This window comes from Haliotis asinina, chromosome 6, assembly GCF_037392515.1.
Source record: "Haliotis asinina isolate JCU_RB_2024 chromosome 6, JCU_Hal_asi_v2, whole genome shotgun sequence".
Taxonomy (NCBI): domain Eukaryota; kingdom Metazoa; phylum Mollusca; class Gastropoda; order Lepetellida; family Haliotidae; genus Haliotis; species Haliotis asinina.
In genome coordinates this window covers 16,157,199-16,220,126 of record NC_090285.1, presented here as the reverse complement: position 1 = coordinate 16,220,126, position 62,928 = coordinate 16,157,199, and the positions used below count along the sequence as shown (strand labels likewise).

At 39.9% G+C, this 62,928-nt stretch overlaps 3 protein-coding genes across 4 annotated transcripts; 1 reads left to right on the top strand and 2 right to left on the bottom strand.

Moving 5' to 3' along the window:
- Positions 1-27,612: 27,612 nt before the first annotated feature.
- Positions 27,613-46,048, bottom strand: LOC137286506 (oxygen-dependent coproporphyrinogen-III oxidase-like). 2 transcript variants are annotated; one of them, XM_067818420.1, is made up of 14 exons: positions 45,943-46,048; positions 42,473-42,572; positions 41,453-41,516; positions 40,846-40,929; positions 39,951-40,001; positions 39,575-39,649; positions 38,087-38,205; positions 37,672-37,738; positions 36,140-36,262; positions 35,085-35,196; positions 34,193-34,272; positions 31,995-32,074; positions 31,172-31,301; positions 27,613-30,148 (listed from the first exon to the last, which is right to left on the bottom strand). In XM_067818420.1, the coding sequence occupies exons 2-14, from the start codon at positions 42,562-42,564 to the stop codon at positions 30,062-30,064; spliced, it is 1,164 nt and encodes a 387-aa protein (XP_067674521.1). In that variant the 5' UTR covers positions 42,565-42,572; positions 45,943-46,048; the 3' UTR covers positions 27,613-30,061. The 2 variants fall into 2 exon arrangements, with proteins under 2 accessions (XP_067674521.1, XP_067674522.1); XM_067818421.1 differs by lacking the exon at positions 45,943-46,048 and adding an exon at positions 45,840-45,917 and having other exon boundaries at positions 29,763-30,148.
- Positions 46,049-49,175: 3,127 nt separating this feature from the next.
- Positions 49,176-55,506, top strand: LOC137287718 (toll-like receptor 4). Its single transcript, XM_067820106.1, has 2 exons — positions 49,176-49,251; positions 52,891-55,506. The coding sequence occupies exons 1-2, from the start codon at positions 49,176-49,178 to the stop codon at positions 55,452-55,454; spliced, it is 2,640 nt and encodes an 879-aa protein (XP_067676207.1). The 3' UTR covers positions 55,455-55,506.
- Positions 55,507-58,363: 2,857 nt separating this feature from the next.
- On the bottom strand, positions 58,364-60,626 carry LOC137288064 (chymotrypsin-like serine proteinase). Its single transcript, XM_067820441.1, has 6 exons — positions 60,572-60,626; positions 59,984-60,161; positions 59,377-59,467; positions 59,039-59,210; positions 58,779-58,927; positions 58,364-58,559 (listed from the first exon to the last, which is right to left on the bottom strand). The coding sequence occupies exons 1-6, from the start codon at positions 60,609-60,611 to the stop codon at positions 58,422-58,424; spliced, it is 768 nt and encodes a 255-aa protein (XP_067676542.1). The 5' UTR covers positions 60,612-60,626; the 3' UTR covers positions 58,364-58,421.
- Between the last annotated feature and the right edge of the window lie 2,302 nt (positions 60,627-62,928).

Below are 62,928 nucleotides of genomic sequence, written 5' to 3'. Positions count from 1 at the left end.
TCTTTTCTGGCAAACCCCTACGCCTAGGTCTAACAAAAATAAAGTTCGGCGAATATTTCGGCTTAAATGTTAACAGGTCTTGGAGAGGCGATAAACACTGAACCTGAAGATATTCTGACTAGACGACGAGCACTGGCGGTAGTAGGGGTAGAAAAGCAGACAGACACACACGGAGGGGAGTGGGGGAGGGGAAGGGGGGCTCCCAGGTTTCATTGATCGAACTCTGGCCACACACAATAAACTTTGTTGGAACCATTTATCGAAATGAACAGCATTTCAAGTATTTCATGCCACACATGTACTTCCTTCTTGCCCCGTCGCCGTAACGTCGCTGCAACGTAGTCTACGACGACGCAGGAAAATGGAGCATGGATTCTGAGCATTGTTTCATGGTTTGTCAAATTAGAATTTTATAAACGTTGAAGCGATCCATGTCATGGATACCGGTTGTGGAGGGTTTGTCACTGAGTATGCTCATCTGTAGCGTCGACGATGATGGGCTGAAAAAACGGGGGATGGATCTTATACATAGTTTTATGGTTTGTCAAATTAAAATTTGATAAACGCTGAAACGACGCATGCAATGGATACTGGTTACGGTTGCTTGCAATAGAGTATCTCATCTGTAAAATATTTGGGAAATGTTCTATCTGGTATCAGTACAGTCAATCAATTAAAGAACGCGTTTGTTTAATGTACGCTGTTGCCAATTAACTCGGTGTGTCTTTTCAGACTAAGTTATATATGGTTTCTTTGTATACATTTATTGGAAAAAATGTCTGTAAATGTTTATAACAATACATCATCATGGTGTAGGAAGGAATGTGTTTGTAATATCTTCAGTGAAAGTGAATTGAACAAAATATCTTTTTTAGACGAATGTTTGCGGAAGACATTTTTCAGGTATAAAATATTTGGAAAGTTTAAATCGCTGTGGCCAATCGCGATGAAAGATATGTGTTTCTTCGGGGTCATTGAAAGTGCAATAACTTGATATCTTTCTAAGACGATGTAACTTGTGGTTTCAAGTAGAATTATTATCACCGCTGAGGGCCAATATATGTACATTGTATCGAAGTAGGCATATCACGATAGGATGACGTCATTACTCCTCTGTTGAATGACGAATATCACGATCGGATGACGTCATCGTCAGTTATATGTGGCAATGCATAGATATGACGGCAACTTGATATTCCCCACTACGCAAACAGTAAGAACAATGAACAAGCTGCCAACATTCTTCTTATATTATACACCGTATAATTCATGGCCCAACTGCCATTATACTGCATACATGTTATTTATGATACAGCTGACACTATAGTGGACCCAGCTGCTACTGTACTGCTTTGATAATATTATTGTGTCATTGTTTTGGATTCACCTTATGCAGAGGATATTATGTACTCTTAAAAAGAAAGTAGGCGATAATGATCTTCCAATTTGGATAGAAAGTGTAAACGTTAACAAATGTTTCAAGGGACAGACATCTTATGAACACACCACCATTTCCCTCTGTTACCACGTGCACAACGCAGTAGCCCCATACACGTGCATGGGGTCCCATTCTTGACGTCTTGACGTCTTTTCAAGAAGGTCGAGAAATCACTTAGAACATTTTGAAACTCATCTTGCATCACACTTTTGGTAGTGTTTGTTTCTAGTCGTTTGTTTTAAAATGAAAATCGTATAGATGCAAATTACATGCCATGCACCAATCATTCTTCAAAAGCGACTACATTCCAAATAACTATGGTTGTTAGGAAGTGCAAATGGCGATGCACACTCAAAAATTCAATAATATCATATGAACATTGATTGACTCCGATAAATCTCCTAAATATTTTTAATCGTAAATTCTAAAATATGAAGATCCCCTACTTTTTTTGAAGAGTATATGAGTGCCCATGTTATACACATGTTTACTGCACGAGTGTCTAAAAGTTGATATTTCCCGAGCGAGAGCGAGACATATACCGATATTTCGGCACGAGTGTCGTAAACATAGTTTATTATGGGCATGAATATAATATTCTGTTTATTGCCGAAGTCGTTAGACCGAGTAAAATAAATCTAAATCTACTTTCGAACATGGGCTGGCTAACCGCCGTCGCCACAATGTATTAAATGTTTATCGTCATCGAAAGACGTTGGAAATACTCGACAAACATTGTCTGAAAAAAAATAAAACCATAAACATTAAACAATAAACATGTTTTCAACAAATTTGCTTATGTGTAAAGAAACTGATTTTGGTCCGAATCTTTGCTGCATAAAAAAACCCAAAATGCTTATAAGCAAAATACTTTTATAACGAACTGAAACGAGCGGTACCTAAGGTTCGTTATAAGCATTGTAAGCAAAATATTATGAACTAAAACGAGTGGTACCTAAGTTCGTTTTAGCATTACAAGAAAACTACTTTTATAACGAACTAAAACGAGTGGTACGTAGGTTTCGTTATTATCGTTATAAACAACATACGTTTATAACGAACTGAAACGAGCTTAAGGTCGTTAAAAGCATTATAAGCAAAATACTTTTATAACGAACTACTGTGTTAAGATGACCAAGGTCACTTAATCCTGTCCACGGAGTTACCAGTGTCGACGAGTGTGGTGAGTACAGAACGTCATGCCTCTCAAGCTCGATGTCTCAATTACACGACATAACGGGCTATCTGTGTCGACTGCACACATATCCCACCGTTTGTTGGCTGACACAGACCACTGTCACGTCTGACGGATGATTGACACCTTGTCAACACCACGGCTTGTTGTTGTCTATTACACCGGAACATGTGAATGCGGTTTACCTGTTTATAAATTCCAAATATCCTACGCAAAATGCGGTGCTGTTTTGATGCTCTTAAAATGTCTCAAAGATTGATCAACAAATAGGACACATTGATGGAGACGATAAGGCCAGTTTGGACCAATGTGACGCAAAGTATTTAAGATAAGGGTAAAACGTTTTAGAAATAATATAAATCACATGTGATCACAATAAAGAATCATAAAAGAATTTCACTTCGTTCAAATTTAAATTAAATATATAGCAACACTAATATAATACCTTATATCAGCATTTTGGTCGTTGTCATTCTAACATATAACCAACATGTTTTCTTTTACCCAAAACATGCTTTAACGAAAAAAAACATAAAACCAGACCAAACATGTTTTAGAAATGTTTATGACCTCGCACTGGTTCATAGCTGAATAGAAGATTGACAACGGTCCGCTTTCACCTCGTTCAACCAGTCTGTGTGCTTGAATACATGACATTTTTTATAGATAAGAACTTATTTTATTCTTTGACGACGTACCAGAGCTACGCCTTGTTCCTTCATCAGGTGAATGGTGAATAAGTGCACAGCATAAGGTTGGTTGATGGTACAAAGAATGGAAGACCTTGCTTTGGGGTGAGTGAGTTTGGTTTTACGCCACACTCAGCAATATTCCAGCGGCGATCTGTAAATAATCGAGTCTGGACCAGACAATCCAGTCATCAACAGCATGAGCATCGATCTGCGCAACTGGGAACCGATGACACGTGTCAACCAAGTCAGCGAGCCTTACCACCCGATCCCGTTAGTTGCCTCTTACGACAAGCAGAGTCGCCTTTTGTGGCAAGCATGGATTGCAGAAGGCCAGTTCTAGCCAGGACCTTCACTTGCTGACTTGGTTGAAGTCATCGTGCCCCATATGCGTAGACCGATGTTCATGGTGGATTATGGTTGAGTGTGGTGTTACACAACAAACAAACAAACAAACAAACAAACAGAAGGCTATTCACATCACCTTTACATGGTTCAACGCCAAAGATTCAAATTAACCATGGAAAAACAAGCCACCACCAAATACCCTTCATCGGCAACAGCCATGACAACATGCACAGCGTCAGCCTCTACAGCACACCCACTCACATGGTCCAGTACAATCACTGCATGTAAAGCCATCATCCTCAGGTTAAACAAATCACAACTGCCTCCCTCACCCGATGCGCCGTATAGATTTGAAACGATTTCTGCCTGTTTCCTGTATGTTAAAAAGCACCTTTAATCACCAAATTTTATGCGTCGGGTCCGCATGTTTCACTGAATTCCGGGTTCAAACTGGCCCCAAGGAACCTATGCTAGTCAGGAGAAGAGGTTAAGACGTTCAGGTGGCTGGTTGATGATGTGATTATAACTTTTTTTACAGCTTTTAGCACTATTTCAGCAATATCACGGCGGGGAACACCAGAAATGGGCTTCACACATTTTATCCATGTGGGGAATCGAACATAGTTATTCGATGCGACAAGCAAACGCTTTAACCACCGGGTTACATCACCGCCTGATGAATCAAAAGGGTCTTTCAATCTTGCAACATCACACAGGCCAGTATTAGCACTACTGAGATCTTGACACCATACAGGGTAGCCTAATGGTGAAAGCGTTCGCTCGTCACGTCGAAAACCTGTGTTCGATTCCCCACATGGATGCAGTGTGTGATCTCCATTTCAAGTGTTCCCTGTCGTGATGTTACTTAAACATTGCAAAAGCGGTGAAAAAACATACACACACACTCACTCACTCGTTCATTGAGACCCTTGAAGGTCCGGGGTAGAATAGGCCTTCAGCAACACATGCTTGCCATAAAAAAGGCGACTATGCTTGTCGTCAGAGGCGATTAACGGGATCGGGTGGTCAGGCTCACTGACATGTCATCAGTTCCCAGTTGCGCTAATATCGATGCTCATGCTGTTGGTGACTGGATTGCCTGGTCCAGATTCGATTATTGACAGAGCGGCTCTATATAGCTGGAATATTGCTGAGTGCGGCATAAAGCTAAACTCACTCGTTCGTTGACGCTATGTGAATTACTCTAAAACTACCGACCGGGAAAATCCCCCTCACAGGTAAATCTCTATCAAATTCCAGGTGGTCAGGTGGCCAGTTTATTAATTATTCCTCTATAAAAACAGCCTTCCCACGGTGGGGGTCCACAGCACTAGGCCGCTGCTTGCTGCCAAATATTTAGACCTGCCATTCCTGGGATGTTTCAGCTCATTCAATAACCACGTGGGTGACTGTGGTGAGATCAAAGGACTGGGGGTTGTCACAACAATGTTGAGTGTGGACCATGTCAATATCACAGTTGTTTATCATTAATCACCTTCAGTTCATTGCTACGATATGTCCATTAGAAGGAAGAATTCAGGGATTGTTTTAAGGTCACTGTAAAATCGTTGGTTGCTATACCTGTACTCGTGCGATAGAGAGTCATGACCTGGTTATGAGATGTGTTACCGATATTATTATTTATTATTTTGTTTTCTTTTTAATTCATTAATAATACTTTCATAGTGACTTTCAAATTGTTTCGTGGTTCTAGTATATTCCATATCATTCTATTATTATATTTTAATGCATCATAATAATCATCATTTGACGATAACTAAAAGTCTTTTATGTTTCTATAGTATACCATGTCATTCTATTATTATATTTTAATGCATCACAATAATCATCATTTGACGATAACGTAAAGTCTTTTATGTTTCTATAGTATACCATGTTATTCTGTTTTCATTTTCATATTTATCTTCATAGTCATTATTTGACGATAACTTATATTGTTTTGTTTTTAGTTGAGACCATATTATTTTATTTTTAATGTTTACCATCGTAACCATCATTTGATGATAACGTTTATATTGTTGTCTATATATAATATATTATTTTATTTTCATTTTAATATCTAGTAGCATCACCGTCATTTGATTATTATTGTTTTATATCACTAGTATATATTATTTCTGCACGTGACAGTCTAACAGGATCCTGAAATGTAGTACATGAGCATATCATGTGCTTTTCTGACAGGATAGCCCAGTGGTTTAAGCTCTGGTTCGCCAGGCTGCACTGTCAGGTTTGAATCCCAAATGAGTCTGTTTTCAGTATGGAATATAAAAATTAGCAAAAACTGAGCTAAGATATTGAATTAAAACTGAGATGATGAAAACCGCAATAGTCTTTTACATTATTTCATATCCCGTTCAGAGAGACAAATGTCATTACCGTTCTGAAATAATTACGCCCTCATTTGCGACATTCGATCTCACTTGTGGCTCAGCTAGCATGGAGTGGAGAATACTTTCACAGCCATCTAGCTCAGTGAGTGAGTGAGTGAGTGAGTGAGTACAATAGGTGGGCGGGTGAGCGAGAGGGATAGTGAGTGAGTGTGTTACCTCGGGGGACACCAGAAATGGGCTTCGACATTTGTACCGAGCGGAGGCGAGCAAACGGTTTGACCGCTTGGCCAACGTCCCTGATGTAAACGACGAGTACCAAATGCTACTCTACTACTGAGCAATGACTACAATATAATTTAGAACGATGTTTTCGGTACTTATTGCCAGCCGACGATGTAGTTCATTGTGGAATAGGGTTGCACTTAAAATTTGGATCGGCACTTAATATGAAATACACAAAGGGGACATTTATGGTTGTGAACCTGGATTCTCATTCTTGGTCAGTTTTTGAAGTTCGACTTGGCGAGGTGAATATTATGATTACTGTTTTTATTACTATAATCACTTATTTTGTATTTTATCGTCATAGTTTTTGTCACCCGTGAAGGTAGTACAGGCCTTCAGCAACCAATGCTTGCCATAAAAGGGAACGAAGCTTGTCGTTAACTAAAGCAAGTCTAAAATTTTGACTGTCGGTATTAGAAAACGATTCATGATGGTGGTGCATTTTGTTGCTCGTCATGAAGGTATATTTCAGAAAGACATCAAGTGCATTTTCTAAAGACGCCTGAATTCCACATTTCGTTTCAGTAATGATGAAACATTTTCAACTACCCTCGACTTGTAGGCCTGCATTACTCCTGATGTACATAACGCCTGCTCTTAATTACAACGTTTTGGCTTGGTGTTTTTAACTAATATTTCAGCATTTGGAAAGCATTCTAAGTAATTTGTTTCCATTTAGGCATATTTCGGGTGGTCGAAATTCACAAATCAATTAATAAAAGAGACCTAGGTATATGGGTTAGTGAGTGAACGCGATGACGTGAATGTCGTTGACGTTAATGACGTAGCTCGGCGGGGAAAGCGTTCGTTAGCCACACAGAGATCGTGGGCTCAGTTCTGAATATGTCACACTGCGCTGATTGTGGAGCAAAAACCTGTGTATGTCCCGTGCAATGATATTGATAGTCCTTGTGAAGATGTACGTCAGAGTCACTGGATTGTCTGATCCACACATACTGGCAATAAATAAATAAATAAATAAATAAATAAATAAATAAATAAATAAATAAATAAATAAATAAATAAATAAATAAATAAATAAATAAATAAATAAATAAATAAATAATGCTACTGAAACAAAATCAAAACTTACCAAACATATTTGATCCCAATACGAGACAATCCCATTGACTGATATTGTTTTCTCATTACATACTCATTATACACCACACATAATTTTTGTTTCTAGGATACATAAATTAAAAATTACATTTTTCAGTGTGGAAAGTATTCCCCATGACAAAACAGAAATCCTACCATGTACATGGCAGTTTCAGGGGACCGCCTAAAGCTATGTCATCTATTCATGGTTGGGGCCAGTAAGCGAAGTAAGAAGCCCAGCGTCGAGGTGACCCAATTAAATATGTTCTCGTATCACCTGCGTGATATCTTCAGCGCAAGCTACCTGCTCAACGTTTTGTTTGATCTAACATGAAAGCATACGACAGGTGAGCAATACTACCTCAAACACCTTCTACCATGTCCCGAGAGAAAGCGTCTTCATAACAAGTTTCTCTGGGGAAAATAGAAAAGAAATACCTCTTTCAGCGATTGCCAGAAACTTCGAAAAACCCCTAATTTACCATAATCTTTTCAATTCTATACATCAAAGGGACCGATTTTGTAAACACCATTTAAATGTTGTATAGGTTTCAGATATCACTACCGACTGACTAGTGCCCTTGTTGTGGGGGTAAAGACAAGGCTTTCTCAACGTAACTGCCGATGAAGCCCTTTCTCCTATTAAGCAAAGGCTAAGCATAGGGCTGTCATTTCATCGATGTCATACCACCCCAGACCACTTACTTAGCGCTATCATCGCTCAAATACAAGTGACATTCATTCAACGTTTTACAATTGAGATACAGGGCTTTTTTCTGTCCTTCATTCAGTGAGAACGGAAAAAAATGTTCAAAGGTGCACGCTTGTAATACTTTTTTTTCTGAAAAAATATAACCTTAGCAAAAGAGTGAGCTTAGTTTTACGCCGCTCTAGAAACCCGTTCATTTAACAAAATCCCAGGACACACAAAAAGGGGTGGGTGGAGTGTGTGTGTGGCTCTTACGACAAGCATAGGTTATTTAACCCGGATATTCTAACCCGGGTGTGCATAGGTCCGTGTGCACGCGTTTCATATATACTCTTAAAAAAGTAGGGAATATTGAACTTTCAACTTGGATGGTAAGTGTAAACGTTACCAAACGTTTCAAGGACAGACATCTTATGAACGCACCGCCATTTCCCTCTGTTACCACCACTAAACACAACGCATGATATGCACGTGCACAACGCAGTAGCCCCATACACGTGCATTCTTGATTTTGACGTTATTTTTTCAAGAATGTCGAGAAACATGCATTTGGACACTCATCTTGCATCACACATTTGGTAGTGTTTGTTTCTAGTCATTTGGTTTAAAATGAAAATCGTATACATGCAAATTACATGCCATACACCAATCATCCTTCAAAAGCGACTACATTCCAAATAACTATGGTTGTAAGGAAGTGCAAATGGCGATGCACTCTCCAAACATTCAGTAATATCATATGAACACTGATTGACTCCGATAAATCTCCTAAATATTTTTAATGGTAAATTAAAAAAAATGAAGATCCCCTATTTTTTTAAGAGTATATATTCCAACCTTATTAAGACAAAGACTTGCTTCTTCTGTCAGTTCTAAAATTAAGGTCTCTGGTTAGCTATAAAACTGTTACCAAAGAACACACTTTCTTTATCCCCAGAAATTAAACGAACACGGAACATCAAATGAGGAAATGATCAACATAAAAGCTCTAACGGTTAATCAAATTCAAATGATATTATGGTTTATGATGGCGGGCTCACAACTCTTCAGATATCATAAAAATGGTTTCACAGAAAAAATATTTACTTGATTAGAAGTGTATTTGAAATTAGCTTCCAGTTAATGACAATCAAACAATCAAAAGGTTTCTGTGCGTCAATTGAGTGTGTTCTTGCTGAACTGTACAATCAAACTGTAGTTAACTAAATCCAGTCTTGCACTTAGAAGTAATTCGTATAAAATATCACTGCTAACTGGTTTTTAATTATGTGTTCTTTCATCTGTGAGTTATGGCCAAATGGTGAATCTTTCGCAAAAGGATTTTATTATTCTTTGATTGAGAATATTCTTCGTGAACCTGGTTTGTTGATAAAGATATTCCTCTCACTGAAGGATCAATTGATCATAAGTTAGTAAGATTTTGCTCAAATTTCCAATAAGAGTTAAAAGGAGCTAAACGAAACACAATATGTCTGTGTGTGTGTTCCCCCACCCCCTCCCACCCCCCTTCTCTCTCTCTCTCTCTCTCTTTCTCTCTCTCTCTCTCTCTGTGTGTGTGTGTGTTTGTTTGTGTGTTTGTGTTTTGCAGGCTTTGCATCAAGAGTCTAGGAAAATAACTAGCTTGTACCATTTTACTCAAATTTGCAATTAGACGGAACACAATAAGGTGTGTGTGTGTCCCCTTCTCTCTCTCCCTCCTCTGCGTGTGTACGTGTGCGTGCGTGCTTGCGTTCGTGCGTGGGTGCGTGCGTTGGTGCGTGTGCAGGCTTTGCATCTATTGTCCATGAAAGCAACTAACTGGTTGAAGCTTCGTTGGTGGCTGGAATGGGTAAGATGTGTTTTCCGTGGTGATTCATGGGGTGTCCTTTAACCTTTCAACCAATATAATTAAAGAGCAACTTATATCGTCGCCTCGTATCTGTTGGCTTTCGTGGGATGTTTTAATCTAATCCAGTCCATTATTCCATGCTGACGTGGTTGACGTCATTGCAACATGTTGACTGATGCTCATGATGTTGATCACTGGATTGTCTGACTCAAGTATTCATAGACCTGGAATATAGCTCAGTGTTGCATCAAATAACAAACAAACAACATTAAGTTCATTTTCACGAGAATTTCAATGGTCATTTAATAAACTATCAGGCCAAACGGGGTATGACAAGTCAGCGATTCTGACCACTCGATTCCCTTAGTCGCCTCTTACGACAAGCATGGATTACTGAAGATCAATTCTGTGGATCTTCATGGGTCGTACACGCATGTGATTACCAAGTTCTCGGGAAGAATTTCAGGTAAATACTAAATTGTGAATACTAATTCCCGTTTACGTTTCACTAACAAATCATATCCGCTTTCCTAACCACGATTCTGGAAGGAATGTAGTATTATTTGACTGTTTTACAAATACTGAATCAAATATACACATATACCCCGTATGTTTACAGAAATATTTGAGGGATACATTCCTTTCTTATCTGTTTCTGATTTCCTACCGGTTCCCATATGTTAAACGGCATCCACTACAAAGCTAGAAATATACATTTCCCTAAACACAAGTTATTAATGTGCAATATACGATATTTTGCTATCGTGGGTGTACATTTCTCGCATAACTCATTAGCGTGCACACAAAATCCGTTCTTCTCGAGCTGTGGCTGTCTATCCGAGAACGTGGACGGCATTAACTTCGTGCGGCACGTGCTGAAACAATTCTGTCCCTCGCTCTAGTTTATATTGAATGCAGCTATAGGATATAAATCACCACTCCCTGTGTAATTCTAGTTTATAACATGGATGTCACGACACTGAGTCTCCAGAAATAGCATTTGTACTGGATATGGTTTAGCTAAGAAGTGCTTTAGTAAAATAAACTGCCCTGGGTTATTGTTAGAATTAACACGTTCCTGATGCTCATCTAATCAAAACGTTGGATTCATCAGAAAATTGTATATTTGTATTTTCTTCTGTTAAGGTTAATGAGGCCAAGCAAACATTATTGAGGCAAAGCATGACTTTATAACAAGCACACTGTTTACTTTTATTGTTGTGAAAAAAGTCTTTAAAATCTATTTAAAACTTGAATATTTCTCACTATAGGTTTTAGGATGCGTGTTCGAGCCTGTCTGTTTGAAAATTGATAGTGAGACACACATGCACTTGTTTCGTTTCTTAAACAGATTCGTGAAGACCCGGGGTAGAACAGGTTTTCAGCAACCCATCTTTGTCGTATAACTGGATCGGGTGGTCAGGCTCGCTGACTTAGATGACACATGTCATCGGTTCCCATTTGCGCAGATCAATGCTCCTGCTCTTGATGACTAGATTGTCTGGTCCAGAGTCGAGCATTTACGGACCGAAGCCATAGAGCTGGAATACTGGTGATTGCGGCTTAAAGCTAATCTCATTCACTCGTTTCTTAAATATTAGAATTGGTCTTTAACAACCCATGCTTTATCGTGAGAGGCGACTAAAGGGATCGGTTGGTCAGGCTCGCTAACTTGCTTGACATGGTCCGACCCCAACTGCAGATCGAATTTCCTGTTGTTGATCACTGGATTGTCTGTTCCAGACTCGATTAATTACAAACTGCCACCATGTAGCTGGAATATTGCTGGATGCTGCGCAAAACTAAACTCACTCAATCAATCACTCACTGAGGCTCGTGGTAGTAACTGATCCTGATAATATAAGTGAGTGAGTTATGTTTTACGCCACTTTTAGCAACATTCCAGCAGCATCACGCCAAGGGACACCAGAAACTGACTTCACACATTTAATCCTTTTCGCTAAAAAACGGACCTATCGAACACTGAAAAACAGGTAATGCTAAATGAAACGCTGATCATAATTAAAACACCAGATGAACTGAGATTCTTTTGCAGAATTTTTGTCTTATAAATAACAAAAGTTGTTTAACAAACTATCAATAGTTACGCAGTTCACAATTTGTTACGAGTGAGGAGTGCAGAGAAAGGGACAGTGAGGTGCTCGTGAAGCACGTGCACAAGTGTTATATTCTAGATTCATTAACATGTATTTGCCCTCTCGCACACCTGGCTGTCCCTTTCTTTGCAATCCTCCCTCGTATCAAATAATGAAGTGTTTCAAAATGTTAATGATAGTAAATATATTCTGGATAAAATCACAAAGTTGCTCTGATGTTTTTATTATGATCAGTGTTTCATTGAGTAGTATATGTTTATTAGTTTTCAAATTAGATTGCAGTCCATCGGACCGGTTTTGAGCCAAGCGGACTGTCCCCATGTGGTGTTTATCGTACGGCTTAAGCCCGAAGCTTGCTTGCCATCTGTCTCAGAGTACAAATGGAACGTGTTTAACAACAAACAATTTTACCAATGTGAATCTTATGATATATATTTTATAGATTTATTATTCATCTGCGATTACCTTTTTCAATTCCCGATACTAAAGATCCACGTAGAAAGTGAATGTCAGCGAATTTATCAAGCCGGACTTTCAAGAATTGAAAGTTGTTTGTGATGACAAATAACTGCGTGATGATCGCCACGTGTTAATGATTAAACATTTGACAGAACTAATGAGTGATTTCAGTTTAGCGCCCTTTACAATCAATATTTCACATACATCATCAGTAACTGGGAACAGAGTTCCCAAACAATATCTTTTTAAAACTTTACGTCCTGTTGTATCAACCGGCTTGAGAAATTCAGCTGCAACTGAAATTTGATAATTATGTTATAGTGTCTATTTCAGGACAGCCATGTCCAAATATTTCTACAGACCAAAAACTATGTAGCCAGGCTATATGATATTTAGTTATTATTAGTATCCTGCAATCCTGATCTTTATCACTACCGCAGAGTACATTGTTTCGCCAGCTACCTTGTTCCTCTTTGTCACTTCCATTAATTACTGTATATGACATTTATGGCCTTTATTGGTCATCCCCCTTGGCTGTGTCTGTCATCACACCAACTGTAGAAGGAAGTGCTATTGTTTCTCTATCTGTCCATTGTTGAATCTTTGCCTGTCTATTGTTGTTAAAAACTATATGTATGTATGCTCACATCTATAGATGAGACGTGAGATGTTAGTGTGGAGTCCGGCATTCTGCCTGTCTTTGTAGGGACGACCGTGAGCAGGATTATGCCGCTCGCAGGAAAGGCCCTGGGGTTGAGCTGGAAGTCCGCTCACCTCATTCATGTATACTTGTTTGTCATGTCTTGTGAAACCAAATAAGGAAGTTTAAACAACTAAACTATGCCTTCGTCGTCATCAACGTATTTATCATTTAGTCAACGTAATGTTCATCAAAATCACATACTACCCGTTGACAATTAAAAGAATTCTTCATAATATCTATTGAAGGAGGAGGGTGGTAGGGTAGTCTAGTGATCAAAGCTTCCATGCCGAAGGCCTGAGTTCTATCCCCCACATGGGTGCGATGTGTGAGGTTCATTTCTGGTGTTCCCCGCCGTTATATTGCTGGAATATTGCAAAAAACTAAACTGACTGACTCACTTACTCACTTGCTCACTGTACTTTAGGAGAAACTTGGTTCACACAGGGGAGCGCGCTCTCCCGTCCCAAAACTGCTATAGCCTTATGTGGCCAACGGTAAATAATCTAATCTGGACCAGACAATCAAGTGATCAACGGCATGGACATTGATCTACGCAATCGGGATACGATGACGTGTCAACCACGTCAGCGACCCTGACCACCCGACCCCGTAAGTCGCCTCTTGCGACAAACATGGTTTGCTAAAGACCAATTCTAACAGGAATCTTCACGGGTAGAGTGGATTCTGGAGGTTGTACTGGAAGCCTCTCGTGCACCGAAATCCCCATGTACTTTTCTTTTGACACAAACGTCACATGCCTTGATCAAATGCAATGGATCACTGGTGGTTCAAATGTCTTGCAGATCTTATTCCAATATAAAACAAACTAACTTGCTGGAACAAACTTGAAAGGGGCACTTATGATAGCTTTCCGTTTCATTGCTCTGGGGGTGTCAGAACTTAAGTAGATACAAGCAAACTTCACATATTTACTGGTTTGTCAAACTTTGAAGTCGAATACTTCAAAGTACTTGCACGTCACACACCATTGAATTCTAGCAATGCATTCCATTTCATGACATAACCTATACTCACATACCTGGGAGTCCATATACAGGTTTCAAAAATGGCGTCCTGCGAAACTGTACTAAAATTAGAACGGAGGAACTATTAGTGGGACCATGAAAGTTTCATTTTTATTGCGTTTTTTTAAGAGATGTGGCTTTTACATTTAGTTTTCAGTATTTTTTTAAGGAGTTCATTTTTTAAAATATCTTTCACCCTCTTTCTGGAGTGACTGTGGTTGGTAAGTGAATGTGTTTTTATGCCGCGGGTGCGCTATCCCAGAAATGGACTTTTCACATGGGCTCACATTAGAACCTAACCCTTCGATGCGTGGTGCTGACGCATTAACCTGTAATTTACCCAACAACCCAAGCAGAATCTATTTTGTGTCATTACAATTTATACAAAGTTGTGTATGCACTAAATCAAAAACCTAACGCGCAATTAGTGGATCTTGAAAAGTAAATCGTCTCAACGATTCCTTGATGGGGAGTTTAGCTGTGAAGGTTAGTTTGTATGTTATAGTTATGTGGCACCTTTAGGAGCGGTAGCAGTAGCAGCAGTAGTAGTAGTCGTCGTCGTCGCAGTAGTAGAGGAGGAGGGTGGTGGGGTGGTTGGATGGGTTAATTTGAGTTGATAACTCTTGAGTGAGTCAGTCAGTTTAGTTTTACGTCGCTTTTAGCAATATTCCAGCGATATCACGGCGGGGGACACCAGAAAATGGGCTTCACACATGGTACCCATGTGGGGAATTGAACCCGGGACTTCGGCGTGACGAGCGAACGCTTTATCCACTAGGTTACCCCACCGCCCCTAATAACTCTTGAATAACGTAATACATCGAAAATAACCTGGGTAAACTTTGGCAGCTGAGTAGCCCCGAGGGTAATGCGTTCTCACGACAGTGCAAACGAGTTCGTTTCCCCAAAGAACAATGTATAAAACCAATTTACGCTGGAAACCCCTGGCGTATTATAGATCTACAGTATATTATTCGTGGGCATTGCATCAGGTCGCAGTCCGCCGCAGTATATAAATATTACGTATGCGAAGAGCCAACCTAAATCGTAAGGCTGAATCTTGAAGGGCAAACCAAAGTAATGGCACCTTCCCCATGTGTATTTACTTACCCAGCGTGAAGACTGGACTGAATATACTCAGCCTGTAAACTAAACCAGTCCACCTGCTATCAATTTCAATTCAAAAGACTCCTTTGGTTATTTTTGTGTGAGCAGTTTTAGATTGCGTGAAAAGGTCACGGTTGCTGTTTGCCTGTGTAAACTGAAGGTTTCGCGATAGCGAGGTTTTTGTTAGGGTTGAACTCCAGTAACGGCTGCGAGATGCTAATTATGCGGACCTTCTACAACGGATTACTCGAACTGGTGGAATGAATGTCCACATTTTTAATGTCGAACATACCCATCCGTAGAAAAGATCCGTTCCCACGTTGACTGAGAAAATGTGACCATGAACTGCTTTTATAAGCATCGAACATGCTTATAACGAACTGGCAGATTTACCGAACAGGTGGAATTAATGTCCGCATTTTTAATGTCGAACATAACCATCTGTAGAAAAGATCCGTTCCCACGTTGACTGAGAAAATGTGACCATGAACTGCTTTTATAAGCATCGAACATGCTTATAACGAACTGACAGATTTACCGAACGGGTGGAATGAATGTCCAGATATTTGATATCGCACATATCCATCTGCAGATCAGGTCCGACGTTGATATAGAAAATAGACACGTAAACAGGGTTAATTTAATAGAGGATGACCCGATTATTCACAGACCGCCGCCATATAACTGAAATAGTATTGTGTGCGGCGTAAAAGTAAAGTCACTCACTCACCCAGAATATTCCCCGATTGGTTGCTTCTTTGACGAGTGTAATTTGTGCAACGACACATAGCCTGCAATAAAGGTCTTGTTACTGAGCGGACAGTCTACCATACCTTATTGCAAATGTGTATACTTGATGCATCACATAGAGATTGCACTTAAACTCGATGTGTTTACATCAGTATAATAAAAACACACATTTGAACCATCTCTGAGACTAAAGATATCCTAAAACAAACAATATCAGTTAGAATTTCAGATTTTCGCCACGGGCCGCTTTCTGCGAGATTATCGCTTGTTCCGAACAAACCAGCGAAACAGTCTTACCCCTACAGTAATCGCCATGATCGAGGCATCTCCCTTCGCTCAAATTACAGACACAAATACTACTTGGCTACAGTGGAAAGACATACGCTGTTCTCACTTGATAAATATCGCAACGATGTACAAAGGGTCGGGTGAAACTCACAAGACAAATAATACGGTTGTAACACACCTAATGGTTTCTTGTATGCGTAAGATGTAATCATATAAAAGCGACGCTTTGTTTGTGAGAAATGCTTCTTAGCGCATGGCTTTTAAATGCCTATAACATTAGCGCGTGCTCTGTTTAAGCTACATGCTAAGTGAATTAAGCCTTCCTCTTTTTGCCTGCTAAAAACGTCACAGCTTTCAGCGTCTGCTACACGTCAAAATCTCAGACAGTAGTTTTGTCAAAAAGGAAACGTGGTTACTTTGATGTTTTAAGGAGGTATGTCGCATGCTTCCGGCAGCATTTGAACCTAATTGAATAGGCAGCGACAGGAATGCCTGCCGAATTCGGGGTTCGGAAGAACGCTGCCAGGAAATTGGGAGCATTTGAGAATCAAGACGAAACAATTAACTGAAAATGTCTGTGATATAACAATACAACTATCTGTTCAACGGGTAAGAGATTACTGGGACATTTGCTTTTAAAGGTGTGAATAAAAAGGGCCTCAAGATCTTAAGACCTTTGACAGTCGAAATGCAAAGAAACGCCATCATTTAGGCGTTTCATGTAGCTTGGCTGACGGCAGTTAATGCTCTGAACAGTTAATATATACCAACAAGTGCGTTTGGGTTATCAAGAGATTTGTAGTGGTATTTCATTGCAGAGTTCTTTTTTCACTGGGTATTATTACATAATAGCTATTTAATCGGTAACAGACATTCCTTCCTTAATGTGGCTGAGTTATATTTTGTTTTTCGATGGCTGCATTGCTATGGTGAGTATAATTGTATGCCGCCTTTAGCAGTGGTCAAGCAACATCACAGCGAAGAACACCAGTAATGTGCTTCTAACATATACCGAAGTGGGGAATCGAACCCGGGTATTTGGAGAACTCTTTAGTCACCAGGCTACTACTACTACTACTACTACTACTATTACTACTACTACTGCTGCTGCTGCTGCTGCTGCTGCTGCTGCTGCTACTACTACTACTGCTGCTGCTGCTGCTACTACTACTACTACTGTTCCTGAGGGATTATTGTTGAGTGCGGCGTAAAACTGAACTCATCCTCTCACTCACTGCTCCTGAGCTTTCTGAGGGGATGTATACGTAATGTACAAAAAGACCATAATATAAGCTCACTTTACAGAGGGGTGATCTACTAAAAGAGCATTACTACGACTTGCAAAGGTCGTATTGCTGGAATATTGTTGGTTGCGACGTAAAACTAAAGTCACCCACTGTCACGACTTGCTATTTGGAAATTATGCTTCTCTACGCCATGATGAAGAGTATGTCGGTTATTAAACAGCGTGCATAAGAAAAGAACAATGCGGGTCTGAGACGTTTTCCACCTCAGTGAAATTTATGATTACTTGGTGCTTTTGAAGATTGATAGTGGATTACCAAGGGACGCTACTCTGCACATAATTCAGTCAGAAAGATGCTGATGGGACGCATTCACTGAAATGGCAAACAATTACTGGATATTACTGGTTTGTACGGAACGCACACGCACTCACGCTCGAACGCACGCACTTCTTTATGTTGTACCCGCCACGAGGGCGCGGGTAGTGAATTAGAGACAATCTACGGCGTCCTACGCATTCATTCATCACTCTGGCATTATCAACCTAATCAACAGCTAAATTGCTTAATATACAGAACCAGCGGTAATAAATGGGTGAATAATCCTTAACGATGGGTCTGACCGTGTTTCATTTTATTTATTAACCACCTTTCGATCGCACTTCATACTCCCATTAACGTCATTTTGACGTCGTTTCATCCATTCATTAACGTCATTTTGACGTCGTTTCATCCATTCATTAACGGCGTTTCGACGGCGTTTCATCCATTCATTACCCACGCCAGGTCCGCGAATGAAGTCGCGTACAAACGTTATCCAGCTCACTTAAGAATAAAGTGAAACTCACCTTGTCTTGTACCTAAATCGCCCACACAAAACGACGCCACGGCTGAATGAAGTTAAAAATAGAACACTTGAGCGAAGGAAGTTTCGGAGTTTGTCTTGAAGAGAGCTATTATTTCCCAGTTCCATTCACTGGTCACCAAAGACCCAAAGTTGAAGCATAGAGTCTTCAGCTAATTGCCACGGTAGTAGCCTAGGGTTAGGCCACCCGAGGTTTTCGGTTCTCGGCTTACGAATATCGTAAACCTTGTTTCTTTGATGAAATGAGACGTGACAGAATATCTGATTATTAGGTAACAGACTCCGTTCGTTATTAATGCCAGAAACGAACCTGATATGGCTGGACGTCCAATGTTCGTGAAGACCGCATAGATTAATAACATTTTAACGAGCGTGTACTTACCAGAGCCCGTTTCACACAGCTCTCGTAGCGCAACGACTATCGTAAGTGAATGTTACAGTATAGGAAGTACGAATGCTACGAGAAATGTTCCGAGATCATAAGCTTACGAGAGTTTTGGGTAAGTTATCGTATTTTCTGTGTTAACAGGTAAACGAATCATAAGGGGAACCTTAGCTGGGCCTAGCCTTCTGTCACGTTATATAGGCTTTGGGTGGTAGACACTAGGTGTGCCTTAATCTTGCCTAGCGGTAGTCTAGATTTGCATATCAATATTTGTATGTTTGTATTTATCTTTGACCCCGAAATTGAAAAGAAATAATGAAAAGACAAGAAAAGAAAAGAAAAGAAAAGAAAAATGATCATGATCATGATTGTGTTTCTCTGTGAAACCAAAGAGTCATTTGTGACGGAAGTATAAATCAAAATCTCAGAGAAACTTATTTCACTGAAACCTAATAGTTGTGTTTTTTTGAAAAAAATGCATGAAACTAGAATCTGTTCCAGGCCATGCTGCTCGTAAAATCCCTTGGCAACGAAGACTCATACCGTAAAGGTTCCGTAAAGATTCAGAATTGATCTTCAGCAGCCAATGCTTGTCGTAAGAGACAGTTAACAGGATCGGGTGGTTGGGCTCACTGACCTGGTCGACACATGTCATCGTGTGCGTAGAAAGATGCAGTTGATCACTTGACTGACCGGTTCAGACTTGATTATTTATAGCCCGCCGTGTCATAGCTGGAATTGTGCTGAGTGCGGCATAAAACAACTGCCAAACCACCAAACCAAATCACAACACCGCACACTTCGCAGCTCATGTCATTCGTAACTACTCGCCTCTTTCCGTGACTTTCTCTCTTTCCGAGACTCGTACCCCTCTCGTGCGACATCATTGCCAAGAATCGTGGCAAACCAATCAGATCATTGTAAAACGCATTTCAAAACATGAAAATGGCGGAACCGTTGAACTTTGAAACTTCGCTACATTATACAAAGCACAATTTAAACATAAACTTTGAGCTACAAGATGAACAACTTTCAACACTGAAACATATTTGCAAAGGGAATGACCGTATTGCTGTTTTGCCCACGGGATGTAGATATTCTAAGAGCCATGCTTGGAAATTCAAAGTTAGCTTTCGTTGATAATAGTACAAGACTATTTTCATCTTCATGGCCGTTTGCGCTTAGACAGGACCCAGTCGTAAACATGACCACAAGAGGGGTACGAGACGCCATCCGGCTTGGCGGAATGACACGAGTAGTTACGAATGAGCTCATGTCACTCATGAAACCCATGCACAGCGACTGCATGCGCAGTCCAGAGCATTACACCGGATACCGGAAGGAACGTTTCTTGGGATGCGCAAATAAAGCTAATTCCAGGAGAGTGTGATTGCCTGCGTGCGCGTATGTGTGTGTGTCCCCCCTATCAAAAGGTATTTATTCTTCATCAAGAAGAAAATTGACTGTACTTATATTTTCAATAAAAGATGAATCACGTGACCTGATTAATATGACAGGCAGGTAACCGGTATAATCATGTGTACCGCGTGTTCAAACAAATCTTACGACTGTCGTAACTCTACGTTAAGTTTGAAAGTTACGGTCATCTTAGTGCGTATGTGATGTAACAAGTACAGGTGTCATCGTTATCTTACATTTTTTATATAAAATATTTCAGTTACAACAGTTACAATACTAAAGCATTAATTAAATTGGAATTATAAAAGATGTTCCTTGGCTGTCAAGACTCGTCTCCATGGGCCAAAGTCACGTGATAAAAGGTAGATATGATTCTTCTTGATCGTCCAGGCTCTCGCCCATGGGTCAAAGATACGAGGGAAAACGAGATCTGCGTCTCGAATCTACACCCACTTTCTCTTGCAAAGTACACCAAGCTTCACGTCCGTTTCTCTTTGAGATATAATGTATGGCAAGTGTCAGCCGAATGCGCGAGGGTTATCTCTCCAGCACTTCCGTCAGAAGCCGTCAGAAAGGCAACACCGCCCTCCAACCTTCGCTATCTACACTACAAAGGCCGACGGAGAAGGGAAAAAACTCGGAGCATGATTAGAAAATAAACGGTGGCGATAATAGTGATACTTTTATCGTAGAAGAAACAGAGTTATCAAACTTGGCGATATCAACCGTCGCCATATTGGTTTTGATCGTCTGTGGTATTTGAATGCTCGTCTTTGATCGACGGACAGTTAAACATTATAAATTTGATTGCATATCAGTGAAAACTTGCAGATTCCTCATTAACTGTTTATGTCTTCTTCCTTCGAGTCATTAGTATAGGAGACTAAAAAACTGACATGTGACAATATGTCGGCCATACTTCGGTTAACTTCGACACTTTCCGGGCAAAACCTGTGCACATACCACGAGTTAATTCATTTGATGCAGGGTAGCTTTGAAAGCCGTAGCCTGTCGCTGACGTGCAAATATCAGAAACGATGGGGGTAGCCTAGTGGTTAAAGCGTTCGCTCGTCAGACCCAGGTTCGATTCTGCACATGGGTACAATGTGTACGGTCCATTTCTGGTGTCGTGATAATTATTGCTAGATTATTGCTGAAAGCGGCGTAAACCTAAACTCACTCGTTCGTTCCCAGTGAGTTCGAATCCCTGCTTGAGCATATGGTTCGTATAAGGCATCCTTCGTGTTAGGACTACACCATACATCTAGAACTCTTGAAGATCCGGGTTAGAACTGATCTTTAGTGACCCATGCTTGTCGTAAGACGCGACTAACGGGATCGGGTGGTCAGGCTCCCTGACTTGGTTGACACATGTCATCGCAGGCTGCAAATAAAAAGTAATTGCGATTGATGCTCATGATGTTGATCACCGGATTGTCTGGTCCAGACTCGATTATGAAAAGACAGGTACCACATAGCTGGAATATTGCTGGGTGTGGCGCAAAACAACACCAAACGCAAAGCAAATCATACACGAAGCTGACCCCCAGCGATATATCGGTAGCAGTGGCTTTGCAACTACCGCGCTGAGGACTGGACTGCTCTAACGGTACGTTGTACATACCATTAAAGCGGGCATTTTTATTTAAATTATTTAAAACGAAAAATTCGAGGAAAGGAGTAGGAGTGTGTTATTACAGCATGAGATGCTGAATCAGGCCGTCTAGTTACGAAAACGACGAGAAAATGAAGCGGTGGAGATACTTCCCATCGCTTCCCAATCGCGCAGATCGATGCTAATGATGTTGATCACTGGATTGTCTGGTCCAGACTCGATTATTGACAGACCGCCCCCATATAGCTGGAATATTGCTGAGTGCTGCGTGAACCGAAACTCGCTCTCTCAATCCAGTATCTTAAAAAGTGTTTTTCAGAATATCTTTCACATCAGGGTAAAATTGATAAACGAATTTTGCAAAATTTATGTCAAATCGGAATGTAACTGGAGAAGGAGTGCAGAGGAAATATACGAGCAGCCTTTCTTTCAGCTCTTCGAGATGACTGATATCCTGGCATAAAGCAGGTGATCATCATCTGTAATAAATGAAGTAAACATACTGTCACAAACAAAAAAGAGCATCAATTTAACGATATGGTTTTCATAAAGACATTTTGTAGGCATCTTCATCACAGTCATGGCAGTTGTTATACGCCGCAGCCAAAGGTGCCTGCTTTAGAACGACTGCTACTAGAAATTGACTAGAAATGAATAAAAATTAACTAGATTTGACAAGAAATTGAAAGAGTGCAGCAAAACAATGAAATAAATGATCGTACTTGGACAGGCGAACACAACTTTCATGCGACCTCTCCCCTACCGCCAGTTTCTTCAGTCTTTCAAGAGTTACCTCCCTTCCGAAAAATCGGCGTGAACCAATTCCATAGTGAGCAGAGCACATATGATCGATCATGTGTATAAAAGGGGCGTTTGTTTGATTGAAATTCGTTGTACTTAGATTTATTGAATGTAATCTTTTCTCTTTGGATCATAGAAAATTAGTACAAGTTGAATTCTAAATTTTTGGGCAACTGACAACCTGAAAATATTTAAAGTGAAGAAAATATATATTTGATTCCTTAAATTGCTGCATTCCCGTATATAATTTGTTAAATACATGAACGATTGCATGGAAAGGCAGGACTTGACTCTCAAGCTGAATGTTTGGATTTACCTTGCTTCAAAAGTCACTCGGGCGCCCCTGAATAGCAACGTCCTCGTGGCGGTTGCTGGGTAACGCCAATGGCTCTTCACCCGAGTGGACCCGGGGTCGAATAAGTCCACAGCAACCCACTGCTGGTTGTAAGAGGCAACCAAATTGGGCAATCCCTTTGCCTGTGTTGGCAGAGGAAGGTAGTCTGGTGCTTGAGGATGACGAAACCGGCAATGGTGTTCACTAATCTAACACACACCTTTGACCCTAACTATGCCTTGACGGGTGGTAGAATAGGTCCGATTCTACCAATCGGCTGGCCACGACTTGCCCTGTGCATGGAATGTTTATACAAAATTTGGCATTTCATAACGCTTTTGACATGTTCTAAATGCTGACTGAATTGTGCCATGACCAACCAGCTGCGCAGGCCCATCTACAGAAGGTGGTGGCTCATGGACCAATCTGGTGATGCTGACCTCTGCTGTTTCCAATTAATTGTCATGGACCGAACCATCCTGACTTTTAATCTGGTAGACAGCTGCAGCATTTCATGTCAAATTCGCTGGAGCATAACACCCCATCACCCTCGGTCTTTGCAGCTTGGAGATCCGTTGCAGTGTAAGATAGTCCATGTTGACACTCCATGGCGGGTGGGGAGAGGACATGGCTACCCATCACCCGGTTCCAAACGACGACATATCGATTCGGACAACTTCTCGTCGGACGAGAGTACGCCCACACAACCCGATTACTCCCCACGCTTTCTAATCATTGAAACACGTGACAAGCAACCTTTGCAATTGAATCCATTTGCAGTATCCAAGGGTATCGCTGGATATCGCAGGCTGCAAACGTCACAAAAGCCCTATCTGGTTCTCACCTCATAGAATGTGCTCGAAAACAGCAATCCCCGAATCTACTGAAACCACAAGAGTTTGTCAATGTAAAAGGTTGCTGTCTCAGCGCGCAAAGCACTAAACACGTGTAGAGACATTGTACGTGACAGAGCTCGATGCTTGTCTGACATGACTGAGGAATTAATTATCCACGAACTCTCTCAGTAGTCTGTCACAGCCGTAAAGAGATTCACGATCACTGCGGCAGGAGCTGATGATATTCATTATCAGCTTCTCAAACACATCCCTGATTCAAGTTTGGAAACCCCACTAAATACATTCGATGACATTTGGACAACCGGAAACTTTCCTCCCTCGTGGCACAATGCAATCATCATAGCAATACCAAAGCCTGGCCGGGATCATACTGATCCCTCAAACTACCGGCCTATATCAACAACTATTTGTATTCGTAAAACCATTGAACGCATAGTCAACAATCGATTAATCTGGTACCTGGAGACCAAAAACTTCCTTAGTGACCTCCAATGTGGTTTCCAAAAGTACCACTGAAAATCAAAGTGCATCTGGAATCATTTATAAAAATTCCATTGTCAACACACAACATGCTATATCTCTCTCTTTTTTGACTTGGGAAAAGCATGTGATAGAACGTGGAAACATGGTATCTTAAAAGATTTACATGGATTTGGATTGAAGGGCAGATAACCTCATTTCATATCCCAGTTTTAAACAGACAGTGTCTAGTAGGGGTGGGTTCCACATTGTCTGGCTATTTCCAACAAGACCAGGGCGCCCCTCAAGGCAGCATCGTGTCTGTCACCCTTTTCAGCATCAAAATTAACAGCCTTACAAGCTTTAAATAATTTGTGTTGATGGGTCCCTCTTCGTGGATGATTTCAATATTTCATGCCGTGGTAAAAATATGCATGCAATAGAAGGGCAGCTACAACTCGGCCTTAACAAAATCCGAAAATGGGCAAATGAAAATGGCTTTAAGTTTTCAAAATCCAAAACAAACTGTTTTCACTTTGGCCGTAAATACAAACCGCACAAGAAACCAGACCTACCTTTAAATGGTACGCCTAGCAAGGTGGTGGAAGAGGTACAATTCCTGGGAATTATATTTGATCGCCACCTGATATTCTTGCCACACTTAAAATATTTGAATATAAAGTGCTTGAAGGTCCTCGAGTTACTGAAAGTCGTTTCAAGTACAGAATGGGGAGGTGATCAGACTATCCCCCTTCACCTGTACATATCATTGGTTTGCTGAATTATGGTTCCATTGTCTATGGTGGAGCCTGCAAAAGCAATCTACAAAAATTGAATTCTATCCGCCACCAAGGCCTTAGGCTCTGTCTCGGTGCCTTTAGGACCTCTCCGGTAGACACTCTATATACGGAGGCTAACGAATCCTCCCTTCAACAACGCCACATTAAACTTGTACTGCAATATATCACTAAATTGCGCTCAAATGCGTCCAATCCAGCATACAACTGTGTTTTCAACTCTCTACATGAAAACCTCCTTTTTTTAAAGTGCCCCGTCTGGTCCCACTACTTGGCATCAGCGTTCAACCACACAAATGTGCAGCAAAAATTGATCACGATATCATAGCACCCTAACGGCTTCTGTCTTCGCCACCCTGGGAGATGGTGAAGTCACAGATCGCCAAGCTCAAACAAGTCAGAAAAAAAACACCCTGGCGTTCCAACATGAGCATAACCAGTTACTTTCCAAGTATAACACTCAGAGATCCCTTATCACAGATGGATCCAAGGATGCTGGCCAAGTTGCCTGTGCTACAGTCATTGGATCCAAGACTGCCTCCTCTAGAATCCCAGACAGTTCCATCTTCACTGTTGCGACCACAGCTATCTTTACAGCTTTGACCTATATTCACCACCAGACACACTCGAAAAACTTCATCGTTTTAACAAATTCGTTATATTGCCTTAAATCACTTCAGAAAGTTACTTCATGACACCCTATAATCCTGGACATTGTAGAACTTTACAACGATCTTTCTACTGGACAGTATGACATCGCCCTCTGATGGCTACCAGGTCACGTCGGCATGGCAGGTACAACATAGGTTGCTCTTGGCAAGCCCTTATCTACACTACAGTTCCCTTATTCTCGAAACGTTCGTAGCCCTAAGAATTCTTAACTTTGACCGTAGCCAGTGTGTTCACAATGGGCTTAGGCTTAAGAGGTTCGTAAGGCTACGAAGATTTCGAGAATAGCTAACAGGATCCCGTACAGTGACGTCACATCCGCTATCCAAAGTTACACTCGTAAACTCAAGCAAGAAAGGCGGGATACATAGGTAGGAAGAAATAAACTTCATGAACTGAAGCCAACAGATGGTTATACCTACTTGGGTTGTCAATCAAGACGTGATGAAGTAGTTTTACGACGATGTCGTATTGGCCACAGCCGTTTCACTCATGACTATCTGTTGAAAACGGAGGGTGATGGACCTCCCATGTGTGTCTCCTGCAATGAGGTGTTCACCATCAAGCAGATTTTGCTTGACTGTGTGGCTTTTTCAACGGAAAAGAAGTCCCATTATGTTCCGAGAAATCAGAAAGGTCTGTTTTCCCGTGGGAGCGGGCATCTTGATCGTAAATAACCTGAGGGAAGTTGACCTATACCACAAATTGTAATTTCATTGGGAGAATAACGAATTCTTGCTTTTGTATTCCATGCTATGGCATCTGTTTTTAAATGGTGGTGAAATGAAAATATATGTTTTTACAACAAAGATATTTAACACCATGGACTTAAAACGGTAATGGATTCAAACGTGATCTCGTCACTATCAGGCTGGAATAATGCCAATGTAATGTAAAACCAACTCAACTGAAAAGACAGTGGCTGGTTTCATTTTAAATGAGATTTCCTTGCTAAGGGACGGTCATCAGTTTTGTATGTATACATGTACAATATAAGGATTCAGAAATTTGGCCATATATTATGGACTGTCCCTAGTGCCTATCATAATGAGGTTGAGATATAATACGATATGCATTAAATATATATGTTGATTTGTATTTTTTCAAGCTTGGTTGCAGACTTGCAACTTCTTTGAGTTTAGGGTTTAACTGTTTTAATTTTCTTGTCAGTCAGTAAAAGAGAGTGAAACTATTTCAACCTGTTCCCATTTCATATAAACTAATACATTCATTTTGGGAAATGATTTCAAATGAGACAATTCTAATGAGAACAGAAACCATTGCAATATGCAATAAGTATTGCAATAGTTGTTTGCAAGGGCTATGAATACTGAAATAGCATCCCACTGCCTGGCCCTTAAGAAGATGGTCAGGGTACCAATCAATCCCCTTTTATGAAAGGGAGGTTACTCTCATTTCACATCACACAAGGGAGGTCACTCTATTGGGCACTGCACACATGGGAAAGTGGTTAGATAATGGATAGATAATCTAGTCAGTCTCTGATATCATCTGGCAAATTCTGAAACACTGGAATAATATCGTCATTGGCTGTTCACTCTGATGAAAAAATGAGTGAGTGAGTGAGTGAGTTTAGTTTTACGCCACTTTTTAGCAATATTCCAGCAATATCATAGCAGGGGACACCAGAAAGTGGGCTTCACACATTATACCCATGTGGAGAATCGAACCCGGGTCTTCGGCGTGACAAGCGAATGCTTTAACCACTAGGCGACCCCACCGCACCTGATGAAGAAATGACAAACACTTATTGTCAGGTAAAACCCTTTATTAAATCCTTGTACACTAATACAACAATCTTGATAGATGTAATGCATACTCTATATTAGTGTTCACCTTCACAGTGCATTCAAACTAAATCAATATATACACATGTGAATATTCAAATATAATGAATATATTAATATCTTGATTACATCAAAACTAATATAAAAAAGGACCCTATGGGACCCTATGCACAAAACAAGGTCAATGTATGAGATGCATACAGAAGTCTTCACGCAAGGCTAGATATCAGACCACTTGTATCATATAACTTGAACAAAATTTGATTTTAAGGAAAATATAATCTGCAGTTTGCAGTTGTAATAAAATGAACATAAACGACATAACAAAATCAGCATATTAAACACCCTGACAACTTCAGGACTAATCTATAAGTCTGTTCATTCTCTGATGCTGATACCAAATATTTCTATGACAGTCTCTGCTTTCTGTGTCCTATTTTAAGAAAGTAGAAGCTTTGAAAATAGTAAATAGAACAATAGTAAATAACTACCTATTTATTACTAACTTTATGCACTACATCTTCATCCTTTGAAAACTGTTACATGCTGTGTAAGGTTTTTAAAGCACTCCTTTGCATATTTTTTCTAAATGCTGAAGTCTTTATTAAAGTGTAAATACACTATTTTTAAAGTAGTAACAAAATAGTCACTTTAAGTGAACTTAGCCCCAGTGTTATTCAATATACATGTACTCCTACACTTGGTCTATAAAAACCTAGTAGGAGGTCATGTCAGGTAACCTTTGAGTGACCTATAACTGTCCAATCAAATGCAAGACGGCTAAATGGATTTAACCAATCAGGCATCGGCTAATTTTTAGGGTTCAGTGGGACTTACAAAATACACCAGTCACTAACAATGATTGCTCAACAAATGAAAATATTGCCCAAAACGCTAATTCCAGCATTTTTTCACCGTTGTGGCGAGCTCCATGTGTATTACCCGTAAGCAATTGAAAATAGCATTCAGAATCATTCGGGTACAAACCTTCGCAACGGTAAAACTTCAAAAGGTATGAGCGAATTTCCACTTTCTTGATTTGATAAGCTGTGTTCTGATTGGTCAGTCTCAAAGATTACCTGACATGACCTCCTACTAGACCAGTTTTACATTAATTTAAATTACATTTAATTTCTTAACTTACTTAAGAGGTGAAACCTTAAACTTGATAAAAACGAGTGTCGGCCTGAAATGTAAATAGCTTTGAGATATATTATCAAAGGCCTAAGAGGGATAAACAGAGGTCTTGATAAAACATACCTGGTATCTTAATAATCTTTATCCCATGAAAGTATCTTTGGCTTGTGATAAGCTGTAGACTCAGTAACTCAACTGAGGGAAAAAATAAGGGATCACATGAAAGGACAAGCATCCCTATCCACAAGGTTTCTTCTGGGTCGGATACATCTTTTTGAGAGGGTTGGGCTGATGCACACTATTGAGAAAAAGGGTGCACATTTCATTTTCACTTGAGTTTCAATGGTTATTTTACAAAATTTCAGGACAAGGGGGGATGGGCTGGGGTGGCACCCCCTACAACCCCTCCCTGGATCTGCCTATGTTCTTAACAAGCTTTGTATCAAACAGTTTGTGAAGAAACCTGAAAAAAATAAGACAACACTTGTGCTTGCATGTGATCCCTAATTTTTTCCCCTCAGTATATTGATCTGTCATGGCTGGTGCATTTCATTAGGTTTCCTTTAAATCTTTTGAGTAGTATATGAAAAATATTTACATTGATGTTATTATGATTTTGATAGGTATCATTCTGATATATGAGAACTTTTCATTCTAGAAATTAATTTCAAAAACACCATCAGTGAACAACTCAACTCAAATGACAAGTGCTAACACTAAGCATCTTTTGTCTGTGTATTCAGCTTTTAAAATGATTAGGTATAGAAAATAACTGTAAAACTCGTATCAAAAATAGCAGAACACCATTCATACATACTTTCTGCATCAAAGCACATGCACTCTGTAGCTGCACATACATGACACTGGATTTTGCGTCCAATAGATTCTTGAAAAAACAAATAATAATGCTGACCCCAGCCTAAAGTTTATGATCCCTTACTGGATCAGAAAAACTATGTATTTTGTTTCATATATATTTTAATTAATTTACTGATGAATAGTTACAGATGTAAATAATATGATACACATGCAAGTGAAATGAAACACAGTTTTCTATGATTCATATTGTCTTATATCAAAATCAATCTGTTTTTTTGGTCAGATCAGTAAGTGTTCTTGGTTTGACTGAGTTGCTAGACTTACATAAATAAATGTTCAAATATTGATGAATATTATGACAAATGTGTCTTGACGTTCATCCATTCATCGATAGTAGGGTCAAATCATGGCCTTGACCTCTCCATGTCAATGAATGTTTACAACAAGTGTTTGTGATCAAACCCAGTCACGGGGGTTCTTGAGAACGTCCATCAGCTGTTGTTCTCGGGACCCTGGAGTCGGGGTATGACAATATTCCCATCGCTGAAACACAAGAGTGAGTGAGTAAGAGACAAAGAGTGAGAGTGGTGAGAGTGAAAGTGAGTGAATGAGAGAGTAAGAGTGAGTGAGAGTGAGAGAGAGTCAGAAGAGAGTGAATAAGTGAGTGAGTGTGTGAGTGAGTGAGAGGGCAAGTGAATGGGTGGTTTTGGTTCGGTTTGGATGTTGCTTATTGCAAATTACGTTATATTCTAGATATATGACTTCACCTATACTGTAAACGATCATGCCTGGACCAGACATTCCAGTGACCGATGTCATGACCACCAATGAGTGAGTTTGGTTTAAATGATGCTTTCAACAATATTTCAGTGACATTATGCATCAGTATGCATGAGAACAGATGATTTAAATTTTGGAGGAAAATAATATACCATTATAAAAAGTAGGGGATGTTCCATTTTGTGAGCATACCTCTACACAGTGCCAAAGCATATGAGAAAAAAGTAATATATATCCCTACAGATGAAACATTTCCAAAGGAGAGGAATAAATTGTCCCATTTCCCCTAAATGTCTCTTTATCATCTCTTTCCTCACTGACTTCATCATGTGCATTTTATCTATCTTGTGAATCCAATATTCCCTACTTTTTTCAATGGTATAACAAGTGCCATCGGCCCCTATTAAAACTGTTAATGCTGATTTACGATAATCTAAAAAAATGACTCAAATTGATACGTAAATCCTGTAAATCTCACGCTCAAGTTATGTGGAAAATTCTCATGCCTGAGTTGATGTTGAAGAACTTAAAGTGATGATTACCATATTGTGACACTCATGAGCATGACAAACCTTGAAACATTATTAGGGCAACTCCGGGATTTGAACCCAGGCATAGTTTGATTGTCAGTGTCAAAAAACTATTGCTGTCAAATTCAGATCAAATGTTAGCATTCAGTTTTACATAGGGTTTGTTCTAAGCTAGACATTACCTAATTATTGTTCTTGACAGGCTTCCAAATATGTCAAACTAAACAAAAGTACCACACATTAAAAGAGAACTCACAGCATTCAGTGGCAGAGACATCAGTATGCTCTCGAATCTGGCGCCAGGTGTGTACAGGCCAAACTTGGTGCCACGATCGTAGATCAGGTTAAACTCAACATAACGGCCTCGCCTCAGTAGCTGCCATTTTCTGAAAAATTGATAGTGTTACTATTTTCATGTTTATGTCACAAAATATTAACTTTGCTATAGCAGTTGCAGAAAATTTGTGCTGATAGAGAAATTATCTACTAAAAATAGGTTTAGGGTTTTATTAAATATTTATCAAATAACTTGGAAAACCAAAACCACAATCTTACTCTAAAATATGCCATATAATTGAAATTACCTGTGATAGCAGTTTAAATGTATACAATCTTAAGTCCCTAAAAATACACACATCTAGAACAAGCATCTTTACTAAGGTGACATAATTAGCGGCTGCAAATTATCAAATCAAACTTAAAAAGTACTGAAAGTGTTGGTCATTGATAAAGAATAAGTCAACTGTCAATGAAAACATGACCAGTCAACCTCTCTTGATATTTTGCTCCATAGTTGTTCAAACACACAAATATTTTCAAGACTCACTTTCACCTCGTCATGAATGTCATAGTGTACGAAATATGCAAAAACAGTAGAGAAATTGCTCACTAAAAAACATTCAAGGGAAGTCTATGAAGAAGATCCAGTGAACCATTCTCGAGATTTCTTGCTGACGCTCTTCACATGCAGTTTGATTTGCTGACTATGAAAATTATGTCACCAAAATCGACTGAGTCCTCCGTGGCTGGGGATATATATTTAAGTATTGCACTCACAACAATGAATAATCACAAACTACCTTTCATCATAACTGTAGCCTTCATTTCTGTGTTTCCAGACAATTGGCATATATGATGGCACCACAGCTTCGGCACAGGACTGAAGACATAAAGGTTATACCCTTAAGTTCATTTTAATTTTGCATACAATATTTTTTAAATATTTATCACATTTCCATATTTTCAGGTGTTATCTGTTACTTTCACCTTTTCACAATATTCCAGCAATATCATGGTGGGGAACACCAGAACTGGGCGCCACACTGTCCCCATGTGGGGAATCATACCTGGTCTAGACAAAGCTGGGTGTCAAATCGGCGGGTGAATGATTTGACCACTAAACTACCACCCCTCCCCTGAACCATTTGAACAGATGATGAGTACGGCTGACACATGATTACATGTAATGGACAAATGAGCCACAACACAAGTTCACTTGACTTTTAATAAATAATGTTAATAATAATAATACGCAAGATTTCTAGAGGTGCCCTATTTGCTTACTTAACAGCCTGAGGAGTTCCACATGTAAAATACTGTATGGAAGATAGTATATAAGTGATGCAAAATATTAAAGGCATGGTAAAACACAAAAAAGGAAGGAGTAAAATTGTACACAGTGATAAAACCAATGATACATTATGTGAAATAACAAGCTTTAAAATGATGACTTTTAGAGGTCACTTGCAACCATAAAATCAAACATAAATTAAAACACAGTTATCACTTATTCATGATACATAAATGCCATGCTGATTTATAAAAACCAAATAAACAAAATTTAAGCGTATAATCACAAATCAAATGTGCAATATTTTGTACTTGGGTTTACCTCTCTCGAAATGAAGCAGCCGCGATACCGAGCACAGTCAGTGCCGGCGGCAGTGTACTCAAGTGTTACGAAGCCTTTTTCAGTGGCCACTGGTTTATTTGCCAATATGCTTAGCCGTCTCTTTTTGTTTATGGATTGTAAGCCTGATAGGTGTTAATTTCAAATTGCATGTGGTCAATGATTGAAGTTGTACATTGCATATTGTCATTAGCAGACAGGCAGGCAGACATATCGGTGTGAATAAACAAGACATTAAGATTTGTCATATGTCAGAGTCTGCTTATCACAAACAACATGTTATTTTTTTCAATGTAACGAGTAGATTATTTACTTGTTTGTGTATACAGCCAAGACTAGACTACTGCTCATGAACTCATACTCCGGACAGGCACGCATACTGTTCGAACCTATTCACTGCACGTGTTATGAGCACAGCACAGCATAGCAGTTGCAACCCCTTTTTTCCGCCAGTGCTAGAAGAAAATTAGTGAATCGTTTAACTCCAATTTAACACGCTTTTTCTAATTGTGTTTTTTTTCAACTTTAAAGGTTGAATTGGCAGTTTTGATGATTTGTTTCAGTAAGCGCATGCTGAAAGGTACCAAAGTTGTGTTTTATGTTGCATGTGATCCTCAAGAGCTTTCTTAAAAATGTTCAGTGACGATGAATGTCGTAGGCTGAATGGAAGACTGTTCCATAGATTTGCTGAAATATTGTTGAAACATCTGTGGCCATACGTTCCAATACGTGTCTTTGGTTCACAAAGGCGAGGTTCAGATTCTGAACTGAATGACCTAGCAGGATAATGTTCCTGAAGACAGCATGGGGCCAAACCCTGGAGACATTTATAGACATACATCAGTATCTTATACTGGCATCTCTGTCTGACTGGGAGCCAGTGTAGCTTCTCACTCACAGGCGTAACCTCCTCAAGTCGGCCAGTTTTGGTAATGAATCTAGCTGCACAGTTCTGCACCTTCTGGTGTCGATTGGTGAGAGTTTCAGGTAGTCCATACACAAGACTATTTCCATCATCCAGATGTTACTAACGCAAGTACTTGAGTCTTACAACAATCTCCTGTGATGTATCAGCATAGGGCTGAAATACTTCTGATCTGGAAGTAGGATGACATGACGATGGCACTGACTTGTCTCCCCATTGTCAGTCTGTGGTCAAAATGAACATCAAGTTTCTTCACAGAATCAGTTGACTCGACAGAACTCTCTCCAACCTATACGTGCATGTCACTGGTGTCAACTTTAGAGTTCTTGGAACTTTTAGCATTGTTATGACATGTTATTTTGAAATGAAGCTTCGGATGAGATTTAATGACCATTATGTTCTACCTCAAATACTTCACAATGAAGTGTATGTTTTATACTTACTGTAACAAACTTGAAAGCCTCGTCCTGAGTAGGTTCATCAACATCGTCAAAAAATATACCTCCGACACCTCGACATTCACCTGAATAACAATGAGTAGCATGGATACTCTTGAACCTTCCATAGCTGTGTCAGTTCCTCATATACTGCTAGACTATTCTCATATACTTCTCCTATTCAAGGAGCCTGTGCAGTATACACGTTTCTGACAAGTAGGAAGGGCAGTGAATGTAGATAAATACACTACAGGTACATGAGGGAATTAAGCACAAGCAACACGCTGACCATGGCGCGAACTCAATGCCGCTTCTGTTCAACATGTGTCCAGTAGTACGATATCACAATCAAAACACGATTCACACGAGGAAATTGAACTTTTCAATATTTAGACGACAACCTGTTTCCCTCTTGTTTCAAATGGAATGTTCTGGACAGCGTTCCCATATATGCAAATTGGGGTCATTTGTCAGGTCATGGCTCATCTAATACTTGTCAAGCAGTAGAAGTAGTAAAGAATGTAACTCATGTCTGTATAGAACTATGTGGAGCAATATCAGACACAATTTCAAGATTAGGTTGATATTAGGATCACATCTGAAGAATCATATCATGACAAGAAAAGTTTATACATTATGTATTTCCCAACTGAATGTTTATGAAATAACAACAAGCTGATGTAGTTTCAGTCTCCTTTTTACAACTGAAAAGAAACTTGAACAAGTAACGGGTGGTCAAATCTAAATCAAAGTGAACCAATCTGTGCATTTATCAATCGAAGTCAGTTACTAAAACTATCAGTTTGGTTTTCATTTCTACAATCGATTAACTGCTGTTGGTGTCTCAACAACTGCAATTCATTGATAGTTTGAGGCATCGTACAGTTGTTATTCTAACCTCTATGTTTGATGACAAAGTAGTCGTCACACCATTTCTTGAAGCGTGGGTAGAATGACTTGTTGTGCTTGTCGCAGGCTGACTTCAACGTCTGATGGAAGTTTTTCACATCCTGACACAGAATGAATGATTGAATTAGGAGGTAAACATCATGTGTTGGCCAATTTCCGGGTGTTATTGAGTATTTGAAGCACGGGAATGCATTTGGAACCGACGGCGTCAGCCGGAGGTTTCAAATGAAATATTCCCGTGCTTCAAATACTCAATAACACCCGGAAATTGGCCAACACATGATGTTTATCGACATTGTAAACACAAAAGTAAACCAAAGGGGTTTTAGTGTCTGCACTCGTTTATATCGAATACGGACACAGCAGTGAAGTGTCATCAGCTGGCCGTTTCAGCTGGTTCTCATGGTAGCATCTGGAGTTGCTCATTTGTGACGTCATTCTAACTTTACGTCACAATATGATTTGAATGACGTCACCACTGTTGATGACACAACAAAACAATTGTTTACGTGTCAATACGCGGTGAATAGTCTTTCAGTTTCCGGGAATCTAATACCATTTGATCATGTTTTTCAACCAATCAGATTACAGAACACAGTAACTTTTGGTTTACAATGAGTGCATGGACAACAAACAGACAAATGAACATGAAAAATATCAAATGTATCGGCTTGATGTTTTAGGAGAGCCAGAATGGAGGGTTTGGCGTTCATCTTGCTTTGAGCATTATTTTAGTTATAACACATTTGTGTGAACTGGATTTGGGAGGACAGCTACAAGTGGTACAGTCTCAGACGTTTTCACCATTGCAGTGAGTGAGCATCATTTCATGCCAGCAGTAGCATGCCAAGGGACACCAGAATTGGGCTTCAAGCATTGTACTTATGTAGGGATTAGAATCCGACTCTTGACATCTATGCAAACATCCTTAAATGATGTAACGTCAACACTTGGAACATTATCTTTAGGCAATATCTTTTCCAGTTTCAAAGTTGGTGCCGCAGGTTTTGGAGATCAAGACAGTGCAAGGGTCTGTACACTAACCTCTTCTATCAAGAAGTTAGGTGTGAGATCTGTTCCGCCACCAAACCACCACTGTTTGCCGTCTTTTGTTTCAACCTCAAAGTAGCGGTAGTTAAAGTGGATGGTGGGAATATGAGGACTTTTCTGAAACATGAACATGTAAATAACATCAGATGGATGAACAGACAGCCTTGCTGGAGTGAGTGAGAGTGAGTGAGAGTGAGTGAGTGAGTGAGTGAGTGAGTGAGTGAGTGAGTGAGTGAGTGAGTGAGTGAGTGAGTGAGAGGTTTTATACCGCACTGAGCAATATGGCGGCAGTCTGTAAACAGTCGAGTGTGGACCAAAAAATACAGTGATCTTCTTTGAAAGGCATTTCAGAAGTTGTATAGATGAAGAAGAAACAAGTTCTGTGGATAGAAAACTTCATTGCAATAAAGAAGATGACTATCCAGAGAATGTGGTTTTCCTTAACGATCAGTGGTCAGTAGCATGAGGACTGATATACACAATTGGTTTAGAAGAACGTGTCAGCCAAGTCAGCCGATCCCATTTATCGCCTCTTACAACAAACTTGTCTTACTGAAGACCAGTTCTTGTGTTATTGTGTACATGATTGGTCATCCAATGTTTTCTTTTTTTCGTGAAGGTCCCGGGTTAGAATAGGCCTTCAGCAATCAATGTTTGCTATAAAATGCGAATCAGCTTGTCGTAAGAGGCGACTAACGGGATCGGGTGGTCAGGCTCGCTGACTTGGTTGACACATGTCATCGGTTCCCAATTGGGCAGATTGATGCTCATGTTGTTGAGCACTGGATTGTCTGGTCCAGACTTGATTATTTACAGACCGCCGCCATATAGACGGAATATTGCCGAGTGCAGCGTAAAACTAAACTCCCTCACTCCAATGTTTTCTGTATATTACAGAAAATACTCAGGAACCAGTTGCACACTGTTTTTAATTAAATAATGTAGTAAGTGGGTTTGTCTTGTGGTTCATTTGGCTCAAAAGTGGACCGATGAATTGCAATCTAACTAAAAAACTAATAAACATAACATACTCAATTAAATGCTTATTATAATCAAACATCATACAACTCTGAGTTTTTGCAGAATTTTTGGTACGAAAAATAAAAATGTTGTTTTACAAACTATCATTAAAACACTGGCACAGTTCACGGTTTGTTATGAGGGAGGAGTTCAGAGAAAAGGACAAACAGGTTTTTGAGAAAAAGTGCATAGAAAGTTACTTATTCATTAACTTTTGCTGTCTTCATCATTTCTCACACAACTGGTTCTAAAGAGTTATAAAACTCTTAAACTGGATGACAGGACAAATTAGGTCATGGGGCTGATGTCTTGAACAAAGGTTTAGGTTATCAGGAATTCCATCTATTTGTAATTTTTCCAATAAAAAAGGACAATAGCAAATCATCTCAAGTTTTTCTCATAAAACATCTATTACAGTGAACTTTCTAGGATGTTCAGCAGAAAAACAGAAAGTGTCATATTAACTATTTCCTGCATTTGCCTGAAAAAGCTCTCTGTCAACTTACGGGATGAATGACTGCACTAATACCAGCTGCAAAAAATGGAAGTGAGATTCCTTCAAGCTTCTTACCCCTGGAAACAAACATCAACATCAGCAATGTAAACAACATCAAGCTGCATACAACACATACCAAACAGAAACAGAATCATTCTCAGCTTTTTCAGAATGTTACAAACTTCCCCCATCAGAAACATGTTTTTGAAACATTTTGAGTTCACTATTAAGGTCTGACCAATTTTATTTTTCTTGTTTTACCGCTTTTCGTCCTCATAAAGTCTAAATCTGATTCTAATGCTGTCTCAACAAAATAGTGGTTCCAAAGTCTTTTCCTTCACTTCAGTCTTGACTCTTAACATAATAATGACAGCTGGCATCCCACACCAAAAAGCTTCAAAAATTATTTTCCAAGACAATAATACCTTGATCTCATCTGTTGGACGGCGCCTGGTGGCAGGTTGCCATGGACGACTGAGATATTAACTCCAGCTTTCTCAAATACTGTGGCGTCCTGCATGACACAAGTAATGCCACCACCTCCCTACATCACAGAAAGGTCCAAGTCATAGACAGGTCAATGTGTCACTCTCGATATGATGGCAGAAAATACTTAGGCTACATAAAAAAAGTGAAATGTTTCTGAGGCATCGGCATGTCACTTTTATTTGGTGTGTAACAATTTTTTAATGACATTTAAAAAAAATAATTTTGACTTGGCCGCATCCTGATTATTCCTTTGTCCACTGTAAGAATGAGTGTGGCTGAATCTATTACTCATTAACATGTGCTAAACTTCCCAAGCTCTATTTTTGAGAGGAAGAGAATAAAAATGTGTTCCTCCGACATCACTTTTTTTTCTATCAAAATAAGAATTCCTACCGCCCTTGTCACTTTTGAAAAAAATGTGCCCGAGAAACATTTACTTTTTTTATGCAGCCTTACACATTCAGGCCATCATACTGTTTGCTATTTTTCTTGTCAAGGAATTTTTAAACAGCCCATAATGATTTGAATCTTCACCAGAAAATCCATTGTAGACATTAAGAAAATTACTGCAAGACATTAGAGTACAACACAGTGTATTCATAAAGTCACAAATAATGACAACACAGTCAGTTTTGGTCACCTCTTAGAAGACGGGTCATTGGTCGCCAACCTTACAAGGTGAAACATTTGCAGTGCGGAGTTGTGTCCCTTTGTATACCAGAAACCTATGATCATGGGTTCAAATCCCTTTGTTCCCCAGTTGGATTTCTGGGTGTGGGTGTGGGTGTGGGTGTGGGTGTGGGTGTGGGTGTGGGTGTGGGTGTGGGTGTGGGTGTGGGTGTGGGTGTGGGTTCTGGGTGTGGGTTTTTTGTGGGTATTGCTATTCAAACTTCACAATATGATATACTGCGGTACACTTTTTGCAAAATGGTCCACCGATACAATTGGCATTTTCCATGACTATGACTGGAAAATTTCATGATATCAAAATTATTACTAACATTAGTCTTTCCTTTAAATTATCATACATTAGCAGTTTTGAGAATGCTTTTGGTCATATAAACACATGACTTTTAAACCACATAAATAAACAAACTGGATTGGAAACAGCACTCATTGTATTGATAAACGAACCAAACTGAAGACACTCCTGCAGACGCCTTTTCTCCAGTTCTCTTGTACAATCACATCTAATTTTGATAGTGGCATTGTTTCAAAAGAAAAGAAACAATAATTTAATAACCATCCTTCACCGTCACAATATATTGCAATACACCATCACATATCACAACATGAAAATTTTGGCAATACCCTGAAACACTGTTCAAAGCACCACTAAACCCTGAATGTCCATGGAATAAGATATGGTCATACCACAGTCTTCTTGAACTTAATCATTTCATTCATCCATGATTCTTACATACCTCTTTCCTCTTCCATCTATCCACCTGGAATTTCTTCTCTCCATCTGCCTCCTCTAAAGCACGGCACACTTCTCCCTATTATAAAAGTCAGGACAGTTTGAAATTATTTGATCGCATCTCAAACATGCCTGGACCGGTAAACTGGTTTCATTGCACAGCTATATTTACTTAAAGTCTTAAAGTTCTTTACAATTAAGTACTTAATGCATCATTACTGGCAGAACATACTGCCCCCAAGCTGGAGGTCACCCAATACGTAGTCAAGTGTTCTTTTGGGAATTGATAAAATTTTGATAGTATATATACATATATGCTTGTGTGACACACTAAATATGAAAAACAACACCATCTGAAAACATTTGAGGTTTATCTATACCTGTATTCTCATTATCATCATCTCCATTCTGCTTTTCATGTCATCGGAATTCTGAAATTAGAACAGTTATTCAACACACAGAGAGAATACTAAATTATGTCCCGTGTCATATCATAGTTATGAAACGAGTGGATGGTTAGGTATCCAGCGAGCGAAAGTGAGTTAGATACCGATACCATTCATGAGTTTCATAAATATGGTGTTACATGGGACATGGTTTAGTATTCTATTTATTACTCATCCAACATTAGCAAAATAATATCGAGAAAAATTCTTCTTTCCTAAGAATTGAATGAGTGTTGTGACACTCAGTTTTCCGCGAGTCAAGCAAGGTCTAATACTATTGTGATAGAGGTATTAGCATTGTGACAACATAACTGTAAAACGCTCTGACGTCATACATACTGCATTGCACGACGTTATTACACAATGCGTGAGTAATAAATGACTTTTTGTAATGGAACTTTGTGAGGACTGGGTTTATGACTTTAACTTATCTGTCGAGGATGATGATTGCTGTTTAATGAAGTCAGGAACATTTCTAATCGAAAAGACCCTTGAAGTTCCGGGTTAGAATTGGTCTTCAGCAACTTTTGTTTGCCGTAAGAGGTGAATGATGGGATTGGGTTCACTGATCTTGTTGATGCTTTTCCCAATAGCGTAATCTGATGCTCTTGATGTCAATCACTGGATTGTCTAGTCCAAACTCTATTATTTACAGACCATGGCATGCTGCTTAACATTAAAAAATAGAGAAAAATCACACTGAATATAGTGGACTGGATATAATCTAAGTCCAGACCGATCAAAACAATATCTCAGACATACAGGTCACAAAGTTTTGTGCCACAAGGCCGGGTTGAAGCTTGGAGTATATTATAAAAAGGTCACATACCTTCTGTAGATCTTCCATCTCTGTGATTGGTTCTGCCATCCACAGCTGCCTCTGACTCTTGCTGTCAAGAGACTTGGCATAAGCCTGAAACAGAGTAGCATCAACAGAGGACATAATATAGGGAAGCCTTCCATGTGATGACCATCATCATCCATTAATGCATGCTCACAGTGCTGCATTATCGTTATACCAGTCAAAGGACCTGTTTTCCCTTGAATTTCATTCAGATCATGTTTATGGTCACATTGTCATTTCATCCTTCCGGGTACCCATTCAATGCTGGATGAAGAGAGGCATCTGTTGAACAGTCATGACATGCAACCAGGCATCCGTTGAACAGTCATGACATGTAATATGTTTTAGTATGGGGCAGGCCCAAAATCTAGTAACTATTTACAAGTAAGACTGGCAGCACAGTCACCCATCATTCATGAATTGAACACTTGGACCCAATGGCATCCCCTCATGACAATGGCCAGGAAGTCCTATCATCATCGCAACAGGGGTAAAATATGAGAAGACCATACTGGTGTCCTCTGCCGTGATATTCCTGGAATACTGCTGAAGGCAGCATCTATCCAAATTCACTCCTTGGCTCATGTCTTACCGTAGTGGTGCCTCTCAGCTGGTAGTAGGCTGTTCCACCCACAACAAAGCTCACGAAGCTCATTCTGCAAAACACAGAAACATCCAAGAATCCAACTCAAGAAGTCCATCCACTGACCGTGTCACCTGTATCAAGTTTCTCTTTATAGTTTCCACTGATACCTTGAACGAGGGGGTCAAACTATCCCATGGTACAATATCTCAAACTGTTTCAACGAGTACTGGTCATGTTGAGCGGCATTTGAAAGCCAGACAGGCATTGACCTATAGCATGAAAACTTTCTTCTCATCCAAAATTACAACCAGGAGAAAATGTTATTTTCCAAATGAACCCAAAAGGTGGGCACCATGAAATCATATCAAGATATCCAAAATATCAAGACATCCGTATCCATATTGAGTTAAAAAAATGAAGGATTTTGCAGGGACTGAGAAATCTTATCGAGACAACCGATATTGACTTATCAGGGTTTGACACAGCGGTGTTTGACTGTTTATCTTACTTCAATGTTCATAATTCACATATCTGCAAATTAAGTTTATATGCACTTCACTTGCTCTAGACTGACAGTTGACTGTATGAAGAAAAAACAATATTTGAAAAAAGCAAGTAGACGTTAGTTTTATGATCATTATAAATTACTCATTGAGTGAGTTAAAATTTTACATCATATCAGTAATATTTCAGACAAATCATTATGACAAAAACTTATGTACTAAGAATATATATGTAAAAATCTCTCCACAGGGAAGCATAACGACTTGATTACCACAAATTAATTTAAACTAGTTTCAGTTCAGTGTAAAACGCTACATCATTTCATAACAGCACAATAAAAAATCAGGGTACAGATCACCAACAACTACTCACCTACCAAGCACAAATTTCACAATTTCCGATACACAATTCACATAAAAAAATCACTGCATTTCTGTTGTAGAATTACATGACTCTAATTGTTTGGTTATACCATCAAAAGGATTTATGAAATGTTTTACGGGTTAATAAATGTTTGCTTACCTGTGTTTCTTCACATGCGGTAACAATCTTGCAACTGTCACCACTGTCAGGTTTTTGACAGTCCGGAGACACTGGGTCATGACACGTGCCATGATGAACTCTGTCACAACAAACGTATGCATAATGTTAGACAGTAGATTATTATATACAGAAAAATACCCAAATCTTAATATTTCTTGTACAAAGTGATGGAATAGAGTGGTTAAAGCATGCTTGTGATGTTGAAGATCTGCTTTTGATTTCTCTCATGGATACAATGTGTCAAGCCCATTTGTGATATTGCTGGAATATTGCCAAAATCTGTGTAAAACCCACTCACTAACATTTCCTCATAAGAATCATGATCGTTCATCATTGTTAGATTAATATTTCTTGCTCTTTAATATAAACAAAAACAAAAAAACCCATAAAATAAGTGATCATGGGTACTATATCAATCAATGGCATTAATTGCTCCTTACATAAATAATCTCTAACCAGTAGCAATAATGTTTTAAACTATTCCTATTGATTTCAGCACTAAAAGCAATCAGATTAGCTAGATATTAAAGATGACAAAACATGTACTTTTCTGAAACCTATCTGAAAGTTTGATTCAGTAGATCATAAATATCAATGTTAATTAAAACTGAAAATTCTGTGATTTCTATAAATAACAATGCATATTCCATGCAAAACATTTTTATGGCAACAATATACACCAAGTAATGAAATAACAAACTCTGATGTCACAAGCACCAATAATAATTCCATTTTCTTCAAACGTGGGAGGGGTATCGCAGAGAATTTCCATATTTCGATACATTGTGATGCAAAAGTATACATTGCGACATGTTTGCAATAAGAAGTTATTTCTGACAAAAGAAACTACTTACAATTGAGGTTATACTTGATTTATACGACAAAAACAAAACAAAATGATTATACTTGACTAAATTTGTAACAAAATAAAAATGCAAATAATATTTGGCACAAATGAAACAAGGAAAAGACCAATTTAAAAATAGAAATATTCGAAGATTTCTGAGGGTTAGGAAGTTTTCTGAGTGCATGTCAAAACACCGTTTTCCGATATGCATATTGCAATAAGTATCATTTTCATAGTTGAACTGGTGAATACCCCAAAAAATTGTTATATTGCGCAGCCCTATTCTCTTCATCTTACAATCGTCCTATTGATGGTCAATGGTTATGACAATGGGATGCTGAGGGATACAGCTTGTCAATGTTGCTAATGCTGTTATCTGTGCTAGTGAAACATGGGATGCCCAATGTCTGACCACCTGTTCACAGTCCATTTTATCAGAAACAGAATTGATTCTTGAAACAGCTGCCTGCTAATAAATCTGTTTAGATACTCCTCTCATATGTTTAGTGGTTGGACTTTTGTTTTGTATGGGGTGGCAGGGTAGCCTATGAAAGTGTTTGCTTATCATGCTGAAAATCTGGGTTCCTTTCTTCACATGGGTATAATGTGTGAAGCCCGTTTATGGTGTCTGCCACCATGATTTTGCAGGAATATTTCTAAGAGTCACGAAAAACTATACTCATTCACACTATTATGTGTTATCATATTACTAGACTACTTTAAAAAAGCACTGATGAGTTTGGTAAACATAATCTGAGTAGTGTCAATTAACCAATGAAGGTCTGCATATTACATGCAGCCAGAGTACTTGGCATATTAACAAATGGCTTTTTGATCAGAAAAAAAATTTGGCAAATGGCATTATATCCAGGGTGGCATTATGACCAGGGTATTATATAGGCAGGTAATCCGTTCTGGCAAAAACATGGCATAATATCTAGGGTGGCATTATAACCTGGGTGCACTTTATATCATTTAATCCAGCCAATGATGCAGGTCTCAGATTAGTCTGTCATACAGACCCTGAGTGAGTGAGTGAGTTTAGTTTTATGCCGCACTCAGCAATATTCCTGCCACATGGCGGCAGTCTGTAAATAATCGAGTCTGGACCAGACAATCCAGTGACCAACAACATGAGCATCGATATCTGCGCAATTGGGAACTGATGACATGTTTCAATCAAGTCAGACTGCCTGACCACCTGATCCCATTTGTCGCCTCTTTGCCCAAGCATAGTCGCCTTTTATGGCAAGCATTGGTTGCTGAAGGCCTTTTCTACCCTGGGACCTTCATGGGTCCAAAATTACAGACCCTGACACAACTAAATCTGGACATCCAAGTCAAGTATATAGGAATATAATGTAGTTCAGGAACTGAGAGACAGACTTGTGTGCTTCTACTGTTGGACCTCCACAGTCTACCTGATAAGTGTCTTAAGTTCAGATGTGGTTTATTAAGACTTAAATACAATGAAGAGAGATGGTTAGGAATCGATAAATAACTTCGTTTATGACCATACTGTAATTTAGGTACTAAAGACGAGTACCATTTTTTATTCATTTGTCCATTATATAGCACACTACGAATCAAATACTTTCTATATGTATATCATGAAAATACGATCGTGTACAAATTTAGATCTTTTCTATCAATGGATAATGTACTAGCTTAAAAAGGCTAGTAAATTTTGTAGTATGTGTAAAATTTGAGATGATAGATATCACAAATACAATATTTGTTCACTATAATATATATATCCAAAATGTTATGTTTTAAACTCTTAGGCATATTGCAATTTATCCAACTGTATATATTTTGAACTGTATATGGGCCTGATGCCTTCGTACTTTAAAAAAACACTTGAGACTTGACTATAGGATTGAATCAGTAGTAAATGAGAAGGCAGTGCTGTTCTCCGTTCTATCTGTTTGGTTCTCTACGATATCTCAAGAGAGATGGTTAATACATGCTGTCAGATGGTTGCTAAGAACTACCAGTGACAAACCAGTATCCACTAGATACACAGGATGTTTGTGAATGTTTTTCCCTTCATTTTCTGGCTCTGCTGATTAAAGTTCAGAATCTGACTGAGTGTGTGACTGTGAGTGACTTTACTTTTTAAATTTATGCTGCTTTTAGCAATATTCCAGCAATATCCACAATCGGGGTCAATTGAAATGGTCTTCACACATTGTACCCATGTGGAGAATCGAACCCTGCATTACAAGCAATTGTTTTAACCACTGGGCTAATCCACCTCCTTAGACTGTCATGTCATGCTAGATTGTTGTAAGACATACAACCTCAGCAATGGTACATGCAATTCTAAACATGCATCTCGTATATTTTATTCCCGACTGGATACTGTGACATTATGCACTGGTTTCAGAACGGGCCTTCGGGACAAAAACTAGGACACTTGTTGAATGAATGTAAGTTGTATTATTTAATATTTCACTGCAGAGTACCTCGCTATCAGACTATCTCACTGTCACGTACCTGTGCACAATCAGCTGTGCTTCACGCTGATCGGTAGGTCGGTAGCTCACTGTCTCGCACAGATCGAATGACAAAAATGTTATGATGCTACTAGAATACTTACACGTGTAGCGCTGTCGCCTGCAGGTGAGGATCAGTGCCACCTGTACGCGTGATATCGCACGTAATATTGCGGAGCACAGTTTGTGAACTTGTTTGCTTACACGTGTGTCACAACCTTGAACTTGGGGTCACTTGAAAACCTTGACATTCAGTGTTAGACTGGTTCGAACGACTTTGTTACGCACATACCGGTCCTAGTTGAGAGTCATCAATAAAATATCAAACCAAAGAGGATAGGCATTGCAGCGCGTGATTAACGGCCATTTTTCCAAAAAACGATGGTATTGTTGATGTCAATGGAGATATATCCGTACAAACAACAATTTAAGCCTTGAATGACAATCCCTGAGTTGACTGGTGTTTTTCCTCAATCGTAACTACTCGTGTCATTCCGGTAACCTGGATGGCGTCTTGCAGGTTACGGAAAGAGGCTAGTAGTTAGAAATGATTTTTCCCACACGGTTAGTGGTCTAAGTTGAAATGATAGCTAAAAATATATACCGTAGAGTCTTTCTAGGTTGGGCGACTAAATCGATGTAGAAAGTAGTACATGGGCCTTTACTACTACTACTACTACTACTACTACTACTACTACTACTACTACTACTACCACTATCCCCACCACCACCACTACTACCACTACTACTACTACTACTACTACTACCACTACTACTACTACCAACACCACTACCACCACCACCACTACCACCACCACCACCACCACCACCACCACCACCACTACTACTACTACTACTACTACTACTACTACTACTACTACTACTACTACTACTACTACTACTACTACTACCACCACCACCACCACCACCACCACCACTACTACTACTACTACTACTACTACTACCACTACCACTACCCAGACCCGTGAAGGTCCCGGGGTAGAATAGGCCTTCAGCAACCCATGCTTGCCATAAAAGGTGACTATGCTTGTCGTAAGAGGCGACTAACGGGATCGGGTGGTCAGACTAGCTGACTTGGTTGACACATGTCATCGGTTCCCCATTGCGCAGATCGATGCTCATGTTATTGATCACTGGATTGTCTGGTCCAGACTCGATTATTTACAGACCGTCGCCATATAGCTGGAATATTACTAAGTGCGACGTAAAACTAAACTCACTCACTCACTCACTACCACTACCCCCACCACCACCACCACTGCCACTACCACCTTTTGTTATCTGCCGGTGGCCTAAAGCAAATAAATTATTGACTGATCGATTGATTACACTCGGCTTTGGAGTTTGTTTGCTATTTAACCGGTCGCCTGGACGAGACAATTCAGTAACTGAAACCAGGAGACGATTTTCTGCTTCCAACACTGTCAGCGACTCTGACCACCCGATCCCGATCAGTAGCCTGTCACTACAAGGATGGACCTATCCTTACACTTAGGCTCTGTATATATATAATTTTTGTGGAGCGCAACATTGCAGTGGTAAGGCGTCTGCCTATCATGCTGTAGGCCCGGGGTTCGATCACGGATGAGGGCACCTAGGTTCGGGTCCCGAGGTGGGCACGTCTGCATAGTATCCTGCAGCCTGGTTCCCTGGGTCTCATGTGTTGGAGCGTTAGCGCAGGCGCATCAGACCCAGGGAACCAGGCTGAGTATCCTGGGACAAGATACTTAGATCCACATTGTCCCAGTTCACCCAGCTGAAAAATGGGTACCCTAGAGGATGTGCTGGCAGTGTGAGTATTTGGTTCATTGTGCCTTATAGTCAGCAGGATGAAAAGGTATCGGAAAGCGAGATAGTGTCTTATGACCGAGCATAGCGATGTAAGTAGTGCCGTGAACAGGTAGTGTGCCTGGATATAAGCGCCATATAAGCGGACTATCACTAATTTTGAAACAAACATAAACCATTTAAATTCAAAACGTGCCCCAGTGAGATGGGAAATTCAGAACCTGTGGAAATCTAGACTTGCTTCATTTAGTGCTGCAGCATTGCAGGGGGGACTGGACAGTAGGGAAAATAATGTGAGTCTAGGGCTGTGAGAGAGACTAGCATGAGCAACAAGGAACTCGGGCATTCATGGATCGTTTTGACGGGGAACTTTTCGTTCAGATTACCAAATGAATCGCCAAGCAACAGTCGCGTACGCTGTTTTGAAGCGGTCGTAAAATCTCTCCTTAAGCTTGAGGACTTGAGTCTGGGAAATATTGCAGCGGCGGTCTGTTAATGATGAAGCCATGACCAGACAATCCAGTGATCAGCATCATGAGCATCGATCTAAGCAATTTGGATATGATGACATGCCAAGTCAGTAAGCCTGACCACCCGATCGCTTCTTGCATCTTTGAATGTGTAGAAAACTGAGTATAGCTTCATGTTTTTAACAGCTTGAAAACTGCATGTATTGGAATAAATATGACGACACATGACGTTCAACCCAGAACATGACGTAGTACTCAACATGTGAGTCACTATATGTAAAATGCGGTCCATTTCCACCACTGTGCTTTCAGTTACAGAGTCAGAAAGTTAGCATATCAGTGGATTTACACTGTAAAATCTAGGGTAGTTAGGTAGCCCTGTGGTTAAAGCATTCGCTCGTCACGTCTAAGACTGGTGTTTGATTCCCCATATGGGTACAGTGTGCGGTGTCCCTTGTCGTGAAATTGCTGGAATATTGCTAAAAGCGGGACAAAACCATACTCACTCACTATAAAGCTCAGACAAACACCAAAGATATCACGGGTATATATATAAACGTCATCAAATAACGTAAGCGTTTTTCCGTGACTGATCAATATCTTTTCACGGTATATTCATTTCTTTTTGAAGTTTCTGTACCCATTGTGTGGTGGTGGGGTAGCCGAGCGGTTAACGCGTTCACCCATAACGTCGAAGACTCAGGCTCGACTCCCCACAAAGGTACACTGGGTGAAGCCCATATATGTGGTGTCCAACTCCGCGATATTGCTGGAGGCGTAAAACAAAATTCATTCTCGCGCTCACTGCAACCATTGTTGTTTAATCGCTACTGCAATTTAAAGCCTACGATCTCAAAACCTGAGTCCTAGGGAGACTACAATGACCTGAATCAGAGCTATTAGAGCTTATTGTCACTTTTAATACTTCGCTAGTGTCGTTTCATAATCAATCGTCACCCATCCTTGTCTGTCACCCAGAATTTGAGATCCGAACAAAGACTTACTAGCAGTGTTAAATGCATAATCCCATATTGTAGCCGGAATAAGGTCGATCACAAATGAGTCGCGAGATCCGTTCCTGTGCCTTTTATAAGTACTCTGCTGGCCTGAATGGTGATATTCCCTTCAGTAACGGTAAACTGACACAGTTATTGCGACTGCAAGTGACTGCGACGATGCTTGCAGTTGAATAAAAATGAGTTGGGAGTTAAACCTTGATGCTGTAAGTGACGGTGAGTTTTCTTTGTAGCGATGTTTGGTTTTATTCCTTGGACATTCCTTGGAGAGAGAGAGAGAGAGAGATAAAAAGGGAAAGGAAGACTGACAGCAAGAGAGACCGCCAAATATTCTTGAAAGAGAGAGGGAGTAGGTGGAACGAAGATGAAAGGGTCAGATAGATAGCTAGAAGACAGCGAGAACGATAGTCATATATTCTTGAGAGATAGAGAGAAAGAGAGATTAAGAGAGAGGGAGAGAGATAGCCAAATCTTTTGAGAGAGAGAGCAAGGGGGGAGAAGGGGGAGAAGACGGAGAGAGAGCTACCTAGAAGACAGCGAGAACGATAGTCAAATATTCTCTCAAAAGAGAATGGGAGAGATGGGGAGGAAGTTGAGGGTTAAATGGATAGATAGATAGATAGATAGATAGATAGATAGATACATTGATAGAGAGATATGTTATTTCTACATAACATATGAGATTTGGTAGTTCCCCTTTACAGCGAAATGAAAAAGTCACGATGACATAGTTAAATAAATACCAAAGGTCACATAAGTACTATTTTCAGTTTCTTCAAACACTATTTGAGAGAAATGAGAATATCCTTTTTACGACGAAATAAAGCTGAATTTACGATGAAATAAAAGGTGTGGCTGGGGCAAATACGCATTCTGCACAAGGAATGAATATTGTGCTTAGCCGTATCATATATTGCTTAGTAGTTTCCTTCCTTGTTTCAATGAACCAACGCAAGGGGGAAGAGATTACAATGCACTTAATGTCCCACTTCCTGTATACGATTCGAACAAGTAGAATGCAGAGTGTTTGTGAATCAATGCGTGTTTAATAGAACCCATTGTACAGACCATTAGCAGAACTTAGGACGCAATTTGCAACATCCATGTGTTTCATCCTATGATTCGTATTTTTCACTTTTTAAAACTTGAAAAATAGTGATCAAATTGAGAAGAATACTCAAATTCATTTGAAAGTTAAGAAGGGAAACCCGGGGATCAAATGTAGCATGGTACAAACAAAAAATATCGGAAAGATCGAGAGTCACCTCCCTTTGTATGATGTATGTTTCTGTGGAGTGTTTCTACAAGATACTTATACTAAAGTCTCGTTTGTCCGCATTTCAAGCATTTACTGTTCCGGCCCAATATGGTAGTCCAACACAAATTTGGAATACTGAGCAATACCCGAAACGTAAAATTAAAACAAATGCTTGCACCTTACTTTCTGTGTTGAGAAACAGGAAAGCCAACAATTTTGTTTTCTTTGAATTTGGTCCTCCGTGCATTACATGGCAAACTGATTTTGACATCGTTTAACGTGAGCTTGTTCTGTAAAGGTAGGTGTTGTTTTTGTTACAGCTGATTAGGGCGCCAAGAATCACATGACTCGTTGTATGGGGGTGAGGTGTGGTTTATTCAAATGTCACATATCTGTCAGCCCCATTTGGTGGAATAGAGCTTAATATTTGATCCTGATGAGCTGGACCATGTGTTCACATGTGACTTGTTTGATGTAAACTGTATGCCTGGGGACCTTGTTCCTTCTTGCTATAATAAAGTATTGTTAGATGAGTACCCAGATTGGTGCATAAGAATTATGGGAATTTTTAAATTAGCCAATTGGGAGCTCTAAATTAGGGTCAGGTGATAAACAATCTTCCCGATCCCGATAATCTTCCCGATTGAGAAAATACTCTTGATCCAGCAGCTAACTGAACCATAAACGCATTAGAAACATTTCAGATGAATGAAATGCTACTGAAATACTTGCCATACCTTACTAAATATAAATATAACTGACATATGCATAAAACCACAAACTTTAGAACACTACCACCAACCTTCAATATTTTAGTGACCTTTTTATGCCATATAATATTTTTATTGTTATTTTCATTGTAAAGAATAAAATACTGTAACACCAATTTATATAAGATAGTTATAAAATAGTTCACAACAAACATACCAAATTGTGTTTTTGAAAACATGAAAATGTCACTGCTACACTTTGAGAGTTATTAATATTACACCTGTAAGCGATTTTGGTAAACGCTACATTGAACAATGATCGCGTTACATCAAGTCCGAATAGTGAATGCTTGAGTGATGCAGTTCTAGGCTTAGGGTAGGCGTCATCCGTGCGTAATATGCCAAAATAAGGGGGTAATATTAAAGATGACGACAAGTTGTTTAGCGGCGAATGGCACTGTGCCATACGTTAAAGTAAAGTAAGTAACACTATTCTTTAAGAATTCCTGTCTAAAACCTCTACTTAACTTTAGTCAACAGTGTCCTAGCTCTCCACCAGAGCTATTGACACCTCATGAGTAATCCTTTTCTGGAAGTCGATTTGCATTGCGCGAACACCAAAGCTATTGAAGGCACCGTCATCTACGGGACGTACTGCATGCTACGTTAATGTGACACTTCCGCCAGTGTGAGGTACCCAAGTCTCCTTCTTATTTCTTTTTGATAAAGATTTTTTTCCAGAAAAGGGGGTGTTTTAGTCAGTGTAAATACGTTTACGGGAGTAGTCTCCCCTGCCTGTGCCAGAAGCTGCTCATCCTGGTTCCCGGGCCTCTCATTAATATTCATTAAACCTGAATATTAATGAGAGGCCCGGGAACCAGAATGGAAGCTGCTACATACCTAATAACCTGGTTCCCGGCTCCCTTTGCGCGCGCTGTGCGTGCCGCAAAGCTAGAAGCCGGTTTTGTGCGCATTTATTCTGTGGCAAACCTTGGAAAAAGTTACATCCCCTTATCAAATTGAATTTGGGTATGCTGTTTTGAATGTAGATAATGTTGATATCCTCTGGTAACATATTTTTCAAATTACTGAATACAAATGTAGTGTGAATTTACTATATAAAAATGTGTTTTATACAAAACTCTTGTTATTATAAACATATTTCTTTTATTTATGAATTTTCTTTTAGTTTTTTAGACATTATTTAATGTGTCAAATCCCATATACTGCCTTGAAAATGATTTTTCCTGCTATTCCATATTAGTACTGGAATATCTTTATTAAAACCCACACTGAATAATAAAACTAAACAATGTACCTTCAAGAGAACGTTGATTGACATATTAATTTTACAGACGGCACCACTTATTATTTGCTAGATTCCCGACACACTAATTTTTTTTCTACAAAATGATACCATATCGGAATTTAGCAATTTTTCACATTTTGATATTTTGCATCCAACCTCCTTAAACCGCTTATCTTGTTTATTTTATTTATCTTCAGATGTAGGACAGCGCGGCCGGCTAAAATAGCAACCACTGGAAAATGACATAACATTGTCAATATTGGTTGTGTTGAAGTCATGGACTCTTCGGCCTGTACGGTCTCGTATAGTGCGATATGCAAGACGGAGCCCAGCTTACTATCCTTAGCACACACCTTTGCTCCAGGAGTCGCTGTTTCCGGTTCCATCTGTCATTATCCTTGATGAATTACATAAAGCCCAAAAGGACAAATGTTAATATATTGAAATTCCTTTGTGAAAGCTGTTTCTGCTTTGTTTCAGTGAAAGAGGAGACGGCAGCCGACAAACTCAAAATGTCCATACCGAACATTTTTCTAGTACTGCTCTCTGCAGTGTCTGCGCAGATGATACGGGGGCGTCCAGACGCCATGACAGTGTGTGACGTCACTTCAGTAAACGTATCTTTCTTGGCCGACTGTAGTTCAAGGAATCTGTCAGAAGTACCCGTTAACTTTCCTACCAATACGTTCTTCATCAACCTTCGCCAAAACCATCTCCAAACAATCCTTAACAATTCATTTCAAGACCTTTCATCGGTGAGGGTTTTGAACCTTTCAGATAACCGTATTTCTCAACTGAAGGTGAATGCTTTCGAAGGCCTGCCCAACTTAGAAGAACTCTATCTACAGCTGAACTTTCTAAAGCTTGAGTACTCTTCATATCCTCCTGGAGTCTTCGACCCACTAAAGAAGTTAAAAGTTCTTCGAATGGAATACAATGATTTGAGTAAAAATGGAAGTTACCCTGATCAAATATTCAAACCGCTGATAACGTTAAAAGAACTGTCTATTGATACCATGACAAACCCTGTATTTAATGGTGACTTTACCTCTCTTCGAGACTTGGAATCGCTTCAGTTCAGTGGAACGCTGAATGGACCAACTTGCCTGTTAGAAATCATCCGAAACAACACCTTCAGTGTATTCCAAAGCTTGAAGACACTAAACCTCAGATGGTGCTCATTGAGATATGTCCACAAAGATGCTTTTAAATCATCGAAATTCCTGGAAATTTTAGACATTTCTCATAACTATGATTTTGGTGTTGTAAACGCCATTGAAAGTTTACAGAGCCTGACCGACATAAATATGACTTTTATTGATGCTTCAAATGTTCTGAAGTCCTATACCAATCACTGGGAGGTAAGACTCAATGACAGCATCGTGACAAAGCAAAAACTGCAAGCACTTGAAAAAGTGTGCGTTAAGGAATTAAAGCTATCCAACAACGACATTTTGCTAATCGACATAGGCGACTTAGCATTATCAACATTCTCTACATGTATCAATAAAATCGATGTCAGTGGGAATAGGATTGCCGAAATTCCAAATTTGAAGATGATAAGAAAGTTCCGAAATTTGGTAAATCTAGATGTTTCGAATCAGAAAATGCAGGGGGTGACAGGTATATCCCATGGCCTTAGCTTGCGTACTGGACCTCCTAAAAACGAGCTACCTTTTCCTTCACTGTATATTACTATCCCAAATACACTGAAGTCACTAAACTCCAGTCATTTCCCTTGGAGGCTGGTAACCGTGTTCTACCACGTTCACTTCACCAATGCCAGACACCTTAAAGAACTTAACATATCTAGGATTGGTTTGAAGTTCTTTCCTTCCACTACCGTGAGTGGCTTGTCTGCTTTAAGAGTTCTGGATGTATCGGATAATACTTTGATGCATTTCAGGTTCATGGGAACAGTTTTTAAACCTTTACAAAAATTGGAAAAGGTTTACATGGACGCTGTGATGATGTCTGGGGACAATGAAGATCCTGAACAGTTTGACTGGATTTCAACGGTCTTCAGGCATCTGAGAGAATTTTCTTTCTCCAGGAATAGGGTGGTATCTGTTAATCCAACAATTTTTCAAAACGCTGTTAATTTAACAAAACTGCGCTTGTCACAAAATGAGTTCAAGCAGTTCCCCTTTGATATTAGAACCACACCAAGACTCCAGGAGTTAGATTTGCAATACAATGCAATCACTCAGTTGAGTTCCAAAACATGCGATCAGGTAGATCTGCATCAGTCGAATGTCCAGGGATTCGTTCTGAAATTAAACGGGAATATCATTTCTTGCGGATGTAGAACATTGGGATTTGTGCAATGGCTGTCCGAGACCTTTGTGACTTTAGACAGGGGAGGTAATTACACTTGCATCGGCGAAAATGGCGCCATATCGTCAACAAAGGCCATAAACTTAGAGCAGTTATGGCGGGCATGTGAAGGCAGATTTTGGTTATACCTGACACTGAGCACATACCTTGTTTTTGTAATAGGCATTTTAGTCTTCATATTAGTTAAACGTAACAAGACAAGACTTGTGTACTGGTTTTTCCGACTCTCTGGTCTGAACGTGCTTCTACCGACTCGTGGCGACTTCGTGTACGACGTCAATGTTATGCACGCCGACGTCGACTACAGATGGGCCTGTTACACTTTACGACAACGATTGGAGATTGAGAAAGGTTTTCGACTTCTTCTTCATGACCGTGACATACTTCCTGGTGTGAATAAAGCCGATGCAATAATGCAGAGCGTCCATGGGTCCTGGAAGACGATCCTGTACCTGACGCCGGCGTTTCTTCAGGAAGACTGGGCTTACTTTAGTCTTTGCACAGCAACCCTTTCTATCTCCGACGTCATGACTGGCAGGTTATTGCTACTGGTGCCCGTGAGAGACGATGGCGACTGTGAATATCCCTACATACCACAGGTACTGCTTAACTCCGTAAGAGAGTGCAACATTGTGTGGATGCACGATTCTGAAGAGGAAGAAGAAGCCTTCTGGAACAAAATAGAAACTTTACTGCTTGAAAACTGAAGACATTTGTAATACATTCTATTAATAGATGTTTAATGGGTGATTGCTTGTACAAATGTTTCTTGAATTTTCCCCTTTTTCTTGTTTAACGCCATACTCAACAATATTCCAGACGTCTGTAATTAATTCAGGATAACCAGACTTACCGTTGATTGGTATCATCAACGTCGATCTACGCATGGGAATACGATGAAATGCATTAGCGAGCCATCGAGTATGCGACATGCATTTGTTGCTGAAGGCCAATTCTAACCCGGATCTGTAAGCGATTGTATACAGCTGTTGAATGCCAGTACTTCGTAGTGACTGTGACTCGTTAAGATCTGTAATAGAATTGATCGTTAACAACCCACGCTTGTCATAAGAGGCGGCTAAAGGCATCGGGTTGTCTGACTTGGTTGACACGTGTCATCGCATTCCAAAAGTATAGATCGTGGCTCATGCTGTTTATCACTGGTTTGTCTAGTCCAGACTTGATTATCTACAGACCACTGCCATAAGAAAGCAATTCACTAGTTTAATAAAAATGGTATTAGACGGAAAGCCAGGTCATGTAGTGAGTACATTTGCCCAGCAATCATCGTTTATCATGTTATCTCTGTACAAGGATGCCTCCCTTGGCAGTGTCGGGATCTACCTGCCGTTCAAAGCTCTTTTATTCTCATGTGTTTGTTGTGGGTGGTGGGCAGGATGTTCCTGTCAGTGAGACGATGAAGAAGAGCTAAGTTCAAAAGCGAATTTCCTTCATACTAGAATTTAACTTGTGATTCTTATTAAATCGGTAAATGATCTTGAATTACCGACAATTTGGCGTGATGGATTGCGTTGTTTATTGTGGTTATTAAAACATATCGACAATAGTTGTGTTTTCTTTACTTGTCAACAAGAGTTTTATCTCACTGAGTGACCTTACACCGTCTCATTACTCACCCGTTGAAGATATCACGTTATAATAAATCTATAATGTTATTACATTCTTGCGCATTAATATCACGTGATCCCGGACGCCTGACGTCATAATGTTTTACAAATATGACGTCCGTATGCTAATTCCTCTGTCACACTGGTATTACACCTTGCTTGACACGCAGAAAGCTGACTCGTGTCATCACAATACAGACAGTTTCTATCATCTTTTGTTGGAGAGGGTGGTGGGGTAGCCTAGTGGTTAAAGCTTTCGTTCGTCACGCCGAAGATCCGGGTTCGATTTCTGGTGTCCCCCGCCGTGATATTGCTGGAATATTGCTAAAAGCGCCGTAAAACGTAACTCGCTCACTCACTCATTTTGTTGGAGAATACCAAACAGAATACGAAACGACAATTCGTCTAATACCATTTTTATGAAATGGGTATTACACGGAAGGCCGTTTGGTATGCCCTATTTATACAAGAGTGAGTGAGTTTGGTTTTACGCCTGTTTTAGCAACATTCCAGCAATATCAAAGCAATGGACACCAGATATGGGTTATCACGTTGTACACTTGAGGAGAATAGAACCCTGGTCTTCGGCGTGACGAGCGAACGCTTTGACTACTGGGCTACCCAATCACCTCTACTCATTGATGACTATTGCTTGTATGCGACATTTCGGTAATGACCTTTATACCGTTGACAAGCAGGAGCATGTACAACATGGCAGTACAGAAACCCAGACGTTAGCATTCGGGTGTAGAACTGACTGGCACTATCATGCGATGTGATGCTACTTTGTGCTGGAAGTTAAATGATGGATTACCGATAATTATCCGTGTTGAATGACAGGTAAATCTACTTGCTTTGATATGTTTGTTAAAATCAATATATTTATATGGACAATAACTGTTTCCTTGTCAAGAACAGTTATATCTCATTGTGAGTGACCTTACAAGATTTAACCCAAAATACTTACCGGTCAGCGATAGTCTTTAACTATGTGTGTGCGTACGTGCATGTGTGCGTTAGCGTGAGTGTGCGTGTGTGTACGTGCATATTGCTGGCTTTGCATCCACGGAAAATAAGTTATTGGTCTCATTCGTGACTGGAATGGGTAAGATGTGCTGTACGTGGTGATTCATGTGATTAAAGGGCAATTTAAATTGTTGTATCATGTCTATTGGTTTTCGCTGGCTATTAATAAATTCCAGTCCATTCCAGTCCTTGCAATTGCTCAAGATGTTGATCACTGGATTGTCTGATCCGAATATTCACAGTCCTGTAATACTGCTCAGCTTGGCATCAAATAACACATACACAACTATTAATACTCATCTGCTAACTAACTTTTGTCATCTACACATGGTACTCTTAATACGTGGGTCAGTGATGAGCACTTCGTTGAGTTGTGCCCCCTTAGCGTGCAGGGATATGATGACCTTGGTTTCGATCTGTTTTACTGCATCATAAAAAGAAAGATAACAGTCGACACAAATGTCCCGCTGCTCAAGTTTCCGTGCAAAATGTAAAACCAAATTGTGCAGGTATCAGCAACATCTGCCTTTGGGAGATGGTATGGTCTGGTTTTGGTATGACTATTCCTGCTTGCCAGACGTGGGGTAACATTTCTGGTTTGGTTGTGTCAATGTCAAGGACACCGACATCCCTCGCTTTGGTTCGGAAAACATTTATATAGCTAAATACGTATCGCCACCAACAACATCGTCCATTTCTCAAAGGATTGTGGTCAAAGATTTCAACCCTTATATATAATAATTACTGACGTACAACATGTGTAATTCCACATTTTAAGGGAGTGGCATGCCAAATAATCCTTATTCTTCATTTCCCCCAGTCGGCTTTTGGTTCGTTTTCTACACCGTACAGAAACATAGCTGGTACCACGTACTATACAAATAGTGGTGGATCCTGGAGTAAAGAGGTCCACAAGGTCCACCTCGTCATGTTTAGCAACAAATGGACAACTATTTGTTTCGTACGTTACGTACACTTTATTCATGAAACAGGAAACGTCGACTCTACAGGGAGAGCATTTTACTGTGACTGAATCCAGGAGTAGAAGTTGGACACACGAGTGTAGACACTGGGGTAGGTGCCAGAGCAGGAGCTGATACCCCATGACGTGATTCCAGTCAGCGTATTACTGACAACCATCGGGCCACCACTGTCACCCTGGAAACGAAAGTAATGATCTGTGTAATCATCTGTAACCAATTAAACGATTGTCACACGTTAAAGGCGCAAATACGGCAGTGATGACAACGTTTTACGATTGCCACGTATCCGTGTTTGTATAATCTTACATAAGGCATACTGGTATCGCAGGTAGGGGACGAACTTGACTGCATGAGTTATATTTCAAGGAAGGCAGACTTGGTAACGTAAACTCACACTGCAAGCAGATTTCCCAGAGGCTTCGATGCAGATATGTCCAGAGTTGATTGTGGCACCACTGATGCCAGACCATCTGCTGGAACAGACGCTGTTGGTCAATACGGTCATGTCCACCTTCTGGAGGTAGTAGGGGGTACTTCCACCGCCTACAGGAACAAACACATGGAAAAGGTACTACGCATACTGCTATAGTGATGTTGGTCTCATTGACAAATGGACATGGCAACAAAACTTTTCCTTCAATAAGAACTACTGACCAGACAGTCTTCCCCATCCGGTGATCGTTGCTGTCTGTCCGGCATAGTCGCTGCCACCCGAAGCCAGAGAGATAGTTCCTACAGCTGAGCTGCTTGTGTCCATGGAGGTTTGCAATCTCAGAACTGCGATGTCGTTGGGATAGCCAGCAGCATTACCGTTGTAGTTGGGGTGCTGCACAACATAACCAGAAATAACAGTGCTCAAATGCTGACACTAAAACTCTTAACTCAACAAAGTCAGAGGTACTCAAATTATCATTCACAATTCCCAAACGTTCAATGAAAGTTCAGACTGTACATATTACATGAAAGTGTTTGAAGTAAGGGACGTAACTCACGTTGGTGTAGGAGCTGACTGACGATTCCTGTTCAGTTCCATCAACATTGTTCATTCGGAGCATGCCAAAGACCAGACGGTAGCTGCTAGCACTGCAAATGAAATGAGAGGAACATTGGCAGTGAATTGCCTCAAAATGCATGTTCTGGGCTATACCGCCTCTTGCAAGCATCTAGGCAGCAAACTGAATAGATGATATTACCATATGACAGGAAGATTTCCGCCTTTCTGATTGGCCCACTTGGTCACATGAGTGATGTCAACCTGGCCACATCGCGAGAGGTTGATATATAACATCAGCACGTCGCGACATATAGACCACAAACACGAAATAGTATTTTTTGAGAGTGCTTGATAAGCGTGATGCAAGACTCCCAAGCTGTCAGAATGTGACTTGGCCTAAACAGAATTCTGTATTGCTCTTAGCTACCTCTGTTTCTGTGCACGTCCCATGACTGGTTAGAAATGATTACTGTTAAATCCTTTTTTCTAAGATATAGAGTAAGGAAAGGAAGTACAGTTGGTTAAGACTTCTTCTTGCAATAATTACTTCTTGTCATTGCTTGATTACAGTTTCTATTTCATGTCCTATTCTTGTACATCTTTACCTGTTGGAGAGACAGTGGGCGGCAGTGAGGGCCTTGTTGGTGGAGTAGAGGACGCAACCGCAGATGTGGAACCAGCTGGTGCCACTCCTCACCTGAATACTTCCTTGCCAGGGAAACTCTCCTGCAACTGCATTGCTGCCTCCAACGATGTTGGGACTGATCTCAGCCAGGGCCGTGGCTACAGGTGAGGTGAGGTGACATGAGGTTTAACGTTGCACGTAAGACTGTTTCGCTGATATGAAGTCGTGCATGTGTGTGTATGAATGACTCCTTGTACTAGCCTAAACCTAAACTGCCTTCATAGTGCTAACTCACTTGATACGATGCCACGGTTAAGCATGCATACTCAACACCGACACATTATGCGCCAGGGCAACAAACACCACATTGTAAAGTCTCTTGTTATGACGCAGCCGGGAATCGAACCCGCCACCTTCCGTTCTCCAGGTCCGAAGCTGTAGCAGCAAGTATAGCGGATATGGTATAATATACGTGATAGCGTTCTTATGGATGAGTTTTCATTATTGGAAGCCTGCCTATTATATGACGATTGTTTCGTTTTAAGTAACTTTTAAAAAGTCAACTTACCGGCCAAGGTGCAGAGAAGGGTGGTGAGAAGTGCGTTCATCTTTGTGGATCGAGATGAAGTGAGGATGTGTGGATTTTGGTAGTCTTTTATACACATCAGGAGAGTGCAATATGTTCTTCTCCCACCTTCATAAATGTGCCATTGTGCATAAAGACGCCCAACTGGAATTCTCCTGAAGTTTTATGACTCTAAATTGTAAACGTCAGCATTTGAGCAAGTGAGTGAGTGGTGAGGGTTTTACGCTGTTTTTTGCTAAATTCCAGTGCTGCTATCACAGGCGGCGGACATCAGACACAGGTTTTGAACCTGAGAAGCGAACGCTTTAACCACCGTGCCAAACCATCGAGTTGGACTTCAGGAGTGAGTGAGTTTGACTTCATCCCGTTTTCAGTAATATTCCAGCAAGATCACGACGGGGGACACACGAAAAAGGTTTCACACATTGCACCCACGTCGGGAATAGAAGACAGGCCTTTGGCGTGAATAGCGAACGCTTCAACCTCTAGGCTACCTCATCGTCCCAGACCCGCTAACAAGGGAACCTTTACATACATGTACATTGGTGTTCTTTCTGTTGAATAGAAACTATTTAATAATTCTGATACAATGACAATAAGGAACGAAGACAGTGGATGATGTTTCTGACCAATGTTATCCTTCAGGGCAAATGAATCAGATGGATTTTCTCGCTCAAGACTAATTTGATGTGTGAATCCTCTTTACAACGGTGCCATATAAATTGGGTTTACAACGAAACGTAGGTGGTGGACACGTTGACAGTATTCATTGCAACATGGTAGGCCCTCTAATAACAAGTCTGCGTATGACTTTGCTGAAAGCAGATTAAAAGGAGTGTGGCACACATCATTTTCACCCGACTTCCAATGGTTATTTAATTATTTAACAAAATTTCAGAACAAAGGGGGTGGTGCGCCCCCTGATACTACTTCAGAATCCGTCTTTGGGAGAGAGAGAAGGGGTGTCGGGGAAGAGGGAAGATAGGACAGAAAAAGAGATAATGATTTCTTTCACTTAGTGTGTTTAAGACACGAACTTGTGAAAATCTGGACTTGCTTTCTTAGAACTTGTTTGCTCCTTATTGTTATATTTAATGCAGTATGCGAGCTACATGAAGACGGTTTGTAAGCAATGGCCTCTGGGCCAGACAATCTAGAGATCAACAATTTAACATGAGGACTGATCTAGGCCATTAGGATACAATGACAACTTCTTGGAGTGGCCTTAAAAAGTTGGTGTTATGAACTACGAGGAGAATTCTGTGAACTTCATTCACATAACATGAGCGACGTTTCGGTGTAGTTACTAACTTGCTCGATGACGGGGTTAGAAGCTATACCGAAACCTCGCTCATATTATATTAAAGATGTTGTATAACCAAAACTTCAGGACAGTTCCAGTTTGGCTTGTTTATGCACGTTGGCACATTTCCCAAGGTGGGGGAAGAACATATTGCACTCTCCTGACGTGTATAAAATACTTGTTATATTTAATGCAGTATGCGAGCTACATGAAGGCGGTTTGTAAGCAATGGCCTCTGGGCCAGACAATCTAGAGATCAACAATTTAACATGAGGATTGATCTAGGCCATTAGGATACAATGACAACTTCTTGTAGTGGCCTTAAAAAGTTGGTGTTATGAACTACGAGGAGAATTATATGGATACAAAACTTCATTCACATAACATGAGCGACGTTTCGGTGTAGCTACAAACTTGCTTGATAACGGGGTTAGAAGCTATACCGAAACCTCGCTCATATTATATTAAAGATGTATAAGCAAAACGTCAGGAGAGTTCCAGTTTGGCTTGTTTATGCACAATAGCACATTTACCAAGTTTGGGGAAGAACATGCTGCATTCTCCTGACGTGTATAAAATAGGACAAGGCTGTAAACATCGTCACTTCATCTCGATCCACAAAGATGACGCAATTCTCACCACCCTTCTGTGCGACTTGCCCGGTAAGCTGACTTTCATATTACAAATGTATCACTTTCACACTTAATAAATGCAATACCATGAAAAAAGCCAGCAATGTGACTGCCATCATGTGTGTTATATTTACCATATCCACTACACATGCTGTTGTAGTTACAGCCTTGTATGAGATTCATTCAGTCTTATTTTATACTGAATACCATCGGCCCACAGTATACATGAACATAGGGCAGAATATCACAGAAAGGAATAACAGTCACATCACAATATGTCACATCGAATCAAATGTATCACATCATATAACATCACATTACAATACTTTATCATATCACATCATATCATAACACCTCATATTACATCACATCTTATCAAGTATCGTATCATATCACGTCATATC

Excerpts from the sequence above, each read along its gene's own strand:
- LOC137286506 (XM_067818420.1), bottom strand. The coding sequence starts at position 42,564 with ATGGCACGTGTCATGACCCAGTGTCTCCGGACTGTCAAAAACCTGACA. Across the intron at positions 40,002-40,845 it reads AGATGGAAGATCTACAGAAG|AATTCCGATGACATGAAAAG; the intron begins GTATGTGACCTT and ends TTCTAATTTCAG. Across the intron at positions 32,075-34,192 it reads AGGCTTTCAAGTTTGTTACA|TCCTGTGCCGAAGCTGTGGT; the intron begins GTAAGTATAAAA and ends TTATGTCTTCAG.
- LOC137287718 (XM_067820106.1), top strand. The coding sequence starts at position 49,176 with ATGAGTCGCGAGATCCGTTCCTGTGCCTTTTATAAGTACTCTGCTGGC. Across the intron at positions 49,252-52,890 it reads TGATATTCCCTTCAGTAACG|TGAAAGAGGAGACGGCAGCC; the intron begins GTAAACTGACAC and ends GCTTTGTTTCAG.
- LOC137288064 (XM_067820441.1), bottom strand. The coding sequence starts at position 60,611 with ATGAACGCACTTCTCACCACCCTTCTCTGCACCTTGGCCG. Across the intron at positions 60,162-60,571 it reads CCTTCTCTGCACCTTGGCCG|CCACGGCCCTGGCTGAGATC; the intron begins GTAAGTTGACTT and ends CCTCACCTGTAG. Across the intron at positions 58,560-58,778 it reads CTGGGAAATCTGCTTGCAGT|GGTGACAGTGGTGGCCCGAT; the intron begins GTGAGTTTACGT and ends TTTCGTTTCCAG.